Source organism: Serinus canaria, chromosome Z (genome assembly GCF_022539315.1).
Source record: "Serinus canaria isolate serCan28SL12 chromosome Z, serCan2020, whole genome shotgun sequence".
In the NCBI taxonomy this organism is placed as follows: Eukaryota; Metazoa; Chordata; class Aves; order Passeriformes; family Fringillidae; genus Serinus; species Serinus canaria.
The window spans coordinates 51,385,318-51,443,211 of NC_066343.1; the positions used below are offsets into that span (position 1 = coordinate 51,385,318).

Here is a 57,894-nt window from a genome sequence, read left to right on the forward strand (position 1 = left end):
TCTACTATCAGTTTTTATCAAAAGCATCTGCAAGTTCTCACTGTACCCCTATTGTCCACAAGAAAAACAAGTGTTGTTAAAAACAAAGCAGTATCCTCAAAGTGTTCCTCTCTGGAGATTTTTTAATATACTGTTACCTATATTACCATCTAAAACATAGGGTATTCCTTTCACAGTTTTCATGAAGTCCAAGGAACAAAAAATATATATGTATCTTTGATTTTCTGCTCTAGAAAATGCATCTGCCTTGCATGCACTCTGGGTCCAGTTTGCATACATGCTGTAATCCTAACACATGTTCTTGTTTCATTTTATAAGGACCAGTGGAAGAGTTTATATGCACTGACTTCTTTACTGCTCCATAAAGCATGACTCTTCTGTAATCAAAGTTCATGTTAAAAATTAAATGAGCCTAGGAGGATAATTTATATCTCCTTCCTCCATATTCCCCCATCCATGCCATCTGCACCAAGAATAGTGTACTTGACACTGCAAAGAAAAAAAGGGGGTTGGATTATTTTTTTCTTAACAGACTGCATGCATCTTGCTGCTCTTGGGGATCATAATGCTGTATGAAAAAAATAAAAAAAAAGTATCAGTAACAAGTTGCCAGCAGTGAACAATGCACCAAATCTAGTTTGCCAATATAGTAGTTCACACTACTGGTCAGCAACACTATCTGACTTTTGGATGTAAAAATCTCAAATCATAGGATCATAGAATAGTTTGGGCTGGAAGGGGCCCCAAAGATCCTCTGGTTCCATACCCCCTGCCACAGGCAGGGACACCTACAACTAGATCAGATTGCCCAGAGCTCCATCCAACCTGGCCTTGAACACTTCCAGGGATACAACATCCACAACTTGTCCAGGCAATCTGTTCTAATATCTCAGCACCCTTATAGTGAAGGATTTATTTCTAATGGCTAATCTTAACCTAGCCTCTATCACCTTACAGCTATTCCCTCTTGTCCTATCACTACATGCCCTTGTAAAAAGTCCCTCTCTATATCTCATTGGCCCCCTTTATGTACTGGATGGTGTTCTAAGGTATCCTAAGAGCCTTCTCTTTTCCAGGCTGAACAACCCTAACTCTCTCAGTCTGTCGTCTGCTTTGTGATCATCTCCATGGCCCTCATCTGGATTAACTCCAAAAGGCCATGCCTTTTTTATGCCGGAGGCCCCAGTGCTCCAGGTAGGGTCTCGCCAGAGCAGAGCAGAGGGGCAGAATCCCCTCCCTGCCCTGCTGCCCACACTGCTCTGGATGCAGCCCAGGACATGTGTGGCTCTCTGGGCTGTGAGTGCCCATGGCAGGGTCATGTCCAGCCTCTCAGCCACCAGCACCTCCAAATCTTTTGACTCAAATCTATTATCAATCCATTCTCTACACCATTTCCCCCCCTTCCCTGGTAACTTGTGCTTAGGATTAGGAGATGCAGGACCTTGTATTTGACCTTGTTGAACTTCATAAGATTTACATGGATCCAGCTCTCAAGACTAACAAGGTCTCTCTGGATGGCATCCCTGCCCTGCAATACATCAACCGCACCACACAGCTTGGTGCTGTTGGCAGCCTTGCTGAGATTGCACTCAATCCCACTGTCCATGTCACCAACAAATACTTTAATCAGGGAGAGTCACAATACTAACCCCTTAGGAATTCCACATATCACTGGTCTGCACCTGGACATAGAACCATAGGCTGCAATATTTTGAGTCTGACTAGCCAGCCAATTCTTCATCCACCAAGTGACTCACCCATCCAATCCATGTCTCCCTAGTTTAGAGACAGAGGTCATGTGCGACAGAGTCCTTTGCAACAGAAAGAGCTACACAAGCACCTCATTTTTGGAGCACCTCTTCCTTTCACATTTTACTAACCCTTTTCTTGCTAGGAGGTCTTACTGCCCTTGAGCCAGAACTTGATGTATGGGATTTTATCTCAATAGAAACACTGGAGCACCGAGTGACACATGCACTCTTTTTTGTTCTTTATTGCTCTCCTGCAAAACTTACTTCTCTTCCAGGACAACATAACTGCAGCCATAGCTTCGCTCCATGTCCAGATCAGCTTTAGTAAACCCCAGCTACCCCAGCACACAACAGTGAAGCTATACGGTTCCTCTGTTCAGCTGCAGCAGAGAGAGGCACAGCATGGCCAGGTGACATAGAGCAGATAAACCTCGCTTCCGCTATCCAAGGGGAACAGAAGACAATATCATTAGGTTACTGTTCCTAAAAACTTTTATGTCATACAATTTTCCCACATCAATCAGTGCATATTCTTAATTTAAGCATAGTGCAGAGCATAGATCTACTGCAGCTGGCACTAAGCCAAAGTAACACAGCTGAAGGGGTACTAGCAGGAAAGGACTTCTGCAATAAATGAATTAACAGCAACATCAGATGAGGTCAGTTTCAGCCTTACCTGGCCCAGGTTAAATGCCCCATGGATGAAACACCACAGCCTCTCCAGAGAGCTTGTTTCAGTGCCGCACTGAAGAAGTTACCAACCAGCCTGTTCTGATGCGCAGGGCACTGAAGTTAATGAGCTTTCTGATAATCCAATCCTTAACTTTCTCAAAGTCTCTCTGAAGTTGTACCTGCAGGAATGTCACCCTTTCTGACTAAATTGTACTGTCCATAAGTTGGATATTTCATTACAGCAGACCAATGGGTCTCCACTTGAAAACACTGTCTGTGTTTGTTTAGTGGGGACTTAGTTTTCAGAGTAAAATTAGGAGAAAAAGATGAAAACTTTTCCAGGGCCACAGCAGTTTAATTCATTCTAAGTTTAACATTTTCAGTGACAGCAAGGAAGGAGGCAGAAACAAAATCTGCTCCAGTCCTGAGAAATAATAATTTTATTTCTTGCCTCTCTTAGCTGACTTAGCTGATTTCGCAATTTTTTTTTGCCACTGGAAAGTTCTTCTAGTGTCTCTAAAAATGGGACAGAGTTACCCCTGTACCCTGGGGTTCCTATTTTCCTGTATTCTGTAATCACTATATTTGAATGTTAAATACACAGAATACAAATAGTCGTTAAGTAGGATCTGATGTGCATGGATTTCTTCAGCGACAAAATGCAGTAATATTTATTTTGCCGTATAAGCACAGCATGGACAAACTCAGCAAAAAACTATGCACATGGATGGTTTGTAATCAGCCAGCAAGATGTACAGACGAGACTGATTGTTGTTGCCATCCCGCCTGCAGTCACACTTTCAGGGTGAAGGCCCCAGGAACGAGAGACACCGGTGCAGTGAGAGGATAGCACCACCTGCTGGTGAACACCTGGCTTCAGAAGGGAGGAAAGGATTTAGTCATCTTCCCCAGAACAGATATCAGTCAATCAATCAGTCAATCAAACCTCTCTGTATAGACTTTGTCCTCTTTGATTATTAAAGAAATCTCCAAAATATAAAACTTGCAAGGGCTCTGCACCTCAGATATTGTGTGGACACTCCTAGTGTTCTGTTATAAGAAGGAAAAAAAAATCTAAACTAAAAAACTGAGTGTATATTAAAGGGGGGCATAGAGAGTAGGTTTCAGGTAGTCTGTATCTTCCAAGTACCTCAGCCAACGGGGAAATGAAGAGAGTGATGTGGCCAGGAACTCAGGATAAATAGGGGGCTGCGTCCCCCAACAATTTGAGAGATCCCAGGGGAATGCCCCATGGCCTCTCCCTTTACATAATGGTCTATAAAGTGAATAAAGTTACTGTACTCCTCTGTTTCCTTTCTGAACATAAATCTCTGGTGTTGTGAATTTTTCCACACACTTCTAATCCAGAACAGCTTTACTATGGCCTACTTGACAAAATATGTCTGCCATGAGGACCAAAGCACTTTGAGAAATCAGCAGCTGATGAACAGGCACAAATCAAAAAAGACCGTACAAAAGGCTTTACCCAGCCTTTTTCTCCCTCTGATATCGCATTGCAATTGCTGCAGACCAAAGAACCAGTGCTGATGAAACCAAAGACCCCAGAACAATCTATTTGTGAGCAGCGTATCTCTATCAGAATAGGAGGCTCAGTGAGTCTGAAGTCCCCAAGTCCAGAGGCAGCAGTGCTCTAGACCTCACTTTCACAGAATTCCCAGACAGCTGTGAAACAAAAAAGAAAAATCAACAAAAGACCATGAGGAGTTTTATAGCCACCCAGTAGCCTAGAACCTTTCTGCATCTGGCATTTGTCCCAGCATGTTTTTCACACTTTCTAGGCGCTTAGGCATTGAAGCCACACACGTGACCCAGTACTAGATTAATTCAGATTTCTTTCTATCCAAACAACACAAAAAAGACTAAAAGTAGTCAGACAGTAGCACACAATGAGGCTGGCAGCCTAAATTCACTTTACAAAAAAAAAATGTGTGTGCATTGCATATGTGTGTCCACAGTTTGCTTTCTAGCTGGTTCACTTACTTACACTAATCATGCATCTGGCATGTGCATCCATTCACAAACTGTCCTTGCTATTGTTTGAAATATTTTCAGCCTGTGAGTTTCCTTGAAGTTACATCATTTAAACATCCTGTTTTCATTAGTTCTTATCCCTAATTATGTATGTCAACATCAATACCAACATTCCCAGCATGTAGCTCACAGACAGCTCATGTATTATCATCCATTTGGAAACTCTCTTCAGCCTACAAACATACTTAAAGTCAGACAGTTCTGAACCCATCATTCAAGCACTCATTGGTCACACACAGGATCTCTAGGCGGTCAGGGTTTCCAGCCTTCTAGAAGTAATTAGTGCCTGGATACTCCTCATATTATAAAAGACATCCATTAAAAGATATCTATACAAAGTGGCCAGGATGAAAAAGAACATACATTTGGAAAAATGTGAACATACAATAACCATACAGAAAACTGCGTGCAAGCTAGGTTAGGAACTTACAGTGCAGCGACTCCCTTCTAGAAGTCTATTACATTTCCAAACTGCAGCCCCCAACAGAAGTTTACTTCATTTCCAAACTGCAGAATCTTCACAATATTTCCCTATACAAAATTACTGTCAGCAGCTATATGTAAGACGAAATTATCATCCTGCTTTATTCAGTCACAACACTCCCTTGCAGCAAGACCTTCTTCATCTGAGGTACCCTATGTTATTTACCTAGCAAGTAATCAGCTGCATGGAAAGATTCAGTCCCATCTGCAAAAGATATGTACTACTCATATGCTCCACTATCCAGATACTGGAACAGCAGGACTTACTACAGTCATGGTAAAAAACACTTACTTGTGATCTGTCAGTTTCAGGTAACTTAAGAATTTGCCTTAGCTTGGCAATGCAGCAAATAACATAACACCTGGCTTCCTGTCAGAACTCAGGACATCCCTTTGGGAGTCCAAAGCGGCTGGGACCCCTGCCAGGGGGCTCAGAGACCCTGGCACACAGCCCAGAACACCAGTGGGTTTGATTATGACCTGTGGAGCAAACTGCCAGCTCTGTATGAAGACCTAAAAGCCACAGCAGTTTGAATAGTGTAGTAATTAAATTGTCACTGGGTGAAAATGTAGGTTTTGGGATTTTTAGAATAGGGGTTTTGGGGACAAGATGGAGGCACTTGGGCGTGTCTAGCCTTTATTCTTCTTCTTCACTACCTCCATCTTCAGTGGTGATGTTGGCACTTTCAGATTGGTTTAGAGTAGAAGCTCACTGTCTAACATAGGTGATAGGTATTGGAAAATAATTGTAAACATGTTACATGTAGTTTTTAGTGTAAAGAGATAACACTGCCCCGAGGGCAGGCAGAGTGCCTCTGACTGTCCTGCTGAGTGGACCTCGGCTGGGCAGGAGAAAAAATTTTATAGATAAGATATAATAAACAATTCTGAGACCCAAACTGAAGAGCTTTGACTCATCCTTTGAAAGCATGGGCTGAAGCAGGGACTTTTTACGTATCCTGGGTCACAAAGCCTGTGGGCAACCAAGAGATTCCAAATAATGGGGAAGTCATACTTTTCACTATCGGTGGTGAATGTCTTTTAAAATTTAATGGATGAACCTTTACATAGTCCAAAAATGTCTTTGTGAGACATCAATGTGCAATTCCCCGTCAGGTCTCAATTCACACCCTAGACTGGGTAGTAACATTCCCATATGTTGACCAGACTACAGTGGCCACAAAATATTACTCAGTTGTAGTAAGTCACTGTTTCCTCTATGCTGCCTTGCTATTTCTCAAGTAAGAAATCAACAGCAGAGACTGTATAGTACATTTCTTTAGTGGAGTCAACAGCAGAAACTATAAGGAACATTTCTTGGCACAGCAGGAAACACTGCTGAGAGATCTACCACTTTGTAGTGACTGCTGTAGCCATAGAATAACTGCAAGAACTGATCTACACAAATGGAAGACCTTCATCCTGTAAAAGTTACTGGTGTGCAGCCCAATTGCACCATTTTGGTTAGCAAGGTGAACTTTTGAGATTCCTAATGCCCAAAACTGCCTGCTTTTTTAATTTTTTTTTTATTCCTATTTAACACAGGAATGTGTGTGAAGGAATCTGTAAAATTCTGTTGTAGGAGTCAAGCTCAGTTACATTTACCATGGTTTTTTACTGTAGCAATTTTCTTCCCCTTTTAAGAAAGGATTAGTCTGCAGCTAAATGACGCATAACTTTTACCTTGGGGGATGGAAAACACATCTCGGGTAGAACCAGGGCACTAAAGTTCATGATCAGAATAACTCATGATTGCACATTTCAATTTTTCCACAAAAATGCAAAATAGTACTTTAGTACTCATTCAATGGGTATGTGTAACCTATAAAACCATGTAAGTCTTTACAAGCCTAGATATGAGTATATTTCTATTCTAACACAGTTTACAATATAGGCAAAACATCAACAATAAAGAAATATCAAAATCCATTCCTCTCAGAAGCACAACATCTAACTTACAGAACAGGCTAAGAATAAAGTGTGGTGGATTTTCACATTCAAGATTTTGAGTTGATACTGGAGCTCTTTTTTTTTTCTTTTTTTTTTTTTTTTTTAAGAACATGAAGCACACTGATGTCTTCTTTGATTGTGCACAATGATAGAAACAATTACAGTCCTAGCTCTGCAGTTTCATCGTTCTGCTGTGTTCGGTGGAAACTCCTCTGAAATCACCTGGTCCCTGAAGAGAACAACTACAGCCTGCAGTCCAATATTCTTCAATTCTATGTGTCCTGCTTATCCTCTACTGTGAGCTTAGAACCAGTCCTAAGATGCAACATAAAACTGGGTTACATCATAACAATTCAAACCTAAATGTCTGAAAATGCTGATGCAGACTTAGATTGTTTGTGGTAAGCAAAGACACTACAGCAAGATTTCCTCAGAAAACGAGGATAGCATGTTTATGTCTGAGTACTCCACCCAGTAATTGTTAAATCCCAGAGGCCAAGATACCAAGTTTCTACAATTTTGTCCAGCATACCAGTGGGTAAAAGAAAGAAATTATATTCATGGACTTACATATGGAAAGACTACCTAATTTCTTTATTCATCATCAGAAAATCTACCCAGAGAAGATAAAAAAGCAAACTTCACTTAATTATTATTTTGTTCACAGAATAAGAATTTTAAAGTGTGATTATAATAAATTATTAGGTAAATATTTATTAGATGACTAATGAATAGGTGCACTTCATTGGTATAAAACAGACTTGCTCTACAGAAGATACAGCCACTGAAAACACCTGAAAGAAAAAATTCTCAGTGTGTCTGAGAATTACACTGGCGGTGGCCAGGCTGGTTAACAGAAGATTTAGTTCAGTATCTTACAGGCCCCCTTTAACTGCAGCTAATTATCCTTACTCTCTCCTTCCCTGAGAGCTTACTGATCAAGATATGTCAAAGGAAACTATGAAATAACCCATAATTTCTAAGTATGTCTAAAAAGATGAACAGAGGTAGGCAGCAGGAATAGCTGAATCAACACAGTTGAGGAGACAATCACACCAGGCAAAGGAAAGATATATAAGGTATATTTAACAGGCAGCTGGAAACCTCTGCCACAGCTTGAAGAGTGTTACAATTGCCTTTGAGAGCACCAGAAAAGACAGCACTGTCATTTCCATGTGTCTCCTGGCATGCAGGGGCAGGAGGGTAGGCTTGCAGGTGTCACGTCCTGTTGCGCCTCTTTGAAATCACCTAATAAAGAATTCCTTTTACTTATAGCATTACAAGACTAAATAACATTCTGCTATGGATTGCCTGCATCAAACACGTTCCATTAAGTTTTTCTACTCCATTTGCATGGTCGGGTACAGCAAATGGCAAAACTAGCATGTTTTGTGATCCATCCCCTTGAGGACGGCTGACCAGCTCCTCAGTTACTCTGCAGTAGCAGACTGCAGGTGTCAGCTCCCCCATCATTGTTGTGGGTTTAACTGGTGCATCAGCCAAAGCAACGATGATGACACTTCAGTGTTTGCATTAAGCATTCAATAAGAAGTGGCATGAAGCCTGAATTCCTCCCCACTGTGACTTCAAGTCTTGAAATGCTTGATTTGCCTTCTTCACAAACACTTCAGAACAACTTTCGCAAGTTTGCACTGAGATTGGCCAAAACACTTCACTGCAAATCAGACTCCTGCTTGTTCACTATAGCGTTTGTAACACATTCTGTAGAAAGCCTGTGAAAAAGTAATTTCTGCTGAGTCTGAAATTGTTTTGTAGCAGTACAAGAGATGCAGAAACTTTGCTTCATAAAAGTGTGGCCTTCATCACACTCTTTCCATACAGAAATTAAGCTGGCCCCCTGCCATGCTCTCTTATTCTGTAGAGTGGTGCTATGTGCAGGACCTCGTGGTGCTGGCTGATGAAAAGTCATGGAATATGCTGAGCTGGAAGGGACCCATCAGGATCACTGAAGTCCAACTCATAGCTCTGAACAGGACAGTCCCATGAATCACACCACGTGCCTGAAAGCATTGTTCAAATACCTCTTGAACTCTGTCAGGCTGGTGCTGTGACCACTTCCCTGGGAAGCCTGTTGCATTGCCTAACTACCCTCTCTGTGAAGAACCTTTTCCTGATAATGACATGAACTTCTCATAACTCAGCTGCATACTATTACCTCAAATTCTGTCACTAGTGAAAAAGTGAAGAGATAGGGACCTGCCCCTCTCCTTCCCCTCAGGAGGATGCTGAAAACCACAAAGAGATCTCCCCTCAGTCTCCTCCAGGTAGAACCGACCAAGTGACCTCAGCCGGTCTTTATACATCTTCTCACCCAGACCCTTTACCATCTTCGTGGCTCTCCTTCGGACGCTAATAGTTAATGGTTTTTTATGTGAGAAAACCCCCCAGAGGAGCATGAAGGACGTACTCCCTACAGCAAAGGGCCTCCGAGCCGAGGGGCCGCAGGGCGGGCGGTACCGCGGGCGGGCACAGAGGCTCCCGAGCCCGCCCTGACCGCCCCGTGGCGCCGGAGGCGGAGTCGGGCTGCCCTGTCAGTGGAGCGGCCGGGTTGAGGCAGCTGCCCCACTATGGGCAGAGCCATGGGTCTGGCTGGGCTGCTGCTGGGGCTCGTCGTGGTCCCCGCCGTGCTGGTGAGCACCAACCTCCGCCACGGCGCCCCGCTGACGGAGGCCGAGCCGGAGCCGTCCGGCTGGGAGCTGGCGGCGGACGCCGTGCCCGAGGACTCGCTCTGGCCGCTGCCGCAGTGGGTCCGCACGTACCCTCGCCAGCTGCAGCTAGCGCCCAGCCGCTTCCAGCTGGTGCACGGCGCCGGCTCCTCGGCGGGGCCGAGCTGCGGGCTGCTGCAGGACGCCTTCCGCAGGTGAGCGGCGGCGGGGCCGGGGTGCTGCAGCGGCGGCCCGGGGACGGGAGCAGCCGCCTCAGGGCCCCGCCGGCGCCTCTGCTTCCCCGGCAGGTACTATGAGTACATATTCGGGCATTCCCGGTGGCGGACGTGGGTCCGCAGGCCGCTGGCTGCCCGAGCGGAGCCCGAGCTGTTCCAGCTGCAGGTGGTGATCGAGGCGGGGGACCCTGGCTGTGACAGGCACCCGCACCTCACCTCCAGCGAGGCCTGTGAGTACCCGCTCGGCCGCCCACCGCGCTCCTCCTCCCCCGGCTTAGGCAGCACCGTTACGCGCTTGTTTTCCTATCACGTGTCCCGTGTAAGAAGTCAGCCGGTTTTGGGGTGGTTTTTTTAAGGAACTGGAAAGCAAAGGCTCTCGGAAGCCCAACAGTGGCCACCAGAAGATAATTCTTGCTCTTGCTGCTGTGGGAAATCTCAGCCCACAGTGAATTGTGAAGCTCGCTTATGATTTTTGCTGTTCAGCTATCATTTTGCAGTTCACTTACCTGCTGCTATCTTTTCTAGCAGCTACCATTAGGAATCAGAGATACCATAGTGTGCAGTAGCCAGTCATCTATAGTGAGATCTGTGCATAGTCAGGAGATGATCCCTTTCAGTACAGGGTATTTATTGAGTGAAGATTGTCGCTGCTTACCATATCCTAAGAAGTGACTGCATTTAAATTGAAGCTACTTACACTGAGATATGCACATGGTATTTCCTGTTTTTCCAGGAAAACCAGAAAGTGTTCGTTGAACTTGTTATTCATCTTGCAGTCCTATAAATCCACTTCCTTTCTATCTGTAGATACAAGAAAGGATTTAAAAACATGCTGTTTATATTGGACTTATTTTTCTATGCTTCTTTATTTCTGTGACTAAAGTCCAGAGTGGAGAAGTACTCTAAGTATTAAAGCACTAATTGCCAGAGAATTTCCTTAACAAAAATAAGACTGAGCAATAATATTGCTTTTTGTCTGGGCAGGCTGACAAAAATCAGCATATTCAGTTAATCTAGACCTGTTTTGAGATAATCTTCTGTTGTTTGGTATCCAGGATACAGATCCTTAGAAAAAAGATCCTTTTAATCTCAAGTCATACATCTGCAGCAGGATTAATTCCACCTGACTTGTGACAGAATGTACTGATGTTAAATTTACTAAATCCTTTTAGGACACGTTGCCAAAGAGTTCATTTTTTGTGTGCAGGCTTATAATACATTTCGATGCAAATGAAATATAGCAGCAAAAATGCTAATGCTCTTGACATTGTTCTGCCAGTCAGGTTATTGTGCTGCTTTATTGTTATTTGAACTTTGAGCTTGTTTGAGAATATAGTATTTTAACCAAAGTTGGTTCTTGTCTTATGTCATGGAATCTGTCAGACCATGTGATTTTTAGGTTGCATTCTTTAGAGCAGGCAGTTTTTTCCTTCTGCTTTTAGAAATAAGTTTCCTGTTACAAATAACAAGTTTTCTTCATATGATAAGCTGAGCATTCCAGGCTTCAGCAAGTTTTAATTTTCTGGTTTTTAATGGGCTATCTGTTATTGGTGACTTGCTGGTTTGGGTGGTCTGGCTCATTAATAAAGATAGTATGGACCAGTCAGTGACTGTCCTGTGGCAAGAGTATTGGATTTGTAATCAAAGTACAGGTAATCTGCCCTCCTGCCTGCTGAGTTCTTACCTGCTGATGTAAAATGTTTCAAGAAGCTTATTATAAAACTTTGCAAGTTCATTTAAGGTATGATAGCTGTTCAGAAAAAAAACAAAACCCAAACAAACCTGCTATGTTGGAAATAAATCCTTGACAATTTATCACATTTCCCCTACAGTTTACCTGTGGAGATTGCAGTAGTCTTCTAAATTTTCTTTCTTACCCCAAACATCCAGTATGTGTAATCAGTTCTAAGGCTGACATGGATGCTTGAGGTACTTACTTCTTGTCGCTAAATGGCTTTTCTCTGGTAGTTTAGATAAATGTTTAAACTGTGTAAATTGTAGCCAACCATTCTTTCATACTGACACAGATTATGTAAATCATTGTACAGTAATTCAACTTCTTGATTTTTTTTCTCTGCTCTTTCAGATATGCAAGTATTGCTTTGTTGTTTGAATAATAATATAAATCTATCGATGTAGTATATTTGTATGCATATTAGTGTATGTAATTTTAAAAAATACTTAAAATATATTTGTTTCTTCTCTAAAAATTACTAAATCACCTTAAATTCAAAACGAAAATTCTTTTAGCTTTTTTTTTTTTTTTTACACTAGTACTTTGTACTGTACACTAGTACTCAACTTCAGGGAGGATTGTTATGGATTTCTTCAGGTACCATTCTTCATTTTACTTACCATACTTCATCTTAGTGCCCCCATACTGGTGCTTTGGTCAAGAGCAATGCCCTGGCATCCTGTAGGTGCCAGGGACAGCATCACCAGCCAGGCAAGGGAGGGGATTGTTCTGCTGTGCACTGGGGCAGCCTCACCTCGAGTGCTGAGGGCAGTTCTGGGTGCCACAGTGTAAGAGATATAAAACTATTGGAGAGTGTCCAAAGGAGGGCCACAGAGATGGTGAGGGGCCTTGAGAGGAATTTGTATGAGGAGCAGCTGGAGTCACCTGCTCTGTTCAGCCTGGAGGAGACTGATGGGAGCCCTCACTGTGGTCTTCACAAGGGGAGGTTGAGGGGCAGGTCCTGATCTCTTCACTCTCATGATCAGTGACAGGACTTGAGGTAACAGCGCAAAGCTGAGTAGGGGAGGTTTAGGCTGGATATCAGGAAAAAGGTTTTTCACCTAGGCTGTGGCTGGACACTAGAACACGCTCCCCAGGGAAGTGATCACAGCACCAAGCCTGACAGATTTCAAGAGGCATGAACAATGCCTCTTGAACAATGCTTTTAGGCACTTTGGGGATGTCCTGTGCATGGCCAGAAGTTGGACTAGATGATCCTGATGCATCCCTTCCAACTCAGCATGTTCTGTGATTCTGTATTTTGATTAGTAATTTTTTTTTGTAGTAAGACCTTAATAGTAAGCACCTGACAATATTATATGACAACTTAATCTTTAAAAAATATGTAACCATAAACTATATAAAAGGAAACTATGTAAAAGCAGAAGTAAACTTCTCATAATCATGAAAAGTTTGGCTTAGCCACCCAACCTTTATCACATTATGTTTTAAATGCAAAAATATAGGGTGTTATGTTTTAAGTCAATTGAGTTAAACTTTGCTGGTATTTTGGCTCATGTACAATATTTTAGCATTGCCCTTACTAAGCACCTTATTTCTTTTATCTTCTTTCTGATGAGCTGTTGACTCTCTAAACAATAGTTTGCTTTATATAGGAAAACACAGATGAAAAAGAATTGTGTGCTATCACCATTAAAAGCAGGATTGGTTGGAATTTAGTACCCAAATGGAGATGTTGCACTTGAAGAATTTTTTTAATGCCTTTTGGCACTGTCCTTGCAATTCATTCCTTTTTAAAGGGTAAGCATTTTTTTTCTTTCCTTTAGACCATTTAACTGTAACTGAACCTGTGGCTATACTGAAAGCTTCTGAGGTATGGGGTGCTTTAAGAGGTAAGCTGATGCTTTTTACATTGAGCTGTTTGTTTAGGGCTTATACAAACTTCACGGCAGACCAAGAACCAGCTGACCACTGAGCCTTGCTCTCATTCTATACTTCAGTGGAAGTAAGCTTAGTCAGGCCAGAAGGATACTCAGATGTTTATCAGTTAGACCCTTGGTCCAGATGCTCAGCATCTCAAATCCAGTGGCACACTGTGAGTACTTGCTTGCTGTGCCTGAAATAAGCCAGATCAAGCAGCAAGCTTTCTAAACTACAGTGAGAACAGATTATTTTCTGACTGCATCTATGAAGTGGACATGCTGCACACATCACAAAGAATAATAATCCTGACATTTCAGGTTGCTGTGCTTACTGGAATGTTAAGTCTACATATTAGCTACCTATAAATCAACAGATTTTTATGCTGAATTAGAAATTTCACCAGTTTCAGAAATTACAGGAATAGATGTACAACAAAACCAGAGATTCCCACCTTACTCTCGGTAACTTTCTTAGTATTTGGGGATTAATCTGCTACAGCAGAGCAGTAGCACAGGTATTCAGTATCTGTGCCTAATAGAGAATTTGAATGGTTCTCTCCAGAATTTTTTAAATGGTGATGCTTGAGCAATTAAGGGAACGTGCTAAAGAGAAAGAAACTCAGCTACAAAGCATTCTTTCTAGCTGTGTGAATGCCTGTAAATAGTTGTGGTGCTGTTCGTAACTAAAATTTTAAGGGCAAGTACTGAGCTGTAATTGAGATTCCTTTCTTGGATATTTTTTCAGGTTTGGAAACCTTCAGCCAGTTGGTTCATGAAGATGACTATGGAAGCGTAAGTATGGCTATTAACTAAACTCTAGATGGAGCAGATCTACCAATTTCATTCAGCAACATTTCAGTTTGTTACATATTTCCAAGAATCATTTTCTGAAAAAGAAAAAGTACTTCCTGTTTGAAATAAATATGAAAATATTATAAAATTCTAACTTTTAAATTTTATTCTCATAGTTTCTTGTCAATGAATCTGAAATCAATGACTTCCCAAGATTTGCTCATAGAGGAGTCTTATTAGATACTTCAAGGCATTATTTACCATTGAAATCTATTCTTACAAACCTGGTAAGTAGGCAGTTTTATATCATTAATAATGAAGGCTTTTTGTTGTGTTTTGGCTCCTGAAGCGGGTAGCAACTGGAAATGGTATAAAAGAAGAACCATCTCCTCTGACTGTAAAAGGACAGAGTGAACTTTGCTAAGCAAAGGTCTGAACTTAGACTGGAGAGGAATTGAGTGGGTAGAGACACAATGATTATTGACTCTCTAAAGGGGATTGGTGTTTGTGGTACCTCGGATTCTCTGTATTTTCTGATGCCTAAACCTGCTTATGCATTATTTCTTGGAAGCGTGTTTTGAAACGTCTGACTGTCATCAAGCAATATGAGGGATACCTTGCAAATTCTAGCTTCATGCCAGTGATTTCAGGAGAACTCCAGTCTTTTGGAGCAGACTTTGGTAGTCCAGCAGCAGGCTTAGGTAGTCCTTCCTTAGGCTGCTAAGTGCAAGCCAGTAATTAAGAGCAAGGGAGGAAATTCGAAATGTTCACGGGACTATCTAATAAAACCAAACAAAACTTCCTCCAAAAAGCTTAAGCAAACCACACTAAGAATTAATGTGTTCCAGCCCTCTTGGAAAAGTGATGTATTTGTATAAGTTTAGCAGCCAAAGATGGGGTTTTTACTGTTTTGCACTCCCTGGTTTTTTTGGGTTTTTTTTAATAAAGTCCTTGTAGGAGGGATTATTTAGTTGGTTGAAGTGAAGGAACAGGCAGTTTCCCAACTTGTCTCTGTCTTGCTTCTCCAAGATTAAATAATACTTGAAATTTCCCCTCCATGTTGCAGAACTTTGAAAAATAGGTGAAAGAGGCAGTAAGAGTGCAGATAACAATGGTCTTTAATTTCTGAGGCCATCCTTGAACTCTGTTCAGAACTTGTCCTTTAGGTATTTACCACTTGTTTTCACATTCAAGGTCAATGCCTGTTCAGCAAGTAATGCTTGTGTAGTGTTACATTTGTGACAGAGGGTGCTTCAAAGCCTCAAATATTTGTGTTTATATTTTTTGTCTTGTCTAAGAAATATGTCCAAAGAGACTTGCATTTCTAGCTATTTTTGTGTTTCTGTAACTGCTGCTATTCTGCTTTCCTTCCTTAAATTGCATGTCTGTCTCTAATACATTATCAGAACTACATTTCATGATGTTTGCTGGTTTAAGAAGTATGTTTTTCTTCCCACCTCTGTGCCTGCTTGAATCCCAACTAATAAAAAGCATCAGTAATCTCCAATGTGTGGTGATTAGATACATAGGGCAGCAGTTCAAGTAGATTTCTTGTTTGTGTTCAACTATTGTGCTGTATTTCCAGGAACAGCATTGTTCTTGAGGAAGGAGTAGATGAATTGAAGGTCCAGAGATGTAATTTTCTATGTTGAAGGATGGTATTGCTTAGAAATGCATGAAGACATGGCAATTAAAACTTATGCAGTGTAATCAAACAGATGAAATAAATCTAGGGAATGGACAAGACATATATCTTCCTTTGTATTTGGTGGGAGTTCCTGAAGAGATTGTATCACCTCCTTAAATACACCTAGGTGAAAAAATAATGGGAAGAATGGGTGGGGAAAACAACTGTATTATAGCAAGGGCTTGGGAGCAGCTGTGTTGCTGTCAATCATGAACGATGTAAACACTTATTTGGTCTGCTCACAGCACACCCTTCTAGTGCTCAGCAAACCAGCATAACTCAAGGTATGTGCGTAACTGTCCAACTGGAGTCATACTTCTAAAATTAGGGTGTTTACATTGATCTTGATCATCTTCAAGATGAAAAAAAGAAAGTACTGACACTATTAGGAATGAAAACATAAAAGAAGCACTGTCTTTTACAGGAAAAATGCTTAGGTTAATTTGCTTGCATTTGAAAAGGATTCTGCAGAAGTCACCAATGAGAAGGGATGTACTATGTAGTAGGAAAGTCTCATGCTGTTCTGTTTTCGAGTCCAAGGTATTTAGTTATAAAAGTATAAGGTTTTCTATAAGCTGAAATTGTTGATGGTGCATAGAAAATTACCCACAGAACCATATGTGTTGGAAGGGACCCAGAAGGACCATCATGTCCAATTTTTAAGTGAATGGTCCAAATGGGGGTCAAATCTGTGACCTTGGCATTAGTAGCACTGTGCTGTAAACACCTGAGCTAATCTCAGGGTATGTGTTCTGAAGTGGAAGAAATTCATAAGTGTTCATAGCAGTTCATACTATACAGGCTGGTAGAATGGGGGGTCAAATGAAGAGCTTGTTGACAGCAGTGGTGAAAATAGATCACAGAGGGGTGGAGCAGTAGAGTTATGTGCTTCTATGATTTAGTGAAATGTAGAATGACTTTTTGGTTTGTTGGTGCGGGGATTGGTGGGTTTTGGTTGGTTTTTTGAGTGGTTTGGTTGAGTTTTTTTCTTTCTTAGTTGTTGCTCTAGGCATCTGGGATATGCTGGGACAAGATAACTTTTTTGCATAGATTTTCTATGAGAATGAAGTGTTTAACTAGACTCTGTTACATTATATGTTACAGGATGCCATGGCTTTTAATAAGTTCAATGTTCTCCACTGGCATATAGTAGATGATCAGTCCTTCCCTTACCAGAGCATCTATTTCCCTGAATTAAGTGATAAGGTGAGTGAACATCATTGGAACAGGGTAGAAGAGCAGAAATCTGGCACATATTTAATGAAAATAACATACAGAGTTAATCATTGTTTGAGTACATCTGCTTTGGCTGATTGTGAAACAGTACCATGGGAACAATAACCAGCAAGTCTACATTTAGGATCCTGCCTGAATTTCTGTGTGGACCATTTTTAAGTCTTCTTTTGGATACATGGTAAATGACCACCTTTACTCTTCTGTGCAAATTTTCTGGATGATCCTCAGTGTTTGCAGGCCTTCAGACACTAATGGTATGCAAATAAGTAGTGAACACTGCTTGGATTTCTGTTGATGGATTTCTTTAACTAGTTGACTCCTGCCACTCAGACAAATGTAAGAGATTTTCCTCCCAGCTCTTAGCACCACTGTAATAGTAATATTAGCCTTACAAAACACATCATGTCTGTAAGAGTGCAAGGTTGTTTCCTGAAGCAAATACAGTGGAATGTGTCTCTTTATTTCTAGAAGCGTAGTAAGCTTTGTTACATTTAGTGAGAGCCACCATGAGGTTCTTGCTTGGTCACGGTACAGTAGGAGTCAAATCAAATGTAGTTAAGAATAGTGAAGTAGACTAAGCACAAGATTTGTGATTCTGTTTTAAAATACTTGCTAGAATCTGACCCTTGTGAAAATTATGTTGGCAGTGCTAGAGAAGATGCTGTGAAGAATTTTATAATTCAGAAATTGTAGATGTTGCATAATGCAGTCAGATTATTTTTTGTGGTAAAAGCAAACTCCAGTAGAGTTCTGTCATATATCCCACTGAAGATTATTTTTTGTGGTAAAAGCAAACTCTAGTAGAGTTCTGTCATATATCCCACTGACAGGTAGAGAGAGGGAGATGGTCTTTGTCTCAGCAAGCTTCTCTTTGAAAGGCTTCTTGTCTGCTGTTTCTTTTTTTGAGTAACTCAGCTGTGGAAACTATTTTCAGATAAGCAGAAGCTTAAGGTGCTCTTTATCATGAAGAGCATCTTTGGCAAGCATCTGTTTCACCAAACTGTAGTAATCTGGGTCATTGTCACATTTGTTGGCTGTGTGGGAGTGAAATTACACTCAAATTTAGTGTCACAAAAGAAACACTTCACGATGCTAAATTAGTCATGCACAAAACTGAGGCGCTAGAAGTGCTTTCTGACTTGGCAGAAGTTTTCTATTAGTCTTGTGTGTTATGTAGTGAGGGCCCTATATTTCAGAGCTAATGGACAGAAATAACTTGCCTCTGTACAGAAGAATTGAGAACCATATCTTCCAAAATTCTGAAAGAAAAGAAACTAGCTTTTCTGTGTTCTTCAGTAACTGCGAGCTAAGGAGGAAAGGAAGGTCTCCTTAAGGCAATCTGTCTTAGTGTAGTGAGTTTGTTGTTTTGGTAGGGTTTTTTTCCTCTCCACAAGTTAAGTGAAAAGTTATGTCTGTGCAGTTGATTAACCACAACCGACTTGTAAAACTGCTCTCCAGTCTAAGTTAAAATGCTTCCACCCAAATTTTGTGATCTGCTGGTATAGTGTGTTGTCTCTAAATGTTTTACAGGGGGCATACTCCTCTAATCTCATCTATACTCCTACTGATGTCCGTCTGGTGATTGAGTATGCTCGGTTAAGAGGCATTAGAGTTATCCCGGAGTTTGATACGCCAGGACACACGCAGTCTTGGGGAAAAGGTATGCCCAAGAAAGTATTAATTATTAAGAAATTGTGGTAAGTGGTAGCAAACAAATTAATTTTTTAAGGACTAACCAATAAAGTGCTTTGGAAGGCGCTTGATAAGAGGTAAGGAAGAGGCATTAAGTGATGTCATGACCTTTACAGGTTAAAGGAAATAAAATAAATGAAGAAGCATGTTCTGTTGACATATTCTATGCTAGATGTGTGTTCAGGGATACAGATGGTGCTTTAGACATCATTCTGCTTTGAGCTATGTACCTCACACTGACTTAGGTGTTAAAAACCCAGAGTAATAAAAAGAGAAAAGAAGTCTCTGAAGCATACTCATTATGTTTGGCTTTCTTCTAACTGGATTCCTTCTGATATTCATTAAAGCTTTTTCTTTTGTTCAAGTAGTTAACCAAATGCTGTTTTCCAGGTATTGTGACATGTTACATGTGTTAGGTTGTGTTAAATCATAGATCTGAAAGTCAGAGTCCTGATTGCCAGTTAGAGGGTTCTTCAACCTTTTACAAGTTGTCTTATTTCATCCTGTCTCTATTTGATTATATTTAAAATAGGTAAGCACTTAGGTAATAATATTTACCTTTTTAATGTGGCTAACTGCCTCTTCCTGCTAGCAAAGTTAGCATAGCAACATGAAACTGAGTATCATCTATTAATTGTTTTTATTAGGTCAAAAAGATCTTCTCACTCCTTGTTACAATGGAAGACAGCCAACTGGGTCCTTTGGACCTGTAAATCCTGTTTGGAATACAACTTACGACTTCATGACTAAGTTCTTTAAGGAGATCAGCAGTGTATTTCCAGATGAATTCATTCATTTGGGAGGAGATGAAGTGGACTTCAGTTGTTGGTATGGTGACAATTCAAGGACCAAATACCTAGTGCCTCCTAAACCTGTCTACCTGCATCAGTTATGGAACTCAGTTGCATAAGATAGTTTTCACTGCATAACCGAAAGATCTCTACTCCTACCTCTGTAACAATTTACAGGCAGATCATTTGTGATCCTCAAAGAGCAACTGATGTGCAGAATTTTGCTTTGACTTGTAGTTTCATAAATATTCTAATATTCTAAAGGATTTCTTTATGAAAATTACCCTGGCCGGACAGAGGACTAGTATGTTAGAAAAGTATTAGATAAGAAAATTAACATTTTAAATGGTTTGTGTTGAAGTAGGTGTTTACATTGAGTTCTGCCCACCAGAAAATCAGGTAATAGTAAGAATTATCAAACAGATTCATATGTGTTTGTATTAGAAGTACAGCATGTATTAACAGTGTTCTTAATTCAGTTGTGGATATTGAATATTTTGGAGTCTCTCTTCTGGAGAGGCTAACTAATAATAAAGGATTTGGAGCATTTTGATGAGTATTCAAATTAATCTAGTTATTATTTCTACATTCTCTTTAAAGATCAAATCTAAACACTCAGAACATGATTTAATTTTTGTAGAGAAGGAAAACTGGCAAATGCTGTAGCACAGAAATATAGATTTGCTTTTTGTGGTAGAAACACAAAATTGTTGAGTACTCAGACTGCTGATAACCTTGGCACAAAGGGGCTGAGATGCTAGGAACCTCAAAGCTCTTAAGGGGCAGCCTGCCAGAGACTGCTTCAGAACAGGGATTCCATCAGATTTGCCTGAGATTAGGTCTGTTGACTTTATTGCAAATCTGGATGAAACTCTTTCAAAATATCTAAGTCATGTTAACCTGCTGCTTCTGCTCTGCAATATGTTCCAGGCTGTGGCATGCTAAGGCATCAGTTAGTGTGCTGCAAATAGGTAGAAATTATTGGGAAATCTGGTTGAAAATATATAATCTTTTTTTAAACTTGTTTTCTTGTTATTATTTAAGGAAATCTAACCCTGAGGTGAAAGAGTTCATGAAGAAGCAAGGTTTTGGCATTGACTATGCTAAACTGGAATCTTACTATGTTCAGAAGTATGTTGATTTTTAATTCTTGCTCAGTTTTTCACAGCCATTTTTAGAGGGTGGCATTGAGGTGCAGATATGAAAGCTGACTTAGTATCTATCATATTATTTGAAAAATTGCCACATATTTGGAACTATACACTTTATTTTAAAATACTGGGTCTGAAGTTCATGGCTTTAAAATGTTGGACACAGCATGGATATGTAAGCTAGTTTTACACACACTGTGAATGTATTGGGTACCTTAAACTACATATCTGCAGTAGTGTCAGCACAAGGGTGGAGAGGAAGTTTTTGCAGAGATTTCTTTCTCTCCTTAAATAACACGGTCTTAGTCACCCGTCACTTAGTCACTGTATGAGTTGTTATTTTGTGTTAATGCATATGCCCATTGTTCTACATGGTAGAACATGCTCTGCAAGCATGATTCTGAAACCAGAACAACCTGCTTTTTATTGGTCCCCTGTGCAGTGGTGGGAAAGGTCTGATACGCCTTGGGGTAAAAAATGTTGCTACTTTGAGTGCTTGTACTTATCTCATTGAAGTTAACAAACTTGATCTTATTTCTAAATTCTAGCATTTTGGACATTGTTTCCTCCTACAACAAAGGACAGATGGTCTGGCAAGAAGTCTTTGATCACAAAGCGCAAGTAAGATGGAAAAATTGGTAAGGTACTCTTGCATAACACCACAATATTGTGTGAGGCTTCCAGAGCACACTATTAAGTAGATCTGGCTTTGTCTCTTAAGAGTTAAAGCAAAGTCTGCTGACATTAGCAAGTCTCTCCAGCTGTGGATAATTTCAATCCCTTGAAATCATCATTTGTTGAATAAATAATAGGTGAAACAGGAACACCAGCATTGAAGTGCTTTTTAAAGGTGAACACAGTTAATAAAATAGGTTTAAAACATCAGAGTAAAGGGTGGAGAAGTTTCTATGAGTTTTCTTTTTTTTTTTTTCTTTTTTTTTTTTTTTTTTTTTCTTTTTTTTTTTTTTTTTTGTCTCATGTAACTGTGTCTGGTCTAGTAACACCAAATACTCAGCATTTAACAGCTGGTCAGATACATGGTGCATGTTGAAATCCTCTTAAAGTATTAACTGTCCATAGCATAACCTAGGCTTCACTCTAGCTGAGTGTTTAAAACCAGCAAAAAGCTAATCAGCTTTATGCCGGGGGAGGGGGGGGGAGGGGGAGGGTGGATGGGAGGTGGGGAGGGATGACAAGAAGTAAGTTTCCAAAATGTTCCTCTTCAAAACAAAATAGAGAGTTTTGAAAGTCATGATCCTTTTCATTGATAACAACAATTAGGATTGCCATTAGTAGTTTTGGATTAAGTTGGGTAATTTGTTTATTTTTTCTTTTCCTCTTTTAGCTGAAACCCGACACTGTAGTTCAAGTGTGGATGGCAAATAACTACGCCCGTGAACTGAGCAGGGTCACAGGAGCTGGGTTCACTGCTCTGTTGTCAGCACCGTGGTACTTAGACTACATTAGTTATGGGCAAGACTGGAAGAAATACTACAGTGTTGAGCCACTTAACTTCCCTGGTTTGTCACTTTTTTATATGTGTGTTCTGTGCATGAAACTCCTTGGTTTATGGTACAGTGTAAGTGAAAAGAATAGGGCTGTTTAAAGTGGCCATTCCATCACTCTGAGTATAGTATCATCAAAGCAATTATGGTCAGCTAGAACTCTGAAAAACTCTTTAAAAAAAAAAAAGGAACTTTGCACTTCTCACAGGGAAAGGTATTACCTTTCTCAAGCATCTGATACTGGTGTTTGCATAAGATAGAATGCTGGACTAGGTGGGCAGATGCTTTAGGAGCAGAGTTGTGCAAAATGGCTGTTCGTAGATAGACGCTGAATTTATTGTTGTTATTATTTTGATTATTAAACTAGTCTAGAAAATGACATGTTCTCTTCCCTGTATCTTAAGTTGGTACAAAGATCTTATATCCATGAGGCCTTCATTTTGTGTGAGGGAGCTCTCAGATTCTCAGAGCTCATTAAGAACATACCAAACTAATTTTTTTCACGGAATGTTCTGCATGTGATAGAATGAACAGTTTTCATTAGGTTTTAAATCTCGGAGGAATGTCAAAAAGCTGAGGAATCTCTTCAGAGCATAAAAGGTAAAATCTTTTCTGACAGAGCAGAGTAATAGCTTCTCTGGACAAATGGCTTGGTGGTTCTCCCATTTAGTAACAAGACTATCAAAATGTAAGTTAATGCTCAGGATAGCTCAGGTATTTTCTATGAAAACAACTGAACATCCGTCCTATCTAATTGTTGATATATGCCCATCTTCTGGACAGAGAAAAATGCTGACTTTGTGGTTTGAATTCAGGATCTGAAGAACAGAAGAAACTTTTAATAGGTGGAGAAGCTTGCCTGTGGGGGGAATTCGTGGATGCAACTAACCTGACACCAAGATTATGGTATGGACTGCTTTATCATTAGATTTTAAAAAGCCAGCTATAAGAAGCATTAATTAATCCCACAGGAGTGTATGCTATTGCTGACAGTGCTTTGTGCTGAACCTAAACAGCTAAGAAAAGTAATGCTTCTGGATATTGAAGTATTATATTAGACCTAGACCTAGTTTAAAAAAAAAAAAATATCCATTCTTGGTTGTAGACCATACCTACTCTAAAACTTAGTATACCTTTACAGGCCTCGAGCAAGTGCTGTTGGGGAAAGACTCTGGAGCAGCAGCAATGTGACCAACTTGCAGGATGCCTACAAAAGGCTAACTAATCATCGATGCCGCATGCTCCGGTAAGATTTAGTAGCTACAGTGTATCTTGGTTCTCAGTTTTTATAACCAATGGAATAAAGGTACAGGCATAAACTGCTGGCCTGGAGATGAAGGGAAGAGAGCTAGCAGTTTAACCTGACTGTAAAGAAAATCCCATTTGATTTTTTTTTCCACAGAAGAGGAAGACAGATACATTAAGACAAGAGCTCTGGACAGTTTTGCAACTAATATTTTCAGAACTCACTTTTTTCAGTGAAATATTAGGACTCTTCTGTGTTTCTCTTTTCCTGAAAAGGAAAAATCAACACCATGATTGACTTCTTTCAGACAAAAATTATATTAAAGGGTCTGTGAGAGGAGTACACTGACAGAAGGAAGAGCAGACTTATTAAAAAAAAAAAAAGGTGGCATTACTTATTTATTATAAATAATAATTAAAGACCTGCAGCAGGTAATCAGTTGGAACTGTTTGCATGAGGTGAGCTTAGGCAAGCTATTCTTTCAGGTACTGCCTTGCTTTAGGGCTGAAAGGGGTGGATAAGCAGTCCATGACAAATTTTAATTCATTTATGTACTGACTTCTTTTACAGCAGTTATAACACATTCTTCTCCCAGGTCTTTTCCTAAAAATTACCTAGACAAGTCACTGGTTATTTATTGCTAATGTTGTTTTTGTACATTCACAGTTGCAGATATGAATGATTTCTAGGTTTTAAGTTTGACTCCACTTTTGAAGTATACAGTCAGAGAGCTGAATAGTTGAACTGCAACAAGCATGAAACATACCATTATATTTCTCTACAGAAGTTTATGACAACTCATAGAAAATCTCAACTCTGCCTGGTAGTAGTTCAAGGTAGATATAAATAATTTCTTGAAAGAACAGGATGCAACAGCAGTTATAGTCAGCACTTGAATCTCAAGCTTTCTGCTCATGTTCATGAAGATGTCTTAGCATAATTATCTGTTGGAATCACAGAATCACTGGGTTGGAAGAGATCCTTAAGATCATTGAGTCCAACCCAGCCCTAACACCTCAACTAAACCATGGCACCAAGTGCCACATCCAGTCTTCTTAAACACATCCAAGGATGGTGACTCCACCACCTCCCCAGGCAGGCTATTCCAGTACTTTATCACTCTATCCGTAAAAAACTTTTCCTAGTATCCATCCTATATTTCCCTTGATGCAGCTTGAGACTGTGACATCTGGTTCTGTCAGTTGCTGCCTGGAGAAAGAGACCAACCCCACCTGACTACAAACACCTTTCATGGAGTTGTAGAGAGTGATAAAGTCACCTCTGAGTCTCCTTTTCTCCAGGCTAAACACCCCCAGCTCCCTCAGTTGTTCCTCACCAGCCTTGTTGCCCTTCTCTGGATGTGCTCAGGCATCTCAATGTCCTTCGCAAACTGAGGGGCCAGAACTGGACACAGTACTTTAGTTTAGCATATATAGTATATGTTTAGCTTGCTGTCACTCTTTATTCAAGAGTTTTCAAAGGACTTGAAAGTTTTGATTTGGCTGGGTTATTTCAAACTGGCTTAAAATAATCATGTGAGGAAAACAGCTGTATGAAAATTGTGCTAATCTCCCTCAGTCATGAGAAAAATAGATACCTTAAGAAAGAGTTGACAAATACATGTTAAAAACCTTATTAAAGGGATTTCAAAACTTTTGTCCTGTTACTTAGCAGGGTGGTGCATCTCTTGGTGGGGCTTAGGAAAAACTGCTATAACTGAGCAGTTAAGTGTACAGTGGCTGTACCACTAAGATCAGGGTTTTACAGTGAACTAAGCTGTGCTGTTCCTGGACCTGGTTGACTCCACTGCTGCATCTCCATCTTCTTCCTTAACACTGGTACTTGTACTGCTGTAAAGGGAGCTGGTCCAGATAACAGCAGCTGCTCTTCTAATGCTGGCATGAGAGATGCAGAATGCAGGGGCAGACTACAGACTACTCCCTGTACTTGTTGCACATATGTAGCAACAGAAAGTAGTTTAAGGAAAACTGTTTTGCTGATTTAGGATGAACAATTCCTGTTAGAAAGTAACTACCTTAATAAAAAGATATGTTGTCCTGAAAATTACTCTTTTTATACAGGCTTTGAACCAGAAAAACACTAGAGGAACAATTCCCTTCCCATTGATGAAGTGAAAATTCCATGGGGCTGCAGTTGTTGTGTTTCATGTATATGGGGCTTCCTCAAAGAGCTGACTTAGTATCGGGCTGTTGTAGTCTTAGGATGTACACGAGGACCATGTTCCTACTAAAGTTTTTATTTATCGAATATGCATTGACTGTGGCAGGTGTAGGAGAACAGGGGGCTTTTCCAAGAGAACAAAGAGCGCTGGCTTGCTTTGCAGCTGGTTACCAAGGAGCAAGGGGAATGGGCAGGTTGCACATTGTAACAGCTGGATGAACAGTAACTCTGCCTATTGAAGACTGAAGCCACTGCCCTTGAAATAGTGCAGTGAATGCAGTAGGTACCAGGCAGATCCAAACTCAGCTTCTTCTAGGATACAGCAACCCAGATTGCAGAGGAATGGTGATGGAAGAAAACAAGAAGATGGGCATATATTTCAGAGACTTGGACACCAAGCCTTGTCCTTACTAAGAGTATGTCTTGCTTAGGGGCAGCAGTCATTAGCTGAGCTATTATTCAGTTTCTTCCACTGATCCACTAAACATTAGTGGCAGTAGTATCTGTATCTTAAACATTTGAGAAATTGAATATTGTTTACAACTACTTTAATTCTGAAACATGCTTCTTATACTATCTTACTGCACCATCATAAGCCACAGGGGTTGGTTTGTTTGTAATGCCACATGAGAACAGAGTAATTTATGATAGTGTAAGCTGAAAGAAACTCACTCCTTCCCCCAAAATAATGAAAATTATGGAATTAGAGCTGCACAGGACAGAAACACTGAGATAGGGAGAGGGAAGAATGCGTAAATGTCAGTTGATTTTTATTTGCCTTTCTTAGGAATTCTTTTCAATAAAAGCAATAGATTTTGTGGAACATCAAAAGAACTAGCCCCTGAATTTAAACTTTTCAATGTCTGCTAATAGCTTGGTGCCTCTGAAACAGAGGTTCAGTCAAAAGTATAATCAAAAATAGAATAGGGCCCTTTTTCACTTCCTCAATAGTTCATCTGTTGTTTCTTAGGAGTAGTTTTGTTTATATAGTTATTAAAATAGATTGCCAGTATCTCTCTTCCTGCCTACACAAGCAGCCAGTTGTTTGATTACAGTCATACCCATTCTGCTTATTTTAACAGCCGTGGCATAGCGGCCGAACCTGTGTTTGTTGGATACTGTGCACATGAAGCAAGAGGGCCATAACTGCTGCAAAGACTTCTTGTCAACAGCCTGAAGTGCCTCTGGGGTATGAATACATATGTGTGGTTTCATATGTGAATCAAGACTTAAATTTTCACTTTTAAAATAAAATTATTTGACAGCCCTTATGGAGTAAATTTTATAATTTTTAACCTTTCAAAAGTAGGGATTCTTCACTGTGAGATCAGGAAACTTGATACCATAGAGTTACTGGTTCTGTACACTCTATGGTTGAAAAAAATAAAGCTAAGACATTATTTAAATTCGGAGCAACTATCTTTATTTCAAAGTATCACTTGCCCCTTTTCTAGGTAACCAGATAACTCCAACCCATAGCAAATCAGAACCATTACAGCTTAATTCACTAATTCCAAAAGGTAAACAAACAAATCCTTTCTCAGCATACTGCAGGGTGGTAGGTAGGAGTTAGTCCTGGAAAAATTTCCTTTCTTGGGTTTTTTGGGGTGTTTTTTGGTTTTTTGTTTGTTTGTTTGTTTGGGTTTTTGTTGTTGTTCTTGTTTTTGGGTGTTGTTTTGGTTTTTTGGTTTTTTTTTTACGCACAGATCCTACTTGATTTGCAGGAGTATCCATTTCACTTACTTGCTAAACTCAGGTAGAAATTACACCCAGTCCTGAGCTCTGGTTCATAACTGGTTTCTGCCAGAAGAAGTAATATCTGTAAGTTTTACAATGTAAAGTGGTTATTAACCATATCCTTTTGTACAGATGAAAAGAAATCAAGGATACAGAGTGCTAAAACTGTAAAATTATTTCAGTGATAAACAAAATTTCCACAAACTTTATTTACTAGATAAGGAAAACAGTCCCAGTGGAGGTGGACTTAGCGCTCATTTCTGGGAAGACGATTTGCATCACTTCTCATTACAAATGTCTGCAAGATAAGAATTTGCAGAGCAGTAATTTGTGGTTGCATCATTGCTTTGCAATCCTGAGGTTATGCCAGCAGAGCAGAGTCTCTTGAACCTTCCTCCTGGACAGTTAAAAGCAGTCTGTTCATACAGCTGCCATCAACTCATTTGCCATCACCAGGTAGTCCCAGACGAACACACTGGCGTACATACGAAAATATTTAACAGGAGGACAGAAAACACTGTTCCTAGAGAGTAAAGATCACACCAACCCCATCCTCCTCTGAAGAAGTGCACTTTGCTCTTGACTGCTCAGGGCTTGATAACTGGCAAGCTCCAATGTGAAGGTTGCTGAGCCCGATGTTAGAGAACGCAGAACTGTTGAGTAGCCCTGGACAAAATGGAGAATACACATCACTCAAGTTGGAATAAGGGGAAGATAAGTTAGCATAGGAAGCTGCTTAGACCACAGAGACAGAAAAAAATGAGTGTCAGAAGTATACTGCAGTGTACTAGTAAGTTAACTTCCAATATTACAGTATTAGAATTGCAGCACGTTCATGTCAATAATAATCTTTTTAAAAAGCTGTTCTCCATAAAACCTATTTTAGTAGTATTTACTAGTTCTCTAGCTTACAGCCGAGTACATGCTGGTTTAGCAATCTGAATCTGGCAACTCAATTTGAGGACACATCCTTCTGACCATCAGTAATTAAAATACAATTTAAAAATCCATTCTAAATTTACTTATCCATAACTAAGGAAAAGTAAACTGAAGTGAAATATCATAAAGCATATAAAAAAAGATCAGTTTTATCATTGGTAAGGTAATCACATACCATCATTTCTGCTAGTGGAACAGCAGCGACTACAACTCTGTTATCTTGACGAGACTGGATTTCCTGAATATTACCTCTCCGCTGTGCAAGATCAGCAAGTGCTGCACTGAGATGATCTTCACTTACTGTGATTTCTAGGTTCATCAGGGGCTCCAGTATTTGTATACCAGCTTTTTTTAAAGCCTATATGGAAAGGAACGAAGTTACACTTGTTACGATGTACTCTTATGGGCTTTTTAAAATAAAATTGACATAAGTACTTGTATCACTGAAGCTGACTCTCTACTTGCAAAAGCTGTAAATTCCCCATCAAGGGCATTACTAGGGCATGCAAAGAGGAACAATAACCAGATATTGATGCACATGTATTTTCCCAGCAGTAGATCATGCTACTGTGTTTACAGCAGCTTACAGTTTAACTGTACCTTTTGTAAGCAACGGGAGACACAGGCTGATACCATTGTGTGCGAGGTGTCTGGGTGCACTGTCAGTGATTGCACTGTCACATCTATATCTTGAACTGGGAATCCAAGCAGAGGACCTGGGTAGGACCATGAAGAAGAGATAAAAGGAAAAAAAAAAAAAAAAAAGCTAATTTGTTTTCAGAATATTAAGACACATGCAAAAATTTTTCAGAATTAACTTGAAGTTTCTCACTTTCCTCTTTGCTCTTTCCTTTCCTGTCCTCTCCCCAGGGGTGCGGCTACTGGTCATGTTCCTCATTGAGAGGTTTTTGTCACTACCTAACTTTACCAAAAGAGACAAAGTAATGCAGACTCGTACTTTCTTACTCTCTATCAAAAGCACAGATAAAAACACAAAAAGCACAGAACCAGAACCTCCTGAATATACTTATCCAGACAACCACTGCCAGAAAGTTATTTTTAAATACATTATATTTTCTAAAATGAGTCTCTTGAACAATACATCATTTAAGAAAGCAGGGAAAACTTTTGTTTAACCAGAAGACAGAATACTTTCTCTATTTTTCTTTTGAACACAATATAATTACAGCAATGCCTGATACTAACACATAACCAAAACTCCAGGGGGAATTCAATTCCATAAAGGATAACTAGTGTCCTAGGCAGATTACCTCCAACCCAGGACTCTCAACAAGACCAAACTGTCTTAGACTAGATATGAGACCCGAACCATATCTGAGAAAAGAAACATCACTTTTTTTTAACGGAGAACATGGCCAGGTATTTTTATTTTTTTAAAGCACTTAATGGCATCAATTTTAGGCTGGAGACAGCACAGTTCTGAAGTTTCTTCAAGAAGCATAAAGAACGCACATGGTTAAGACATTCCGCAGCCAAAGATACAAGATGGTTTCAAATTCCACAGAACAAATACGAAAAATCACTTCTTGCTGGTTCTTAAATTCTCCTTTGTTAATCCACAACCTATTGATTTTACTGTAAGGCAGTTTTTTGCCCACAGGTTACTTAAGACTTCCTATTTTTAATTAAAAGTCAAGGACACTTTTAATTTATTCAAGGGTACTTTAATCCTTTAGAAAACACAGACTTTCCAATTAGGTAAAGCTTTTTACTGAAAACTCAAGGGTTTAGCATATTTGAAATTAAATAAAATGCATTACTAACAGTCATAGAAGTGTAATGCATGCTGGTCTATGGAAACATTTCTGTTATATCACTATGGTTGACATGATGTAATACCTTATCACATGCCTTAGTTTACATGATGTAATGCCTTATCACATTATTTACTTTACATGAAGTAAATGCCTTATCTCTTATACCACATGAAAATATAGACCAAAAGAACTCCAAGCCCACTGTTGAGTGACTGAGAAGACCACAATCTTAAAAGCAAACCAAAGGCATGCTGTCTTCCATTCCAGGCAGAGAGAAAAAGATGTCTGGCAATTTTTGTAGTAGAATTTTTTGTAGTTTTTGTTATTTTCCCTTGTACCTTACATATACATTAGTCATACGTATACGTACTATCTTTTTTTCAAGCTACCAAGCAGTTTTTCTTTCCAGAAATTGCTTCTTACAAAAATATTAGACCAGTATAGCTGGCATAACATATCCTTTACCTTGAATGCATGAATTTGTGATTCCATTTTCTATAGCTCCTTGGAGTTCTTTAAGCAGTCCTTCACTGACACTCTCAGCGTAGCTGATGATGGGTTTTGTTGCTGCCCCTTCTCCTGATGTGGGCCTCACCTCTATCTCTGCAGTTACACAGTGTCGTTTATCACCTACTGTTTTGTCCAATATATCTGCAGGGGGAGGAAAAAAAAATAATACATAAAATTCATCTGAAAGCTACTCATGTATCATTTAAAGTAAATCAAGCTACAAATCCAGAAACAAGATGTTCCTTGCAGTCAGACATTTTACCTGTAGCTTGGGCAGCATTTAAGATGGTTTCTCGGTATGCTATTTGAAGAGGTCCCAAATAAGTCTCAATTCCATATTCACGTTTGATTCGGTCATGAATAATTTCTATGTGTAGTTCTCCCATGCCACAGAGGATAGTCTGGTGAGAAGATAATTAAGAGAGAAGTGGAAAAACATGCAAAACTCAGGTTTTAATACAAATTCATTAAGCAATGACTTGCATGCTTCAAATTGTCTATTAAAAATTCTTCTAATTCTAACAGCCATAATACTTCAAATTCTAAGGACCCTAGACATTGCTCTAAGTCATCTAACTTAAACACCATTTAAGTGAGAGTGTTGTTACATAATAAAAAAGATAATACCTAACCCTAAAGACTACGTAATTCAAACCTTTTTCAATACAGAATTGTCAAAAACATGCAGAGCACAGGGTGACTTCCTCTGTTCTGTAAAGCACAAGTGCCGAAGACTCCATTTTAGTTTCATACACTTATCACAGGAACATTCAGAGAGTTCTTTTTAACCAAGAAAATCTCAACATGCAAATGAACTAACTAAAGCATGGTCTTAATGTTCTAAACTAATAGTACTTTTTAATCAAAAACATCTCAATATGCAAATGAACTAAGTAAAGTGTGGTATTAATGTTCTAAAATAATGTTCTAAGATAAGCAATAGAAGATTCATCTTACTTGTCCTGTGTCAGGATCTGGCTTCACTTTTAAACTTGGATCTTCACGCTGAAGGCAGCTCAATGCATTATCCAAGTCTGTACAGAAATATCAAACATTTTATCTGAAGCAAATTCAGTAATTTGAAGATCAGAGTAAATGCCTAAATATCACTTTCCTCAAAACAAGCAAAAGAATCCTAGACAAGCATAGATTTTGACAAAAAAAGTCAGGTCAAATTACAAGTAACCAGCAACTTCTGATTTTATCCCACAAATTACTGTGCTACAAAGTACTTGAATTTAATTATTATACATACTATTTTCAGAGTGATATTTTGTGTTTCTATGAAGACAGACTGGAATCTACAAATTATTCATGAAGCCAGCAAATAACTGATAAGAAAAATGTCAACTCTTACATTATTTACTTAAGTACTTCAAGATGAGTTTGACATGAAATGGTCCAAATGAAAATGTATATCATTTTTTATACAGGGTTTGGGTTTTTTTCTGATTACCCATTATCTTAACTGGTGAGGAAAGCAGGAGAATGATGAACCAAGAGCCAAGACTGCATTCATCATACCTTACAGTCTTCGGGGGAAAAAAGCAACAAAGGTAAACACACAAAAAAGTAAACTTAAACATCCAAACACCACAAAATCAGTAACACCTTATAACCCAGTGGCTCAGCCTCTAGACATGTTGCTCCAAACCTCTTTTCTACCTTACTCCATTCTGTCACAGTACACTGATACTTCACCCCAAAGAAGCTCAGCTTTGTTAGAACAAAGATACAGAATTCAAGGGCATTTCTAAAAAGAGTCATACTACCAAGCTATCTGGTACAGGTACTGTTGAGAAAGACAGATTACAGGACTGTGAGGATGCAAGGATGAACCTTAATGAGATGCAGAGAATTCTTGGCATATAAAGACTTTATAGAGTAAAATGAGAGTGCCAACTGAAAAAAAAACTACATTTCAAGGTTATTTGTACTCCAGACACTATGTACAGCCCATCACTGTAACTGCAGCAAAACTCAGAATACGTACCTCTATCCTTCTATTTCTAAATTAAGAACTACTACTTTTCTAGATAGAAAAACTAGAAAAGTAGCAGTACCTTTGCTATTACTGCATCAAGTAATAGCAAAGGACAATCATGATTGTCCTTTGCTATTACTTGATGCAGTAATAGCAAAGGACAATCATGATCTGAAGTATACCCTCAGTATAAAATCACCAGACAGAACCATACTACATCATTGAGCTGTTAATTTTGTTGAACTCACTCATCCAATTAGGTGGCTGCATTGTACCTTGTTGTCTAGCCATTGAAGGTGGTTCAATGGTACAGAAGAAGACAGGCTCAGGGATCTCAACACCTGCCAGCAGAAGACTGTCTGCACTACTCCCAGACCTCTTCTTTTCCCCAGCATCCCTTCCAGCTCGGCGTGCTGCAGCAACAGCTGAAGCCTTTGATGACACTATGGTATCTCCAGTGGCACTCTGCAGATCAACATAGGGAGTGATGTGAAAAAAAAAAACAAAAAACCCCAAACTCAAAATGTATGCCAAAGCTGGTTACATTTAAAAAAAATCTGTGTAAATGAGATTAATAATTTCTTACTGTCTGAATAGGTTGCATCAAAATAATAGAAGCAAACACAAAACACATTTATTTGAACTTGAGTAACTGATTCAGACCATCATTCCCCTTCCCCACAGGAGGTATCTTCGTGACATGACCCTGTATTTTAAGAGTTACAGTATTAATACCAGCCCAACCTAACAAAATACACCTTCAGCTTTCAGTCTTTTCCAATCCACACTGCAGTTTCCAGGTCAATTACTAATATTTGTAGACTGTGCTATTTAATTTTAGGAGGAAGTACATCTAAATGTACTTCAAATAAAGCAAGTTTACATATGTCACCAGAATCAAGAACATCAGAGATATGGTATCATAGAAGTAGAAAGCACACCAGTGAAACAAGATCCTTCACAGTATCCACATTTTTCATTACCTGTTTTAACCCAACAGTCAGAGCAATGTTGCCAGGCATTAGTGATGGTATTTCAATTTGCTGATCAGCAAAAGGCAGGAGCAGCCGGCTCATTCTCTCCCTGAAAATTAAATTCTCTGTTACTCAGAACTTTAACAGGCATTTCAATACAACATTGAACCACACCTCTATCTTACTCACGTGCAGCTTTTGTTAATATTATATACAGCTGACTGAGGTTTCAATGAACCTGAGTAAACACGAACAAAAACTAGTGGTCCACGACATTTATCATGAAGAACTTTGAATGCCAGGGCACACAGGTCATCCTTGTACCACTGTCTGCAAAACAAAAAGCACAACAAAAAGCATACTTGTAGGATTAATCCACTCATACTAACATTTACCTAAAGTTTCACCCATTTAAGAGGTGATATGCTTCTTACTGCAATGTTAATGGAGGCAGATTTTCAAAAACTGTAATTTGTACCAAAAAATAATAATCTAAGTAGTTCCACCTCCAATAGGACATGTTATGTAAGATGTTATGTGATTCAGACAATACTAAACAGGATTCCTAGATCATGTTTTGCGAAATGACGTCATCAGATTAAAAAATGACAAAATAACTCAAAAGTCCAAGTTTGACAGTTGGAGATAAATGCATTCAATTCCAGTAGAACTGACCAAAGCAGGTTCAGTACTCAAGTGTATTTTTCTGTCCACACATCTCTACTATTATTTAATACCAAAAGACAGTAAATATTTTTTTTTTAAGAATGCTTTGTTTATATAGTTCGTTTTCTTCTTTTGTGTTTTCCTACTTATCTTTCCTTCTTTTTTTCTGAATCTCCTTTTCTGCCTGTACTTACAGAAACTCATATGAACGCTCATTAGGTGCAGGCAAGTACAAAGTAATAGCATCCAGTAATGGCTGCACCCCTTTGTTCTTCAGCGCACTGCCACAGAGGACAGGGACAGCCTTCTGAGCTAGCGTGATTCTGCGGATAGCAGACTGCAGCTGCAAAATAATAATTATTTTCTGTTAATACATGATCTACAATTTAGTTTCACTCCAGCTATTAGATACTGCTAACCAATCTCCAAAAAGCTAAAAAGTATATTTGTAAATACAACATCACTCATCCAAAATCCTTTCACTGCTTTTAGCAAGCTCCAAACCATAAACCCAAACATTTGGATGCTAAAACAGAAGACACTGGTTTTAAGATTTCTAAATATTTCACACAAATCTGCTGCTGTTCTTGTTATAACAATCCTTTGAATTCAGTATAAGTATATTCAGTTGCAACTCACTGCTTTCAACATGCAGTGTCTAAAGATCCAACCACTTCAAAGTAGCTGAGAGGCTTTTTTTGTTAGTGAGAATCAGCAGCTCAGTCACAAACTGCACTGAGTCTACCTGAAAGTGCCATTCACCTTTCCCTAAACTTTTTTATAGCAGCCTAACTTTCAAAAAAAAAAAAAAAAGAAAGAAAACCCCACCTTCCTGAATAAATGTACCAAACTTTTACAATAAAGCCCCTACCATGCCTAAGAATCATAGCATAACTTTATAAAATTCCTACTAACTCTGATTATATTGTTCTAAATCCACACTACTGATAATTTACTGAGTAAAATGGAGTGATCTCATTTTATTGAGAAATCTACAAAATCATAATTTGCAAGTGTCAAAGGAAGAATAACCCAAACCCTTGCAATAAGAGCTAGTAAACACTTGTAAAAAAATACCTTGTCAGCTGGTATTAAGTCAAAATTTTCACTATTTTCTTCTAGAACCAGTTCAGCAAATTCATCATCCAGATCTGCAACCTTCAACAGAATAGTTCCTTATTATTTGGCATACAGCAGTTTCACAGAAAAGTTACATATTTTACTTATTTAGAATATATAGATAAACAGAGCAGACACAAAGCCTTTAAAGACATCAGCAATTATAAACTCAGATCATATAAAATTATGAAAATGAAGGCTACAAGAAAGGATGGGGGGAAAAATCCCCTTATAAAGCTGCTGTCTAGCAAGACATCAATGGGAGAGAGAATGCTAGTACTTCTCCATGAAATGGAAAAAAACCTTTAGCCATACAGTGACAGCCATGAAGGGTTTAACAGATGTACTTCAGTCCTGCAAACATGGGGAAGCCTGAAGTAAGCAGCAAACAACCTTTACAAGCCAAGAGATAATAAGCTGGAAAAAACAGACAAGCATCATGGCATTTCGGCCTTCTTCATGTCAAGGGTTTCTAGGTCCAAGAGTATGTCTCTGTTTTCAAACCATACCAGTTAGCCTGACATGTAACTTAACTCCTTAAACGTCTAACATACATCCCTGCACTGTCACAGACTCAGGACACGCAAGCACAGGAAAGCAGGAAAGCATTCTGCCCTCTCTATTGGCTACATACCAATTGGGCAAATTCTGAAATAAACTCTTGACAAGCAGTTAGAAGTCTTAGCAAGTTAATAGTTAAAACATGAGAGATAAAGGAAATAGTTCATTTAATTAAGTGAAAGTAACATGTGCAAATGGCCAATATTCAAAATGCCATAATCCCTGTAAAATGATAAGGATAAGGAATATTAACAGCATAGAAAGCATTTCAAAAAATATTTTACAAACACAAGGTTATCTCAATTATCACACTACTGGTCCACCCCTTCCTCCTTCAGGAAGAGCCCAGAAAACAAAGGGGAAAAAACCAACACTGTTCTTACAAACCTTTCTACATGACAACGTATTTCTTAAGAAAAAAGGCTGGGTATTAACACTGCCATTTTAAAACTTACTAAGTTTGAAAAACAGATTGTGTATATGTTCTACTAAACTCAGAGCAATATAAAATAGATCTCTCCAATTTCAAGGAAACTGAGAGCTACCATAGTCTGTTTATGCACTTGCACAATGTTATTCAAAGCTGTCTGGAAGGCAGCCCTTCCAACAAAAAGGATTGATTTATTATTGGATTGAGCTGCTTCTAATACAGCATTTAGTGCCATTCTGACAAGGCCTGAAACATCCCATCTAGCTTTTAGCTGTCACTTCAGAAGAATATGGATACTCTGCAGGTTTCAAATCACATCTGTCATGTTTCATGTGAATGTACCAAATATATTTTGGCATCTAAGACAGTAGAAACACTGTCTGCTTTTAGCTTCCCCAGCACAAAAGAGACTGACAAATTGTAGGAACTCCATTGGAAAACCACTAATGGGGCTGGAGCGCAGCTGGAGGCCCAGAGAGATGGGTTTGTCTGACCTGGAGAAGCTAAATCAGGATGCAAATACTGTCTCTTACTATTTGAACTAGTGGTAGTGGCGCTGCTTCAGGGAAAATAGAACCAGATTCTCCTCAGAGGTACACAAGGAGAGCACCAGCACAGCAGTCCCAGCTTGCGCCACGGTAAAATCCCACTGGACATAAAGAAATTATGGTCAAGCACGGGGACAGGCTGCCTACAGAGAATTACCATCCTTTGACCTGAAAACTCAACTGAACAAGCCTGAACAAGTCAACCCAATGCTTTAAGCAGATCACTTAATCAGACACTTCCAGAGGTCTCTTTCAGCCTACTTTCCCTACTGCTCTGAGTAATTATTTTAAATATATTATGTATTTACTTTAGAACTTTACTTGTTCTATTAAGGTATTTCTTGCATCCTGGACTTCTTGGAACAGGTTTGGATCATCACTCTCCAGCAGCAGCTTTCGCTCAAAATTTTTTCCATCATCCACATCAGAAGTAGGTTTCCAAATTATTTGCTCCTTAGTCACAACATCAACCAGTCCTCTGAAGGTCTTGGCTTCCCCAATAGGCAACTGCAAATCGAACATAGACTTTAGACAGATGCAAAAAATTTAAGAAAGTACTTCAATTCAAAAGATGTTAAACAAGCATTTAATTTCTAAGCTTACCTGTAACAGTAAAGGTTTTGTCTTCAACTTTTGTTTGATGCTCTCGACAGCATATGTAAAACTACAGAAAAAGACACCAAGTTAAACAAAACTTTATATTAGTATGATAGGCTCACCATTCCCTATTTACTGCAAAAATTACTTTTAGAATTATACAAAAATATGCATTTCCATAACCAAAGAACTATATAGTATTAACATAAGTATTAACATAATTGTGTTGCTCTATGCTTAACAGAAAATGCTAGACATTCTCTTATAAGCTTCTTAACAATGAATAAAATAACTGCCTGAATACCTTGCCCTGTTTTTGTCCATCTTGTTCAAGAAGCAAATTCTTGGTATCTGGTGTTTGTCTGCTTGTCTCCAGACTGTCAGAGTTTGTGCCTAAAGCAAAAGACAAAATGGAAACATTAGTGTCAACACCTGAGCTACATGTTCCCCAACAGCACTGAAGGTCTGAGTTGAGAGTAGAGAAGGGAGCTGTGCTGTGTACTGTGACAATCCCATACCTAACATCACAGATGAACTCCAAAAGCAGCTTTGTCTTATCTTGTCTCTCGGCTGTTGTCATTTCCTTTCTTGCACTAAGGGCATGCAGGCATAGTGGCAAGGGAATGTGAAGAGAAACGAAGCATTATGGGGGGCATATATGGGGAAAACTCTGTAAGGTAGTGACTTTACGCTTTATTGCCAAATTACTTAGGCACACACAGGCGAGCCTTTTTATGGCTACACATACAACACTAAAAACTGCTGTGGGTTTAACAGTAATTTGTGCACTGCTGGTCCATTTATCATATGTATTTTTATTTGAAAATTAAAGTGGGTATATAGAAAAATTAGCTCAGATTCAGTAACAGTCTCTTACCACTACATGGAATAATGCAAGAATTTGCTACAGAGTTTTAAAAAAAAAACAAGTAGATCTAATTGCTTTGTTTTTGAGGGTGGAGGCTATTACTCAGTTCAGGTTCATATTTAATGGCACCTAAATGTTTTCCAGTAGCAAGTTAAATAATGTGGCTTACAGTGATTAAGAGTTTCCTCATCCAGGAAAAATGTATGTCCCATGCAAGAGGGACTGCACATGTACTTTTTTACAGGATTGAACTACTGAAACATCTCCTGCTGTAAAAAGTCCAGTTCTAGCCTGCCTTCACTTTTTCTGCACTCTATTAAAAAGGCCACTGGGGAGGGAAAAAAACTGCCTGAAAATTATCTATTTTCTACATATGAAAATGTGAAAATGAGAAATTGGCCTGTATTAATTTCATTCCGTTTGTGGAGCCAGTCAGAAGCATTCACCTCAATCAACATTTGTAAAAGACAGCAACAAAAAAAACAAAACCATTCCAAACTTATAATGGTAATTGCATTTACTTGCTGCTCATTACCATGGAAATTCCTGTGCACTACAAGATTTAAAATTAAATGCTCAGCTTCCTGAAGCTAATTTTTTATAAAAGCATTGAGAGAGCTAATACAGAGAAAAATCTCCGTACATTATTTCAGCCTGAATAAAGTCATTTAACGCTACGGGAAAATAACTGAGTGACTGGAGGCAGAATCAGAGAAAACTGAGAAGACACATTCACCCTCTAAGAGAATTTGTAACTGTGGAAACTACAGGGTGAGATGCAGTTGCTATTCGCCAGATAGGATGTGGTCAGCATGCCTGACTTCCCACACACAATATATGCTGAGTAGAGTGAAGACACTGTGTCCAGGTTCTGTTTAAATCCTTGCAAGAGGGGGAACTCCATGGTACCATATAGCTGGTAAACCACATAGCAGCTGTCAACCAAGGGAGAAAAAAATAAGATTTCTTGCTGTTGAACCAGGAACCGTGGCAAGGTCACTGACATACACCTCCATTTTAAAGGTGACCTTAGATGTAACACTGATAGTACCCAGCTAGAAGGTATGACCACTCCCACTGAACATGATGCATGACTACAGTCACTGCAGCTCCACCTAAACACAAAAATAGTATTGAAGCAAATTAAAAATGGGCAGAAGTTGTCTCCTGGGAACTTCTGGGATCAGTCAACAGGCTGAACTTGTCTTCATTCCTACAGCGACATCTATTGGGTAAAAAATGTACTCTATCCATGCTGAATGACTACCTCAAACTAGCTTTGGTTAGGGATTAGAGCTGGTTAGCATATTGCTTTGAAGACACTTCTGCAGCCAAATGCTATCACCAGAAGTCTTCAAACCTTAACCTGTCACAGTTTTCAATTACATTAATGAGAAGTGCTATTTCATAAACTGTTACTTCTTAGTCCTGTAAGGGTGCTAACAGTCACTAGCATAGGTAACATACTGCACTGTGAAGGCCCAGGGTTTCTCTTAACCTGCTGGCATGTCTCCCTGGATCTTTCGTGAGGCACCAAAAGATCAATTAAGGACCCTTTAGGAGGGTGTCCTTCTGTTTGCATATGACCCTGAACAAGGTAGTTGATCCATGCTCTGATCCAATGGACCATTCAGTGAAGGATCCCTGGGTCCCCATAATGGAACACTGACAGACTGAATTGGGCACAAGGATTTCGTCTTTCCTGGGGAACTGAAAGACTAAACAAACACAAAGGGTTTGAGAAAATTTCTCCCCTTTATCATGACAGACTGCACACATATACACACACACAGAAAAAATCTAACAGTTGGTTTTACCTCAACACCAGCTGAAGCATCAAATACCGCTACTGCTCCATCCAGGACTCTCAAACAACGCTCAACTTCCACTGTAAAGTCCACATGGCCTAAAAAACAATCTTCCTTTTATACCATCATAATTCAAACAAGCACCATTAATAGGTCATTACACATTAAACAATATTTTTTTTCTTTCAAATCATGTCAAAACAGCTTTTTCTTTGCTTGCAGAGAAATACATCTATCAGTCTTTGGATTAAACAATACTATTATAATGCAATCCTAGAACTGAGAACAATTTAATGGGGAAACACCTGACCTCCCTTTATATAAGCTAGATTTGGAATCAGAAAGCAATAATTACCCAAAGCTGAACAGAGTTTAGTATAGGTGTTTTTATTGATGCAATTAAACCAATTAAATTTTACACCACATTTAAGACAAAGACACTCTGTGACACTCCACCTCACCCTCTCTCCCTTCATAATAAGAGTGCAACTAAAGAACAGTACCTGGGGTGTCAATCAGATTGATTCTGTAGTCCTTCCAGTCAAATGTAACAGCGGCAGACTGAATGGTAATACCACGTTCTCGCTCTTGTGCCATAAAATCTGTCACTGTGTCTCCATCATCAACATCTGCAAAGAGAAAACAGGATTGGGTAGGCAATCAATTCAAAATCTTAAATTGTCTTTGAATACAGATGTCAAGAGAGAGTTGGAAATAGTCCCTTTTACATATATATATGTGAGCCATGAAAATTAGCCTTTTTGAAAACATTACAACATCAGGTTATTTACCCAGGCTCCCTTTCCTAGGAATAAATGCCCTGCAAGTGAAAGGCAAGCAATTCCAACAACCTTTTTGTTTTTCTTAATCCCAGTAAAACCATGAGCATCTTAAAAACTAAGAAAAGTCCAAAATCATGAACAAACTACAACTTTAAAAAAACCTGGCTGCACTCACTGTATGGAATGTGACTGGCATTTTAAATTTGGTAATCAAAAGGTAATTAAATCAAAAGTAAAGTAAAAACAAACAAACAACCAAGTAAAAGGTTGGGCTTTGTTTACTTTTTAATAACAAGAGAAGCAGTTCACATTTTTAAATTAGCAGGATCCCAAGTTCAACTGCTTCACAAGCCGAACATCTTCTATTAGTCATACAGTATTGAGAACAGGGTATAAAACTTAAAATGTAGAAACAAAACACAGAGGCTGCTGTGACCATTGCAATGTTGAAGAATTCTACTAAACTTGCTGTATCAAAGAAGTCTTTCCGTGTCATGGCTTTCAAAAGAAATAAGATACTTTTTCTCACTCTGCCCTCTTCATAGGTCAAAAGAGAACTCAACAAACTGCTTTACCAGAATGGCCAATTAGCAATCAGCAAAATAGTGAGATTTTGTAATTAAATGTTAAACAAAACATAACATGCTGAAAGTAAAAGAAAAATATCAACCTATGATATCTGAAATCAAACTTGCCTTAGTGCAAAAAGGAACAGGTATTAAAATTCAATTAAACTGCAGCACAACTTTGGAACAACTGCAGAGACATGAGGTATTCCACCAGCAATTGAACTGCATGTAATTGTACACTATAAATTTCTTAAACCTACTGAAATTCAAAAAGCTTTTCTAACCTCCAAGTGTTCTTATATATCCAGAATAATACAGCATCCTCTCTGTTGTCGTAGTTTTGCCTGCATCAATGTGGGCCATAATGCCAATGTTTCGGATTCTGCATAAAGTGAAAACATTGAGGTTAGTGCAGTAATTTTTTAAGCCTTATGATAATTCTTATTTGCATAGTTAATATTTCCCAAGAACAGCACACCAGATTAATAGCATTGTTTCTCTGCTGCATATCTGATATAGTGTACACTCCAACACTGAAAAATGTCAGTATTGATATGGTAGATTTTCTTCAAATCAATAATACTGAACAGTGTTTCAACCAGTTTCCAAGCTCTGCTTCAAGGAAGGCCCTCTCTTGGGATCATGCTCACCCATCTGCCCTCCCAACAAACAGAAACAGTCCCTCCCCTCTCTTGTCCATCCCAATCCCTGGTGCTGTAAACAACCTATTGCATATATACGCTTTACACCCCAAATACAATACACCCAAGTTCTCATGAAGCTGTCCTTGATCCGGTTCAGCCTACTCTTCCTTCCTGAAGGACCTCACCAGTAGCTTCCAGAACCGTTTTGCTTGTTTTGCACAACACAGGCTTGTAATCAGCCCCCACTCACCATTAATGCTGGGCTGACCTCACCCTCAGGTACACACTACCCTTCCAAGAGAACTTCAGCACTTCTGCACTTCTCTGGCAGCTTAGCCCCCAGTTGCCTTGCCCTCATCAAACGTGCCATGCAAACAAAGCACACGGCCCTGCCCATCGCAGAGTCTAGTTGCCCAGACATCTTTTCCCCTTCTTCAACCTCCCAGAAATACCATGGATTTGGAGCTTCCCTATCAGCCTGGTTTTGTTTATGATGGTGCAAGCAAGAGACAACGCAGTACCTCTGTGCCACCAGCAAGCACACTCTATTGAATGCCACAAGGGTAAAGGTAAGCAAGTACTAACTTCATATTAAACATGCATATCAGACAGGTATAGAAACAACCTACAATTTCTTTATCCCATCAACTGTTCTGACTGAAGTTACATCCCAACAATAAACTAGCTTGATGTACCTGGATATATGAGGATTAATGACAGAATGCAGAGACTTAACATCTCCTGGAAACAAAACAAACAAACAAACAAAAAAAAAAAAAAAAAGAAACAACTTTTCAGACAGAACCCAATGTAGAAATATATTTAAGAAAACTTTAAAAAAATCTTATTTAAAAAAAAGATTCAGGGCCACAAGTCATGACAATCTGTAATCTCTACCACCTCAATTTTTTAAAGATATAAACCTAATTTTAAATAAACCTCTCCCCCCCTCAAAAAAAGAGAATGCTTGAGAAAACAGCTGTAATTTACAAAGAAGAGAAAAAAGGCAACACAGGAAAGTATCATCATCCTACTCTGCAGAAGCACACCTCAGTTCAAGACAACTGTAATGCTGACATTCATCTGAACTGGTGATTAGATAATCAATTTGAAAAGTTATTTTTTCCTTATGCCTTAAAGCTATACAGCTTAATTCCCAGGAATAAAAGGTAAGCTGACCTGTGTTGAGAAAATATGGGACTGGAAAATTTTAAAAGCTATTTTCTTGCAAGATACATTCTTTCTCACACAGCTTAGAGAAAAAATAGGTTGTCAAGGTAATTTTTTACAAAACTAACCCAAATTCAGTTATTCAAGCTATTGAAGTTGTGTTTCAGGAAAAAAGTAGTATAGTTCATCTTTGACAGGCCACACAGAATTCAACAATATTTAAGCTAACATTGCTTTACCACCTACAGATCGTCTGTCTCATCAGAGACACACTGAAGACACATCTTAAAGGAACCCTTAATGAGGGGTTCTAGCACACTTCACAACTGACCTGACTTATCATAACATGTACCTTTGCTTACTATTGTTTTCTAAAGGCTACACTGTGAATCTACTGAGAAAACAGCAGCAACACTCTTCAGTCCCTGAGCCATCCAAGTGCTCTATTTATATTTCATGCATTAAATTCTATAAAGAATGACCAAAAGAATACAATAAAACAGAAGGTGTACAGAAATAAAAAGTGCTTTTTGCTTTTATTCACTTTTAAATTAATCCTTACTATACAGAAAATAGCATAAATTTATACCTGGTGGAGAACTGTAGTTTCTCAGACTGCAGTTTCGCTGTGTCACACCCGTGACTCTCATTTTTGTATTTCTGAAATACATGTACTTGAAAGAAAAAAGAATCACAGAGAATGTTAATTGTTACGACTAGCTACTTTGCAGCCACATTTTTGGCAGCTGTAGAAAAATAAACTAAAAAAAAAATCTACAGGAACAGATATTGTTGCTGTATATTTATGATATTTATATAAGGTCAAAACACCAACTATTTAAAAGCAGATGCTTGAAGTTGATGTCCACACTGAGGTTTAAACCAAAGTTGATCCAAATAATATTTGGGATATTCGGTAAAAACTTATGGCACCATCAAAATATTTTTCAATAGCCAAAAATTTTTAAATACATCTAATTACTTGTGTAAATAATTTAACAATGACAAGAGTTACGCAGTCAAAAAATTCACACAAAATTTACAAATGCAGTTCCTAATTCTGAAGTCCCATTCCAGCATGAAAGTACGCATTGTCCAGAGGCCAGCCATTAAAGACCAAAAAACCCTAACAAAAACCAACACATCAATTAAAAAAAGCTTACTCAGAACAACACAAGTGTTCCCCTTGCTCAGAAAGTATCAAAACTGGTGGAAAGCTTACCTTATTGCACAAACTTGATGACTTCAATGCATTCACTGAAAATTTCCCCATAATTCTCAACATTCTGCCTCCCATCTCTAAAGCCGTTCCCTGGCAAGAAAAGTAAACATTGTACAAAATGTTTATGACAGGAAAAAGGCTAACCATGTTCCTCTGACATAACTAAATCACAAAACTTCATTCTTTTTTATGGGAAATCAGGTTAATATTTTTCAAGTTATTGCTTTGCAAGTTAAATCAGTGTCAGATCTGTAATAATAATATTATTAAGCCTTAACAATGCAGCATAAATGCATGCCCACAAACACTAAATACATTTCTCCAGGAAACATTAAAGCAGAATAATGAAAATTAGAGTTTACACTCACTCTCAGATCTTCGATTACTGGGGAGCAAAGTGCATATAGCTTTTCTAGTCTTGAAGAACAAAGGATGACAGGCCAAAGTACCTATTTAGGTCAGAAACAACAGAAAATATTAAGTACTATGACCTTTTAAGCATAGCCAAAAAACACGGCAACAAATAGCCCAAGTGCAGCAGCGTCAAAGGCATTCCTAGATGGCTGCTGGTTATTTGAGAAGACATCACTGTCCAGCTCCCGTGACTTTCTGCTTCGTAGTAATTTCACAATGAACAGTAAGCGGCTCAGCGCACACTCTCACCTCCACTCCCTCATCCTGCAAGCCGCGCACGTCTCCTGATGGTGCGGCCGCAGTTTGCTGACAGGGGAGCGGGAAGAGCGCGCTGCCTTCACGTTGCCCGTGACGAGTCCCCAAGCCTAGCCTAGCCGAGCCCCGCCAGAAGCCGATCCCCCGAGGCTCTCCGCAAAGCGACACCGCCTTCCTCGCCGCCTTCCGAACACCCAGGGCGTTTCGTGCGCCGGCTCCGGGTCACCTTCCGCCCCCGGACCTCCCACTCGGCCCAGGCCGGGACCTGCCTCCGTCAGCACAGCCGCCGGAAAGTAACCCGCTTCTCCATTCCCCCGCTACCTCACCTCCCTCCTGCGTTCTGCTCTCCCGCCACAACCTGACAGACCAGACAGCAAAAAGCGCCTCTTGGGCCTGTCCCGCTCCATTTCTTCCTCTCTTTCTAGCCTCGCCAAGCCCGGCACGAAGCCCTCGGGGGCGCGGACCGCCGCCTCGCAGCCGGTAGGAACCAAAGAGGCGCACGGAAGAGTTTCCATTCGGGGCCACTTCGCGAGAGGCCCTCCCTTTCCGCCGCGGAGGAGGCCGCGGGGCTGCCGACATGGTGGGAGCCGGGGCTGTGGGATACGGCAGCAGGGGGCACGGGACGCGGGGTCGGGATGGCGGGATGCAAACATCGGTGCAGGGGAGGGACGGGCAGGCTGCGGTAGGCCGGGTGGGCCCCGCAGCGAGGGCACCGCCGTCGAGCCGCCGCCTCCCTGCGTGTGGCGGAGGAGCCGTCACGGGCCCGTGGGCGCCCGTGCCCGCTGACCGCTCTGCCTTTGTGCCTACAGCCGCAGAACGAGCACATCGAGCTCCACCGCAAGCGCTATGGCTACCGGCTGGACTACCACGAGAAGCGGAGGAAGAAGGAGGGCCGGGAAGCGCACGAGCGGTCCCGCAAGGCCAAGAAGATGATCGGGCTGAAGGCGAAGCTCTACCATAAGCAGCGGCATGCCGAGAAGATACAGATGAAAAAGACGTGAGTGTCCGCCTCCTCTCTGATACCGTCTCGTCATCTTGACGCTTGAAGAATGAGATGAGACGATGATATTGTTACAGAGCTCACTATTGCTTGAGTCGCATGTTACGGTCTTGAATAGCGATCAGGCTGTAGAAGGAAGGGGGCTCTGCCGCAGCAGACACATTTCAGTGTCCCTCTCTTTTAAATGAATGTTATCAATTTGGCTGCTAGAAGTACTTCCTGAGACAAGTGTTGATAAGCAGTAACCGTGACTAATGTAATCATGACAAATAGTGAATGCAATTCCTTGGAACTTTTATATCAGCCGCTGTGTTAGTGTAGCAAGAGGCAGTATTTTTTTAATGGTTAATAGCAAATATACAGTACCATATGAAGTATTTAAGCAAAAGGTGAGACCTGTCTTCAGGGATAAACAGCAGTGTCAAGCATAGACAATAAAAGCATTTTTCTGTAAATTTTATCTGTTATCTAGAACTTGAAATCAAAACTGTTAATGATGCCTGAAAACTAGGGAAGAAAACAGTACTCCATAGTATAAGGCCTATAGAGCAGGTATTTGTTTATTCAGCGCTGGGAGTGAGGGGGATTGCTGCACCACTCACTTGTCCACTCTTTCCACGGTGCTAGGTCTTTTACTTTTTTTACTTAATGTGTGCATTATGCTTTCATAGCCTTCATATTGCAACATATTTTCTAATTACATGATTATGTAAGCCCTTGTAGCACATGTGTGGTTTCCACACAAGGTGGCCGCCAGCCTCCTGGTGGTTGTTTTGGATGAAGTCTCATAAGTCTTTTTCAGGCTTGAACTTTTCACCCCTGGTTCCTGGCTCCATAAGATTGTCTGCTCAAGCAGCCCGTGCTTTTTGCAAAAGCAAAAAGCTTTTTGCAGTTAGCTTGTTCTGCTAAATTTGCAGAACAAATTTAGGTTAGGCTAATAATTTACATTTTATTAAAACGTTCTTCATTCACTCACTGTGTTACAAAGTAACTAGGCAACAAGATAATGTTTCAGCCATGCAAAAAGCTGGAACTTTGCAGAAAGAAGTAACTACTTCTAACTATCTTGTTGCCTAGGCATCATAAACACTCTCATTAATTGCTAATGAACCTCATACCTATCCGCTGTGTAGTTTTTGCTGGTTTCGAAGTGTAGATACCTGTTTTCCTCTGCTACTTTTAGAGATGATGGGTTTATTAAACCATTATTAGTTTGTGGGTCTTTTCTTCTCCTCAGTAAACAACCTCAAAATTAACAAAACATGGCTCCTCTTACAAACACACATTCCTCACATATGTAAGCATTACCATCAAATCTCAGAAGAGGAATTGAACGAATTTTTTTGTCAGCAGAGAGGAAGGCTACCCTCTCTCAAAGTGCTTGGCTGTTTGCTTTGGGTCACACAGAAATTCCTTAAAGAGGTGCATGTTTTTCTTGTGTTCCTGTCCTGCTAGGAAGTGAGAAAATTAAGGGAAATTAGTAGTTTACCTTGAAAATTATTTAGTATTATTCCTAAAATATAAATGCATAATATTTCACAAATACCTCTTAAATAAAAATTTGAGCAGGCAAAGGCTAAGTTAAAATGGTATATCTAAAAATAATTCTTTTTTTCTTGTGCTGTTAATACTGGTTTTCTTTCTTTGCAGCATTAAAATGCATGAGAAGAGAAATACAAAGCAGAAGAGTGATGAAAAAACACCCAAAGGAGCTGTTCCAGCATACCTGCTGGACAGAGAGGGCCAGTCACGGGCCAAGGTCCTTTCTAACATGATCAAACAAAAAAGAAAAGAAAAAGCTGTAAGTAAATGTATCAAAGTTCAGATACCTAAAATTACCTGTAACAACAACCACTTTATATTGCTGGTGCTAAGGTTACTTCAAGCAAAGACTAATTAAATCATGAAACCTTGAATAACTGAAGGGTTTAGGACAATGTGACTATATACAGTATCTTGATTTTTGGAACTTATAAGTGCTAATTAAAATAAGTGGCTATGAGTTGCATAACAACTATGGTCTACCCCTTTGCTTTCCAAAAATTTTATCATATGCTTTGTTTTCTCCACTTTCATTTAAATATGTGACAGGTAAGAGTATTGACTTTTTTTTGTTTGTTTGTTTTACCCTCCTTCCAGGGGAAGTGGGAGGTTCCTGTGCCAAAGGTTCGTGCGCAAGGAGAAACAGAAGTTTTAAAGGTGATCCGTACAGGAAAGAGAAAGAAGAAGGCGTGGAAGAGGATGGTTACAAAAGTTTGTTTTGTTGGAGATGGCTTTACTAGGAAGCCTCCTAAGTATGAGCGATTCATTCGACCAATGGTAATGTTTTAACACCTTAAAGAACATTTAAGTAATAATTATTTTGATTTACTGCTGTGATTTTCTGTGTTAAAGAAACTTTCTTGTATGATTATGCACTTGATCATTACTCATGTAGAACATTTCCTGTTAGTTTCCTTGCCAAAATATAAACCTCTAATAGCATGGGGGTGGGGAGATGCCTCTATCGTCCCAGTCTATGTTGAAATACCTGCTTTTATTCCTATAACTCAGATGATGCCTGTAAGTTAAAGCTACAGGCTTTCAAATTAGCATGGGAAAATCTTTATCAAAAGTACTTTGCATATATTTTAAAGATGGAGGTGTCTTTTTCAAGCTGCACTGATTCTCCGAACTGCATAAGCCCACTTCGGAATTCCCTCCTTTTGGCTTAAATAAGCTTGAAGCACAGAGACAGTTGTGACTGTGAAGGGAAAAGCTGTGCCTCCAGCCCAGCCTTTACTTACACAGCTGCAGGAGCAGTGCCTGGGCTCTTATCAGCCTGGCAGTACACAGGCAGAAAAGCTGAATTCAGTGAAATAGAGTTGTTTTTATATAAATAGCCATTCCTGTTGCCTTACAGGACTCAGCAATCACTGTGCAGGCTGCCCATTGAATTGTACTTCACTGCTAGTTTGATGGTCTTACACAGCAGCCTTGGAAAGATTTTCTTGACACAGAAAAATTTTTGGTACATAATGATAAAGTACCCTCCATGAAGTGCAGGTCACTAGATAAAAACTGCTATAGGAGATGGGTATGTCATATTTTGCCATACTTCTTCATGGAACAGAAATTGTCCAAGGTAACAAATATTATTATTGAGCTACTACTAAATACTGACATCCTGAAAACATACATGGAAAGTTTTATCTTTTCATTAACCAGATTTTAAAATAAGTCTGTCAATCTACAATAGGCAGATGCTATTCTGTATTCTAAGTTGTTTCATTCTTCCTAGTCTCTCTAAACATATAGAGATAAGGACATAATTCCCAACTAGATCAATTGTGAGACTTTAAAGCAAATATTAACTCATTCTAATGCTCTTTATGCAACAGGGCTTACGTTTCAAGAAGGCACATGTGACACACCCTGAACTTAAAGCTACTTTTTGCCTACCTATCCTTGGTGTAAAGAAGAATCCATCATCTCCTTTGTATACACAGCTGGGAGTAATTACTAAGGGTACTGTCATTGAGGTGAACGTGAGTGAGCTTGGCCTTGTGACACAAGGAGGCAAAGTTATCTGGGGTAAGTAAATTTTACTAGTTATACTGCAGAACTACTTTTTAAAGTTTTTAATCTTCATTGCATCATGTATTGTCAGGACCTCATCCTCTAGTCATAATTGATCCATTGTTAAAAGTTAGGTTTGGGCTGTAGCAGAAGCAACTAATAACAACTCTAAAAATACAAGCTTTAAGTGTTGATCTTAGGCATTCCATTCACACTTGCAAAATCAAATTAGATAAAGTTCAGAACAAAGACTCAGCTTGCTTGCTTGTATGTCATATTAAGCAGTGCCACAAATCTGTAACTGTGTGAACCATGAACAATATAATTACATTTGCAGTGGAAGTTGTATGTAAGAGCCTCATTAACAGATTCTGCACCTGGGATGGGGCAGACATGGTGCTTTGTGTGGACTGGGGAACAGCAGGCTGCAAAGCAGTGCTGTTCCATGGAAAGGAACCTGGAGGCCCTGGTCCATGGTGAGGTGAACAGCAGTGCCCTGGCAGCCAGGAGGGCCAGCCGTGTCCTGGGGGGCATCAGGGACAGCATGGCCAGCCAGGCAAGGGAGGGGATTGTCCTGCTCTGCTCTGAGCTAGGGTGGCCTCACCTCGAGTACTGGGGGCAGTTCTGGATGCCACAGTGTAAGTGAGATATAAAACTACTGGGGTGTCCAAAGGAGGGCCACAAAGATGGTGCAGGGTCTAGAGGGGAAGCTGTTTGAGGAGAGGCTGAGGTCATTTGGTTTGTTAAGCCTGGAGCAGAGGACGCTGAGGGGAGATGTCACTGTGGTCTTCAGCGTCCTCACAAGGGGAAGCTGAGGGGCAGGTCCTGATCTCTTCACTCTCATGACTACCAGTGACAGGACTTGAGGTAACAGCACCAAGCTGAGTCAAGGGAGGTATAAGGTGGTATCAAGGAAAAGGTTTTTCATTTGGGCTGTGGCTGAGCAGTGGAATAGGCTTTGCAGGGAAGTGATCACAGCACCAGCCTGACAGATTTCAGGAGACATTTGAACAATGCTTTTAGGTACATGGTGTGGTTCTTGGGGGTGTCCTGTGCATGGCCAGAAGTTGCACTCAGTGATCCTGATGGATCACTTCCAACTTAGCATATTTGATGATTCTGTGATTCTGTTGACTTCATTTAATAGAAGAGTTCACTTGGACATTGTAGGAAACATACGATTTTTTTTTTTTTAATATTCTCAGAACTCTAAATGATCCATTTATTAAAAAAAAAAGCTTTACTGTTTTGCGAACATAGGTTTACTGCTCAGTAGAAGGTAGATTTAGATTTCAAAATGCATTGGAGTCCCTATACTTTAGAGACTTGTTCGTTGAATTTGCAAGCATAGAAAGATCTGTTTTGTACACATGTAATTCCCTTTTCTTTCTAGGGAAATACGCCCAAGTAACTAACAATCCAGAAAATGATGGCTGTATTAATGCAATTCTACTTGTTTAAATTGGATACCAAGCATTGGATGTGGGCACTTACAAAGTAAGTGGACTTTACCCAAATTTACAAAATCTTTGGAACCTTCAGCCATTCCAGAACAGCGACCCCACAAGCCGATGAGGACCTTCAGCCAGAAACAACTGCTCACATTTTTATATTTATCTTTGCTCAGCTGAACATTGTCCAAATAAAGAGATGTAATTTTTATTTGCTCATGTGGTATGGATTTGATCTAAACCTTCTTGGTGTTTTTACAATAGCAGTTTCCTTGCTTAGGTATGTTGTACCTAATTCAGGTCACATTCCCATAGGGGAAATTTCCCATATGGGAAATACAACCACTATGTCACACAATGTCCTGCTGTAACAAGGTATAGAAGAGCATGCTATTTTGTATTCAGCTTCTGGGAAAGCAGAAGATCTGGGAGGCTGCAGCTGGAATCTTACTGCAGACTGACATTAGAAACTAAGCACCAAGTTTGACACTTGCCCCTGCAGAATCACAGGCTTCGGAACATGTGAGCAGCAATGGGGGTGTGTGTTGTGAATGAGATTGCTTAAAAAATTATTGGCAAAGGCACCAGAAAGAAACAGATTTAATATTAAGCAACAGCAAAACGAAGTTCATTTGCAAGATTTGCTCTACTTCTATGAGACAGTTAAGCCACGCTAAAGAAAAAGTGACGCAACAAACCAAAAAACAAAATCCAGTAAATCAAAACAGAAACGAACCAAGAACTATCAAGAGGGCACGTGTCTCTGTGTGTGCACGTCTGTGTGTGTGTGCTTAAGTGCGTGTTACAAAAGGATAGAAAGGGCAAGGATAAAAAAGAAAACAGCCTAAAAGCTTAACAGCACTCAATTGTAACCATACTTAACTTATATTTTAGCCTTAACAATTTAACAGAGGAACAACATTTAACAGGACTTAACCTAACTTGTAATTTAACAACTTAGCAAAAGAGCAACACTTTACAACATTTAACTTAGCTTATGTCTTTACCTTACAGGCCTAACTTAAATACCTAAGATCCTTAAATGTCTAAGAAAGCAGAATTTCTCCTAGATTTTCTGTAGCATATGTGCACATGCATGCACACAAAGAATTAGTGCAAGGTACCTGTGAAACATTCCCCTCAAAGGCAGTGAAATGCTCACTCTGGATTCTTTTGATGGCCTCAGCAGCTGAAGGGTTGGGCCTGGAGGAGTGAGGGTATCCTTGTTCAGCAATCCTGTGTATACAACAAACAAGGGTTAGCTGGCTCTAAGAGGCCCCACTCAGAAGTTGCTAGTTGCAGCCTGTTGCAGCTCAGGAGGTCTTATTTTTGACCTCTGTTTATGGCCCCGAGGGAGTGGGCTTTAGTCATAACAATGTTTCATCCTGGCCATAGTTTGAGTCAGCCACTTTATTTGAAAGTGCAAGATCAACGATTTTAGGGCAGTCAGGCAAGAGAAACTGTTTCCAAAGTTCGTTTTGAAAACAAGAGCTTGTTATCAGCTGTTTCTGGGATACAGCTGATATCGAAAACACTGCACAGCAGGCAGTGTTTTCGATGAGCCCTAGTGGAGCTGAGCCCTAGTGATGTTCAGTCACTGCTGAGGCCCAGCAAGCTTTTGCCAGATCACAGCGGTGCCTGGAAAAGGAGCAGGAGATGCACTACCACAGACCAGGGTGAAAGATGACCAGGAGGGCAGCTACTCTCCACCTGCACCCTTAACTCATGCCTTTCTCCCCTTTGTTTCCAACACTGCATTGATGAAATGAATTAATCTAGGAGAGTATAGCACCTTAGTTTCAAGCAAGAGAACAGTTTCAGAAGTTAAAATGTATGAATTTAAAAGGGCTTAAATATGTGGACTTTGAAAATGGTCTGACAGACTTGATAATACAACTATTTGTAGCAATTTTGGTGGCTTTAAAAAATACTGAAGAGAAGCTGAAGGTTACAAGCTTTAGCTGATCAATATATATTTAGCTTGGATTCTTGAAATAAAAGAATCAAAGCTACTTCTAAACTGGAAGCTTTCAGCAATGTTGCAACTGAATTGGTAATCTTCTGATCATGGATTTAGTGGTAAACAGAAATATTTTATCACTATAAATATCCAGACTCACCAATTTATATTCTTTCTCTTAAATAGTACTTCACTTCCAGCCAAGGAGTTTTTAGCACAAATTGCAAATCAAACCCTAATAAATTTCCTCCAGTTTTTACAGGCAGTAGTCACCTACAGCTGATTTGAGTATATCCAGGTGGGGAGATTCCAGCACCTCTCTGAACAACCTGATCCAGCATTTGACCACTTCTAGTTTAAACTGGTTTTTATTTAAATTGAATTTCCTATATTCTAGTTTTTCCCCAACTGGGCACCACTGAGTCTTAATCCATCTTTATATCCTGCAGTGGTACATAGCCACTGCCTCCTCCATAGATCTCATTAGGTTTTTGCCTTGATTAATGATTCAATAAACTCCCCTTGAGCTTACCAGAAACTCTCTATAAACAGGAATTTCTAATGCCTAACCAATGAGGGGCACAGGAGACGATTGCCCATCCCGAACAGTCTTTGAACATTACTTACCTGAATCATAGCCAATGGAATGGTATTATTATTACTGGACTTTTGAAGAATTCCAGTAATTACTTACAGCCAGGATGACAATTAATTGATGTGTTAAGTCAATCAATTTGCAATCCTATAAACAATGTTCCTAAATAAGGCCCTTTTAACCCTCCTGGGCTACAATGGGCTCCTCTGAGTGGAACACTTCCCACAGCTCACCAACTCAAGTTTGCAATACTCAGAGGACCCATGCCAAAAGCTGAAGATGGGACCTGACTTGATAACTCCCCATTCTGCTTAAGGCTCAACCTTCACTCCTTCAGAAAATGCAAAGGCATTCAACATGAGTATTTCACTGACCTTAAGGGGAACATTAGTAGGTATCTTTATCTTTGTATGTATGCACATGCACACACATTTCTGTGAGTTGATTTAAATAGGCTATAGGAAGTACACTATAAGTGTCACCGACATGTTTTATGAAAAATCCTTTACTTAGGATTTTTCCCCTCCTGAGAGCTGAGAGGCCTCAGGAACAAACTGTAAACAATTCTTATCTTCTGCTGTGGAATGCAACAGAGGAAATCTGTGATTGGCCCCGTCAGACTGTTTACAATTAAGAGCCTATCACAGAACACCTGTCCGGCCGGTCTTGGTCTGGGAGAAGACCTTGTTTCCACATTCTTTTGCTATTCTTAGCTTAGCCTTGTAGTGAAATCTTTCTCTCTATTCTTTTAGTATAGTTTTTATATATTATCTACCATATAATAATAAATCAAGCCTTCTGATACATGGAGTCAATTTTGTCGTCTCTTCCCTCATCCTGGGACCCCTGTGAACGAGGTAACATATGGTGACCCTGAGTGAAAAAAGGGACATTCACCACAGAAGTGGCTTCTAGCCAGGAGCTGAAGAACTGAAGATCCTGAAACTGGACAGAGTTCACAGCCAAGGCTGGCCACAGAGAGAACCTTTTGAAAAGTCTCCGAGACGAGTTGTCCGGGAGTCTTCACAGCACAATGCAGCTTGCTGAAGCCCAGGGGACACTGTCACAAGGTACTGTTTACAGTTCCCTTCCTGAAAATGCTGCCCTTCGTGTAAGGCACATTCGGATGTGGACAAGGGTGCCCACGGAGGCGGAGGTTCCATTCTCTCCCTCAGAGGAGAAAACTTATTGGCCTCTGGCGAAAATGGGGTGCTGAGGACAGCATTCCTATGCTGACGACACCTTTCTATGAGTTTTTCCGGTGGGCAAAGCACCATGGCTTTTTCTCTGATGTGCTGTATGCCTTTGATTCATATGTTTGGGAATGCATGGAATTAATTATCCGAGATCTTTTCTACCGGGGACTTGGCTTTCCTCAGATTTATCCGTCTTTCAGAACTCTCTTCCCAGTTTTGAGACGGAAGGCATTTGCATATCAGTGGATTGCGAATGTGTGGGGGATGTCTCCCTTCTGCGAATGTGCGGGGGATGTCTCCCTTCTCGCTGGAGCTGGAAAAAGGCGAGCCTGTCCGAATCCGCTGCCTGGAAGTCTCCAGCCCCCACTAATCGGGGTGGGGGGGCGAAGCTTTGCCCACGGCAGAAGAAAAGTTTTTTTCTGCGACTTTGGAGCACGCACCGACGGAACCGCTTGCCCCCCCTCGCTGCTCTCAGGGGGGAGGTGAGTTGGCTCCGCAGCCTGAGCCGCTGCCCGCCCCGGAGGAGAGGCCGGTCCCCGCAGCCCCTCCCGCGGGCCCGCTTCTGCCCGGAGTGGACCCATCGCCTCCAGCAGAGTTTGTCAGCGCTCCCGCGGCTTCACCTGAGTTGCTAGGCGATGCACTCGACAGCGATCACCAAGAGCTCGCGACCGCGCCCCTGCCACCCCCCGCGGCTGTTCTGCAGTCTTCCGTGTCGGCTCTGCCGGTGTTGCTGTCTGCGCCTGCGCTGCAGCTTCCGGTACCCGGAGAAGACGCGGCGGTTGTCCCCAGCCCGGTGGGGAATGCGCTCCCTTCAGCTTTGCAGCCCCCACCGACCCCCGTGGCGGCATCGCCTCCGGCTGGTGCACCAGTGGAGGGGGCTGAGATTGAGAGTCCCCAAGCGGAACCATCATCGGACCCGACCGTGGTGGCCACCGCGACGCCCGCGATCAGCCTGGACCCCCCCCCCCCCCCCCCCGAGCTTTTCAGGCTGTCCCGAGGCTGCCCCTGCAGGGGGAGCTGGGACAGGGGAAGGGGATTCCGGTCTGCTCTTCCGTGGGGGGGGTGTGGCTAGACAGCTGATTGCAGGCTCAGCCCGTCTGCCTGCTTTCAAACTCAGTGTTTTTCGCGGGCTGACCCGGGTCTGGTTCGGGGTTTCCCACTGGGGGTTGGAATGCCTGACTCCCCCTGTGCGCCCCAGCGGCGTGGGGGAGGTGGCCCTGAGCCTTCTGCCTCCGGTCCCCAGCCCACAGTGGGTGGTGCCGAGGGGCAGAAAGAGGGAACGTCTTTTGCATTTGCGTTGCAGAGGCAGGAGACAGTGGAATGTGAGCATCGCTCATCTGCTGTGGGGACAAAGCACCCCCAGATCTGGGGTGTTGATCCCTTGGAAAGCTTTTCTTCCCCAGCTGCTGGTCTGTACCGGTTCAGCGGGGATGAAGCGTTCGGCCACTCGGGCTGCCCAGGCGTTGGCAGCTGTGTGCCAGGTTGAAAGAACACAGAGCCCGCTCCACGGGCCAGGTCTGGGCCGTTTGGCTCGGTTCCCTGGGCCTGGGCCTCCGCCTGGCCAGCGCCTGTTGGGTTTGGGGGCTTTGTTTCCCCTGTCGGGACCTGGACCTCCGTTCTGTGAGCCGGGTCTGGGGTCCCTGTTCCTTCCACGGGGGCCAGGGCCCCCCGCAAACGGTGGCTGGTAGATCAGCCTGTTTGGGGTCTCAGTGGCCCCACTCTCTGCTACTGCTCTTTCAAAAAAAAAAAAAAAAAAAAAAAAAAGAGTTGAAAGAGCTACCAGCTCAAAATTTTTGCAAGCCTGTTTCAGGACAAAAAGGGACTTTCAGCAATGTCAAAGAGGAACATCTTCAGTTTGGACTTTTTCCTGAAACTCAGCTGTTTGGACTTGAAGCAATGAACTTCCCTTGGACTGTTTTTGCATTTTCTTCTATTTTAAGATTGTTTTGGTGATGTGATGGGAATTTGGTGTTTTGCAGGTGAAGAATTTCCCTGATGGTTCCACACCAGCATTTGATTGATTTAAAATAAAAAGGGTGAGATGTCACCGACATGTTTTATGAAAAATCCTTTACTTAGGATTTTTCCCCTCCTGAGAGCTGAGAGGCCTCAGGAACAAACTGTAAACAATTCTTATCTTCTGCTGTGGAATGCAACAGAGGAAATCTGTGATTGGCCCCGTCAGACTGTTTACAATTAAGAGCCTATCACAGAACACCTGTCCGGCCGGTCTCGGTCTGGGAGAAGACCTTGTTTTCACATTCTTTTGCTATTCTTAGCTTAGCCTTGTAGTGAAATCTTTCTCTCTATTCTTTTAGTATAGTTTTTATATATTATCTACCATATAATAATAAATCAAGCCTTCTGATACATGGAGTCAATTTTGTCGTCTCTTCCCTCATCCTGGGACCCCTGTGAACGAGGTAACAATAAGCATTGCCATCTCAGGTCTATAATTATGTTATATTGTTGAGTAAACCCTATTGAATCTCTTCATAAATGTTAAACTAGTCAATGACTGAGTGTTGCCAAGTCCTTTACAGATAAAACACTGACAAAGTCCAGAAGTCTTAGGACTGTACTTAATCATGCTCATCAGCAGTTTCGAAAGCTGTGGCATCCCATCTGTCTGGAGAAGGAAGCATCCAAAATTCATATGTGCTTGTGGTTGAACAGAATGATAAAAGTTGAAGGCTCCTCAAAATTCCATACTTAGCATGGAAATTGGTATGTTAGTCCCTGATCTCCTAGACTCACCAGTGGAGTTTGGATAAAATGTAGAATGAAAAGGAAGAGAGATAAGGGAGGGGGAAAAGGAAAATGCAGCGGATGGGCTGTCCAGGTCCTGGG

General features: G+C 40.4%; 3 protein-coding genes across 6 annotated transcripts; 2 read left to right on the top strand and 1 right to left on the bottom strand.

Moving 5' to 3' along the window:
* Nucleotides 1-9,450: 9,450 nt before the first annotated feature.
* Nucleotides 9,451-26,976, top strand: HEXB (hexosaminidase subunit beta). The gene is made up of 14 exons (XM_030237116.2): nt 9,451-9,789; nt 9,883-10,040; nt 13,333-13,398; nt 14,174-14,220; nt 14,397-14,507; nt 17,012-17,113; nt 18,674-18,803; nt 19,483-19,663; nt 20,671-20,757; nt 21,326-21,398; nt 22,123-22,297; nt 23,098-23,188; nt 23,424-23,528; nt 26,792-26,976. Exons 1-14 carry the CDS (start codon nt 9,497-9,499, stop codon nt 26,853-26,855), a joined length of 1,683 nt encoding a protein of 560 aa, XP_030092976.1. The 5' UTR covers nt 9,451-9,496; the 3' UTR covers nt 26,856-26,976.
* Nucleotides 26,977-27,606: 630 nt separating this feature from the next.
* On the bottom strand, nt 27,607-45,857 carry GFM2 (GTP dependent ribosome recycling factor mitochondrial 2). 4 transcript variants are annotated; one of them, XM_050986484.1, is made up of 22 exons: nt 45,611-45,857; nt 44,984-45,064; nt 44,616-44,705; nt 43,983-44,067; nt 42,919-42,964; nt 41,864-41,961; nt 40,732-40,857; nt 40,238-40,326; nt 37,857-37,945; nt 37,559-37,619; nt 37,277-37,480; nt 35,375-35,455; nt 34,492-34,640; nt 33,821-33,961; nt 33,641-33,740; nt 32,933-33,122; nt 31,631-31,707; nt 30,936-31,074; nt 30,629-30,814; nt 28,986-29,101; nt 28,561-28,743; nt 27,607-28,112 (listed from the first exon to the last, which is right to left on the bottom strand). In XM_050986484.1, the coding sequence occupies exons 1-22, from the start codon at nt 45,797-45,799 to the stop codon at nt 27,984-27,986; spliced, it is 2,649 nt and encodes an 882-aa protein (XP_050842441.1). In that variant the 5' UTR covers nt 45,800-45,857; the 3' UTR covers nt 27,607-27,983. The 4 variants fall into 4 exon arrangements, with proteins under 4 accessions (XP_050842441.1, XP_050842443.1, XP_050842444.1 ...); XM_050986486.1 differs by having other exon boundaries at nt 37,277-37,462; nt 45,611-45,856; XM_050986487.1 differs by lacking the exon at nt 45,611-45,857 and adding an exon at nt 45,279-45,577.
* On the top strand, nt 45,736-51,504 carry NSA2 (NSA2 ribosome biogenesis factor). Its single transcript, XM_030237117.2, has 6 exons — nt 45,736-45,864; nt 46,094-46,281; nt 47,935-48,085; nt 48,424-48,603; nt 49,665-49,857; nt 51,236-51,504. The coding sequence occupies exons 1-6, from the start codon at nt 45,862-45,864 to the stop codon at nt 51,301-51,303; spliced, it is 783 nt and encodes a 260-aa protein (XP_030092977.1). The 5' UTR covers nt 45,736-45,861; the 3' UTR covers nt 51,304-51,504.
* The last annotated feature ends 6,390 nt before the right edge of the window (nt 51,505-57,894 follow it).

Coding starts and splice junctions, on each gene's coding strand:
- HEXB (XM_030237116.2), top strand. CDS start 9,497: ATGGGCAGAGCCATGGGTCTGGCTGGGCTGCTGCTGGGGCTCGTCGTG. Junction 19,664..20,670: donor GAAGTGGACTTCAGTTGTTG/GTATGGTGACAA, acceptor TTATTATTTAAG/GAAATCTAACCCTGAGGTGA. Junction 20,758..21,325: donor GAATCTTACTATGTTCAGAA/GTATGTTGATTT, acceptor TCTAAATTCTAG/CATTTTGGACATTGTTTCCT.
- GFM2 (XM_050986484.1), bottom strand. CDS start 45,799: ATGGAAACTCTTCCGTGCGCCTCTTTGGTTCCTACCGGCTGCGAGGCG. Junction 40,858..41,863: donor ATATATAAGAACACTTGGAG/GTTAGAAAAGCT, acceptor TTCTCTTTGCAG/ATGTTGATGATGGAGACACA. Junction 31,708..32,932: donor TTCAATGGCTAGACAACAAG/GTACAATGCAGC, acceptor ATTTCTGTACAG/ACTTGGATAATGCATTGAGC.
- NSA2 (XM_030237117.2), top strand. Junction 46,282..47,934: donor AAGATACAGATGAAAAAGAC/GTGAGTGTCCGC, acceptor CTTTCTTTGCAG/CATTAAAATGCATGAGAAGA. Junction 49,858..51,235: donor AGGAGGCAAAGTTATCTGGG/GTAAGTAAATTT, acceptor TTTTCTTTCTAG/GGAAATACGCCCAAGTAACT.